Source organism: Falco rusticolus, chromosome 11 (genome assembly GCF_015220075.1).
Source record: "Falco rusticolus isolate bFalRus1 chromosome 11, bFalRus1.pri, whole genome shotgun sequence".
In the NCBI taxonomy this organism is placed as follows: domain Eukaryota; kingdom Metazoa; phylum Chordata; class Aves; order Falconiformes; family Falconidae; genus Falco; species Falco rusticolus.
The window spans coordinates 21,031,665-21,092,612 of NC_051197.1; the positions used below are offsets into that span (position 1 = coordinate 21,031,665).

At 40.7% G+C, this 60,948-nt stretch overlaps 1 protein-coding gene across 2 annotated transcripts; it reads left to right on the forward strand.

Moving 5' to 3' along the window:
* Nucleotides 1-28,940: 28,940 nt before the first annotated feature.
* SNX7 (sorting nexin 7) lies at nt 28,941-59,977 on the forward strand. 2 transcript variants are annotated; one of them, XM_037403634.1, is made up of 9 exons: nt 28,942-29,207; nt 34,996-35,178; nt 36,880-36,990; nt 37,412-37,576; nt 38,485-38,686; nt 40,558-40,757; nt 44,223-44,309; nt 51,231-51,383; nt 59,576-59,977. In XM_037403634.1, exons 1-9 carry the CDS (start codon nt 29,019-29,021, stop codon nt 59,654-59,656), a joined length of 1,371 nt encoding a protein of 456 aa, XP_037259531.1. In that variant the 5' UTR covers nt 28,942-29,018; the 3' UTR covers nt 59,657-59,977. The 2 variants fall into 2 exon arrangements, with proteins under 2 accessions (XP_037259532.1, XP_037259531.1); XM_037403635.1 differs by lacking the exon at nt 37,412-37,576 and having other exon boundaries at nt 28,941-29,207.
* Nucleotides 59,978-60,948: the final 971 nt, after the last annotated feature.

The window sequence follows — 60,948 nt, forward strand, 5'->3', positions numbered from 1 at the left end:
CAGCAAACGGGGCTTTTTCAGATACCAGCTGTTACCTTGGCATCGCTGCCTCCCTCTGTGCATGCCTTTGTCATTCCCTGAATCTCTGCCCACTGCACAACTCTTGGAATGAGTTAAAATGACTTTCGGGATGTTTTCCTCTTGCCTTAAAGGACTCATCTGCTTTGTTTTTCCTCAGTCACAGCAGAACATAGAAAATGATCTACATGGGGAATGTGAAAAATGGTTTCTATGTAAATTGGAGGTAATGTCAGCCAAATTAATTTGTTAATTTAATGTCTAAAAATCATTTTGTATTCCCCATTTACAAATCTATATTCTTTCTTACAGGAATGTATTTTTTACATATTTGATCAATTTTTTAACTGCACCAACCATTTTCCACCATCCACAAAGCAGGTTCATTTACAAATGATCCTAGTTAATCACAAGGGAAATTACATCTTTTATTCCTTATTATGAGACTGAAGTTCTATCCCTTTTCTGGGAAGATTATGTAGTATCTTACCAAAAATTCCTTTCGAGTCAGGGCCCAGGTCCCATAGGGAAGGTCAGATGAATGCTGCCAAAGGAGTAAAATTAATAGCCACAGTGCATCAGCTTGAGGACAAAACAGTCTGTGGAGTGACGTGGAACAAGTACAAATACATACTTTTATAATGCCATAGAAAATATGACCTTGTTTAAAATTCTGTCATGCAAATGTATTAAAATTTAGGTGAGTTATTAAGAATCCCATAAAATAGACAATCTATTAATAGGATTGTGCATGCAGGACAATGTTGCTAGCATGAGGGGCTAGCTACAAACTCTCACTGATACTTTAAATTTGGGAAATAGTGATTTTTATCAGCTTTCCCACACAAATACTGTGCAGTTTATTTTATAAATATATATATATATATATATATATATATATATATATATAATACCTGGGTAATTTAAAGCTTTCGGGCCGACGCATCTCTGTTGTTGAGTGCATGTAACCTCCCTGAGATCACAGACTGGTGCTAGGCATGGGTCTTCCACAGAAAAGGAAATCAAAGCTTTGAATCATACATTCAAGGGCTTCTTACTGAGAAAGAACTGAAATAATTTTAAACAAAATTCCTAGGTATTGAATAAACACCACAGCAGCATGGATGCTGGCAGCAGAAGATGGCAGCTACTTGGGCCGCCACCCCAGCTGCTGCCCCGTCTCTGTGTAGTGCTGTGTCTGTGACAGGGGCAATTGCAGCGGGTGCCAGAGTGTCCTCACCACGAGCAGATGGACGAACTGCCTCCTGTCGCAGGCAGCACCGACCTCTCCCTGCTAGACAGGCCATGCCTGCAACATCCAGCATCCTGTCCCTGGGCACGCGGTGGTGTTTGCTAATTACAACACCTCTGTGTATTGCCAAAATCCTTACAAACATCCAGTTCTTTCTATGAGCCACAGTGGCTTTACACCAGCAGGCAGATTTGGAGAGAAAACATCTCCTCAGAGTTAAAATGCACTGTCTCAGCCTCCTGCTCGTTTCTCCTTTGGGGCAGAAACCCCCAAATGCTGCATGCATCCACAGGCCAGGGGTTATTTTAATGACACCAGATAGACTCTACTTATCCTGCCGAGGGTGTCCTCTGATGCCACTACAGTGGGGAATAACTTTCCCCTACACTAGCTGTCAACAAGACAGATGTGGATTTCCTTAAAAGAATAGAGGTCTGAAAATAAAAGGATATTGATTTAGGTTATCTTGTCAATCACAGGAAAGAAGAACAGCCCAGCAGGTATAATATAAGGGGTGTTTGTAACAAAATGTACCTTTGTTTCTAAATACCAGCAGATATAGCTGGTTTTAACATTGATTGGACAGACTATAAGCTTCCAAAATTTCCTCTGAGACAAAATATTTTACTGGAGACAAGTAAGTCTGAGAGAACAAGTTTTCCACCGGACCAAAATACAATGGTTCCACCAACAACTTCATTAGCACCTTCAACGTAACAGCAGGAAAAGCTGAGCAATGTGCTGTGCAGCTGGACTGAGCTGGGTGGGTACCTGGTACCTCTCACCTCTGCAGCTGCTGTTGACACCCACATATTGCCCAGGTTCCTGAGGACGCTGAACTGGTGAGATACCCGGTTGTTCTGAGATGATGCTGACACCAAAGGTCAGCAGCCTTCCAGGTTTTGGATCTTGCTGTGTTCCCTCTCATCCACAGCAGGAAGGATGCTGCCAGCCTCAGTCATGCTGCATCACGCTGCCTCCTCGAGTCACCCCGGACCCTACAGCCAGTGCTGGCACTCACTGCCAGCCCTGCAGCACAGGGAGGCAGCGCTGGGGCCCACGGCACAGGGCTGCACAGACAGATCCAGGCATGAAAGACTACACAGCCTTTATATTAAACAGAGCTCTGAAGTTGCAAAAATATTAACACCCACCAAAAACCAGAAGCATAAAGGTCCTTTATTAGCCCTATACTGCTCTTGCCATGAGCTCTAAGCACTTAGGGAAGAAGTGACCTTTACAAAATTATTGTTTATGATCTCTCCGTCTGTGCCAGTATAGGCACAGAGAGTATTCCAATTTACTTAAAAGGTTACATATCAAAACTGAATATGCAGTACAACTGTGTTATCACATCGTATAGCTTTTACACAGGAAATCCAATCCTTGGCATGTATGCCTTCTAGGCACTGGGGCTGGATTCCCTCGCTATCGAAACCAGAGATGACGGAGTAACATGTAACAAAATAATTTATTCATCCTTCTTTTCTTGTTTATAAATTGCCTACATGTCACTTTGAAAACTCCCCAAATAATCTCTGGCTTTAAACTACTCATAAATTTCTGCCAAAAAATAGCATTTTAGCTTGCAGAATATCTGAGCATAAGATTCAAGGTACTCGGCACCTTTGCAAGTGAAGATTGCTCACGCTGAATAGTTACCTCAGTTTCAGAAACCTGCTCTGCTTTCTTTTGGGCTGTACGAGCCTCTTAGGGTACCTTATGCATCATAAACAATCTCACCCTTGCCAGCTGCTTGTCAGAGGCACTGGTGGCGCCTGCCAAGGGATATTGACCCCGCAATGCCTGTTACCTGCCCTCAAGCTGACTCTAGTAAAAAGTGTGTTCCTAGACTGCAGTTATTGGTAAGGACCTCTCCTAGCCCCCGCAAAATCAGCAGCACACTGGTCCAAACCTCGCCCAGGCTGTTCACCCTCAACAGCACCTTTCTCTCGTTCAAGGTGGATGAGCTCACCTCCTCCAGGCTAGCCCAGGGGGTCCCGCGGGCACCTCTGCACACTGCCAGCAGCTTGTGAGCATCACAGCTCAGGCCAGAACTGATCCTGCTGGGTCCATGGAGGGGTCAGGCATCCTTCATTCCTCTCCTTGTTTCTGGGAATACAAATGTATATGTGCCAAGCAGGATGCATCCCATCCTCCTGCCTTGCATGCTGGGACTGGTTTCTTCCCCTGCTATGGAAGATTTGCTGAAGTATCATTTCTCTCTTATTCCTTACTAAGAATATTATTTTCGGCTTCAGGTCTTTCTGCAAGTCACAACACTCTCAAGATTATGCTTAAACTTGATACACCATGAGAATTGTTTTATACAAACATCTTATCAGAGTTAGGGCTTCTTGATGTTAGCTTCTAATTGAAACCACACGTCACATTTTGGAGTTCCAATGACAGCCATTGCATGTACACCACTTCTTCTAAGTTACCCCAAACTATCAGCCATTGCATTCTATCACGATGCTTGTGTCTTAAGTGGTTAAAAAAAAACCCAACCACTTTCTTAAAATTATTCTGCTTGGACATAGTCACTGAACTTGCCAGCAACAATCTCCTGACAGCATAATGAGAAGAAATTGGCCTCTAAAATTCACTTTATGCTGAAGTACCATGCTCAATACACTAAAAAAAAATAAATTTCCTCAAATAGAAATCTGAAATCTGTACAGTTTCTGATTTTCTTGTATCTTCTGATTTGTTTCTACTTCTCAATGAATCCTGCAATTCACAAGGTAAAGGTTCTCCAAAGCACTCTACCCAGCCAAAACCTTCCTGCAGTTTCTGAATACCTTCCTTCAGGTATGCCATTTCATAGAACAGATCACAAATACCAGGCAACACGATATGAAATCAAAATCTCACAATTAAATATATCACTGAAAAATTATTTTCTGCAAGTATCTGAAAAGTCTAATTGAAAATTCGCTTTTGCAAATATTCATGAAAGATAATTTCAAGTGCTTGTATGCTCACAGACAGCAAATTCACAGAGTCATAGACATGATCAATTTGGAGTTAATTTTTGAATTTAAATGAATATTCATAGACATTTTTAACCATTCCTTTAACTTCAATACAGAATCATCAGCACTCAATTTGCACCTAGTTTTTATTAGTGCAAATCAGGATTAAAAACATTGAAATCAAAAGTTAGGCACGTCTGAAAAATGCTGAAAGAAGAACAGAATTAAGCCATCCTTTCTTATCTTCAGAATGGAATAAATCTAGCTTCCTTTTTTATTAAAATTTGAGAATAATTTGTGATCTTTTGAAGTTATTGTTCTGCTGTCAGCTAAAGCTATTTATATGCTTTGATACTAAACATTCCTTTACATAATGGTGTCTCTTCCTCCCAATCCCTTAAAAATTATTCATCTGCAATACTTTTTTCCCCCATTTCCCTAGATTCAGTTTAAATGAAGTTTATAAAACTCTCATAAAATTACCTACTTCAGGTGAGTTTCAAATGCTATGAAGTTCAATATGAAAACCTCTTTCACTTACGAAATATTTGACAATATCAAGAAAAAGGAGGAAGATATTTTACTTAATAAATTTAAACAGTTGCAGGTCAATGAGTTATTGAAGCATTTTCTTAAAGAGTAGCAATTGTCACACTTAGATTACTTATATGCTTCAAGTTCTCATGTGACTAAAGAATTTGTGGGATATGATAATATAGTAAAATCACAGAGGTTTGAAAAGCTTTAGTCGTGGAACATTCTTTTCTTCACATCTTGCTATTTCTTCTCAGTTTGAAGCTGAACTCATCAGTTCCTCATTTTATTTGGCTCCAAATTTATCTGGAAACTCTGGAGTGACCCCTGAAGCAGTTTGGAAAGATGGGACTGTATTAAAGGTCATATATTTAAAGGTATTCTAGGTGATTTAGCAGTATAAAGGTCTATTGACCTGTAGGACTCAAAATGTCTTAGTCACTTCTAAAAAGGGCATAAATCTGGGACTATTTGGCTCTTTTGACTGTCTTCCTAATGTTACTTTGTCAAAGCAACGCACAATGACATACATTGAGTTACATCACAAAAGCTAACAAAGATAATTACATTTGAGCTAATCAAGTTTGTGCACTATGTTGTCAATCATAAGCCTTTTCAAAAAGCCACTGATGAACCTGATGCCCATCACTCTTGATGAGCAACTAGTCCATTCTTCATCCTTTCCCCGGGAAAGCTGAAGTGATGTAGAACAGCATGTCTTATGAACATATCCTCTAATATCACAGCACCTTCTAGAAGTTACAAATGCAATATTCACAGTTATTGTTTGCATTTATATGGAGCGAGTGGTTCTCCACAAAAGAATGGTTTCTGGAAAATAAAAGCAACAAATGAGAAAGCTAAAAGATCCAAAATGAAGAAGAGAGGGGCTTCCCCCCCCCCCTTCTTTTTAACCATTTTTCTTAGATTATCCTAACATGTAAAATCAATATTTTTCTCCCTACTTATTTTCTTCAGTACCCAGCTTCTGGGCATGTTTTATACAAGGCAAAGTGAAAGGCTTCGCTTTGAAGTCACAGAAAACTCACTGGCCAAGTGCATCAGCAATTCACAGGAATACACATGAAGGCAAAGAGCAGAGAATTGGTACAGATCAGAGAAACTACACAAGCTGCTGTATCAGTTCAGCTTCATTTGTTAAAAGGAATTGACAAGATACTCTGTACTGGAGTCTCTGCTATATTACTTACAGAACAACAGGTCAAACTTTATGAGAAATTTCTGCTGCTGCCTTTTGCAGATGCAAAGGTCTTTACCGCAGGTGGATCATTTAACTCTTCTGGGATAAGACGTTCTAATTCCATCCAGCCTGATTGTTCTTCCCATATTTTTTAGATCATATTCACCCTCGTTGCAATAAGCATTAATTATCTGCAACTCTGAAAATACAATCGAAACATGAAATTTCCTTAAATCCCTATTATTAGAATAGTGAGACATGCATGCACCTCCTATGCTAATTGATTAGCTGAGATATGTCTTAGCAGAGGAAACTGGTTTGACCTAGGTTTTGATTCAGACTGCAAAATTCTGCAGTATTCTTTCCTGTTCAGTGCAAATAATTTTCATCCTTGTCTTCTTTGCTTCCTCATTCGCCCCACAGTCATTTACTCAACTACGAGGTTGTGAAGATTGCAGTAGCTGTTAGTCTACATGAAGAAACTGTTACATTCACACCAAATATATGATATGCAAATATACCATTGTAATTCATCTGTTTCTTTAGGCTAATTTATATTTTAATGAATTTGGTCATTGGGAATTGAAGTACTTCAGCTTCAAAAATAGAGCTTGTTGAAAACCTTTTGCTAAAATATATAATTCTCTAGCAGGTTTTCAGCCAGCTCAAATAATTGTTTAGTGAACCAACACTTCAATAAATAAGACAGAGATATGACTTTTGTATAATAGCCCATAATTTCATATATGAGATATAGGGATAGCAGAGAAAGCCGTGCACCACTGGCTTAGTTAGACAAGCTATTTCTGAGGTACAATGTAGCTATAAACCACATCTTGAAAATTATTCTAAAATGACTTTGCTGTTATTTTGTTGCAGGAGTAGCTTTTTTTCAGCAGATATTTAAATTCATTTAAAAGATGCCATAGAGATTTAATAGGCAAATTCTAGTCATAATTGGGAAACACAGTTTTGAGTGGCCTGCCACGTCAGCCAGCTGCAGGGACAGACCGACGGGCACACTCACACGGCCAAAGCAGTGGGGGCCTCAGCCTGGCACCACCTGAACTGATCTGAGGAAGACCACCTGTATCAAAACTCTCACAGATATGAAAAAACTGTAAATTGAGCGTAGTCCTTACATTGGCATGTGACACAGCCTTTTGGTGGGAATATCCAGAACTCTCCCAGTGAAGAAAATCCAGGCATTAATGAAATTTCTTTGGGAAAGGATATCAGCCTTGTCCACACTGGGACAAGGTTTCCCTACAGGAAAGCATACCTAGGCTGGATTTAGTCTGGCATCTGCAAAAACTAGATTTTCCATTGGTGATACCCAGGTACAGGGAATCCAAGCTTTTAAAGAAACCCCTCACACAACAGACATTTTCGAGCTCTCGTTCGTTAGCTGGGGATTACTGAGCTTGCTGCTGCTGGAAAGCCTGCACTGTCATGGTCAAGCTAGAGTCGTGGTGGTGGCAGTTGTTGGCTCTTTAAATAGATTACTTCAGTTTGGATGGAAAGAACATGCAGATTCCAGATCACAATCAGGAGGATGGGGAAAGACAGAATGAGATTAAGTGAGATATCACTAACAAACCTCACACACTGAAAACAACGGCTGTAAAATCACAATGACAGAACAATCATTTATGTCATACCAGTTTGAGAGAACATCGATTTAAAAGGTGTAATCAGATCCATTTATTGCAAAGACTAAAAAAAATATGGAAACTGTGAAAGTGAATACAAATACATCTTTTGCTACATTTTAAACGAGTAGCATAGCTTTACCCAATTAGAATGAAATCCATCTTATAAGAAATATCTAATTAGATATGGTAAACTTATTTTATTTTAAAAGAAAGACATTGATGACTCCTAATTATACACATACATGTTCTCTAAGTAAATTAGTTATTGTCTGAGCCATTGCGCCGAACGTGTCCTTATACAACAGTGCCCCCTAGCGGCCGCGACCGGCAGCGCCGGCTGGCGGGGGGAGGTGGTCAGCCGGGGAGGCGAACCCACCACCCGGCTTTTTGTCTGGGTAATAGATGGCGTTATTCCACGGAACTAAACACTTCACGGCTGTTATGCTCACGCTAATGACCGGCCTTTCGGCCTGCTAGCAGAAGGCATGGACGGGCTGAGGCTTGGACACTGGGAGAAGAAAGGGAAAGCCTAGCAGCTGCCAGTCTGACAGAAGGGCTGTGCCAGGTGCTTTCTGCCATGTTAATAACAACGGCACCTTTAGTCTCTTTCTCTGCCTCCATATTTGTTCCCTGTAGCCCTTTTGGTCCAGATTTATTGCTCAAGTTGGGGGAAGTTCTGCTCAGCTGCTGCGGGCAGGTCTGCGCTGCCCCACAGCCCCCGGCTGCCCCCCGGCCTGGCCTTGCCGGCAGCCCGCAGGGAGCAGAGACCCTGGCTGCCCCCCGCATGACAGGGGCAATTCGGAGCAAGTCATGCATCCAAGGCTGCAGTCCCTCGCATCGAGCTTTCCTGCTCAGTGCCGTAAGCCCCTGGTGTATCCATGAGAGCTGGTGAACACTTTGCTTCCTACCAGCCAGCTAACTGCGTGCCGGGTGAGAATGCGGTGAGCATGTGCTGCCTCCAACTGCGACACTAGAGACAAAACACCCCCTGCAATAAATAATTACATTTTACAGACACGCATCCTGGAAGTATTCGTAATTAATGGGAAACAGGAAAAAACTGATGAGATGACAACATGCCCTTAAAACAATGCATCACCACGGCGCCGAATAACCTGCCATCAGCTGAGCCCTATAGCTACCAGTAATCCTTATGTTATGAAAAAGAAGAACTTTAGATTCTACAACTAGCTGGAAGTTCTGGATAATGACATTGTAAATGTGCAGCCTTGATAGGGACACCTACTACAGGCTTCGGTGAAAGCCATGTTTTATAAGGTATATGCCTCTGAGATCCAACACTGATCATAACAGTCAGACACGCAAACCTGGATGGTATTTCTGAGCTCCTCACTGTAACAGGCTACTCCTCTTCCCAGAAAAGCCTTGAGGCCCGATACCAGCGATCCTGACAAATCAGACATCGACACCACAAAATTGTCAGATTGGCAAGCTGTGTTCTTTGCGATAACCAAATAAAATTCAGATTCCACCTCAGTTCACAGGAACGAAGTACCATTTCCAAGAGTCTACTAATTCAAACATACTCCCGGAAGACTTGAGCCCTGATTTCTTGACAAATAAATATCATAACTGGGATCATTAAAAAGCTGGTGAAATTTGGAAGGTCTTTTTGAGTATGTTCTACAAAAATTTCACACTAATTATACACAAACCCTCAGCATCCAGTAATTACAACTAGTACTGTCTTATATTTAATATTTCCCCTGATCAATGAAACTATAGAAAGAGAAAAAGGGAAGGAAAGGGAAGGAAAGGGAAGGAAAGGGGAGGAAGAAAATCTCATAGAAATCAGCTTCTTTGTTAAGTTTTTTTGGAGGTAAGAAATGAATCAAGGGCTGGATTTTATGCACCAAACCTGATCCCTAAGCAGTCTGGGGTTTTCCCTGTTCCCTGCTGCTGGGTCCCACTTACCTAGCTTTTTCTCTCAGTCCAGCACTCCTGAGAAGGGCTGCACTAAGTCAGCATTCTTCGACTGGATTGTTCCAGTGATCAATAGAGAAAGGACAATGATTTATTTATAAAGCAGCAATGCAGCACTGCAAGAATTAGTTCTCTTACGGAAATGTTTCCCATTTTATGCATTTCCTACATAAAAGCATGCACAATAAACTTCAGCATGAACTGCAGCGCAAACCACATTTAACTTTACCCCTTCATTTTTTTCTTTTGGAAGTATCATGTGGGTTTTTTTATTTAAAGCTTGTTGTATATTGATTTAGCAAGAAAAAGGTAATAGCCATACCAATTTTCTCACAGTGAGATATATTGGTAGAAAAACAATTTTATAACTAGAAACAGAAATGACTGATCTATAGGCTATTATGAGCTATTCTGATTATATTATACATAGATTATATAGTTGATATATAAATAACACAGGCAAGTTTTGTACTTCGGATATGCTTCAACTAACATAGGCAGTATTGTTAAAAGCAAGAGGTCTACGTCAGCAGTATAATATACTAGAAATTGATATTTTGCATAGGAAATGGGATATATGTATCTGAGTTCCTTATTATGTTATTACATTTGGGAGAAACAACATTCAGTATTATTATGGCAGTTTGAGAAATAAAAATGTATCTGAATCTGCAAAAAAATACAGCTCATAACAATCTGGGCACATACTCAGTGTTTCACAAAAAGTAAATGGGATAGAAAGTATGTTTTATATCTTCAAAAAGAGATTTTTTCCCCCTTCTTGGTTGCATTTTTCTTCATAATCATCATTTTGCAATATAATGTCAGAATGAAGCACTAAAGGGAGTTTTTTTCCAACAATTGGAATTGCCATGGCAACACCCCAGATCTCAGATAAAGTTTGGTCCTGTACCGATAGTCACATTAGCATTTGTTTTTGTGCTAAGCGCAATACTGCATGTGAAAAGCACTTTGGTCTCTTTAGTTAAGAAGGTGTAATTTGATTATTTCAGAAATGTGAACTGTAAGATTTCAGCAGCTCCACAGAAAGCTTCATCTTTAAAATCACATATTTTTGAAATGACACCTAAAAAGTATTAGGTACAGCTATCAATATCATGAGCAGTTGTTTGCATCTCTAGTCTCAGTTAGGCTGAATTTGAGTAACTGTCCACTGTCCCCCTTCCAGCAGCAATTAACTTTGCCAAACATATTAATCTTCAGTCTTTGTATTCACATATACATATATATATATATATAAACAGATGAAATTAAGTGATACCTTTAAGCTACTGAAGAATCACAGATGACTATTTTTCCCAGACATCTTTACGAGGATAATTTCCTTACACCAATGCAAAGAATCAGTTCAAGGTAAACACAGACACTTCTTCTCTAACGCTCCAAAATCCTATCCAAACGATAAGGAAATAAAAATCCTTTTAATTATAAATATTCAAACCTGGCAAATGTACATGTCTATAAAGCATATGCAATGTAAACATATTTAGGATGTGTTCAGGAGGTTTGGATCCTTTAACAGTACTCTATATGCTTGTAGAACAACCTACCAGAAACAAAATACAGAGGGAAAATACATGACCATTCAAGCTGAAACCTGATCCCTCCCCAAGCAGAAAACAAAACCAGAATATACTCGCTATCAAAACAGCATACAGTTCAGATTTCAATTACTCACTTTCTCAAATCGTGTAGAGACAAAGGCTTTGCTTTCAAAAAAACATGCTGGAAATATCTATGAGATAACTGTAATTGTTCCAAAATAAAGTGGCTAACAAATCATCAGAGTGCTAAAGTACTTACTATGAATTGTAACAGTTCTGATGACAAAATAAATAGCACAGAATGCAAGATGAGACTGAAATTCTGTTGCAAAAATAAGAGATTTCAGAAAGATTTGATTATCCATCACTGGGCAAATGTCATGAACTGTACAAACAAAGCAATACAAATATGTGGTCTTGGTATACTCAAGCAGGTACCACATACTCTGTAATAAATATAATGAAGAATATAATACACAATATTTCCGGCTGGAGAGGGAGTAACTCGAATGCAAGACCTGCATCTCCTTTCTCTTTAAGGGACAGATTGCTAAACAGCATTGGCTAGGAAAGGATCTTCCAGAAGCCTGACATTAAACAAGGCAGTCATGGCTGTCACTGGAAAGATCCTAAATTCTAACGTTTTATGAGTACACAGGGTCTGCTTGAAATATATGCTGGTGTTTGAAGTGCTACTATTTTCCTGTTCGCATTACAGATACAACTTCATGGGTCCAGGATGACAAGCTTAGCTTCTCAAATGAAAAAAAGTGATAAGCTGCAAACTATATTTAAGGGTAGAATAAACTAACGACCAAACCCAAAAGCACAAAAACATGAAAAGAAAAAAGCCCAGGGCCAGATACTATTAGTTGTTGTGGGGCTCAGTTTCCAAGTGCCCAGCAGAGCTTCAGGTCCCTCCTTCCTTGCCCCAAAAGGTGTGCATTGCTCTTTACTGAGAATCTCGATGCCTTGATACACGGGTTCTACCTGTGACACACAAGTACTTAGTTAGACGAGGAGTCCTTAACCACTTCGGAGATCAACAGCCTCGACAGCCACAAAGCCCTTGGCAGAGAAATCCTCCACATCCCAGATGAGATCCTGAGAGGGCAGCAACAAGTGCCGCATTAGAACCAAATTAAATGTGATTAATTTTTGGTACTTACTGGTGGATACCAGGAAAGAGAAGGGAACCTCTTGCTACAATTCTTAAACATTTTTTAACTTTTTCCTTTATCTTATTGATTTCTACTCTGCAGAACAGGCTGTGAGCTTTACCATGCAACAGTCATCATCTGGGTTCACCCCTGCTTTAATGCACAAATTCTTAATTAAGGGACCTGTGTTATAGGAAAGGCAAAGCACTTCTGTTAATGCACATCATTTTCCAGCCTCCGAAGCAAGATGCTTACTGTGTTTGGGAAAAAACTGGGATTTCCTTGAAGACACAGGTGCATTTTGAATCTGCTTTTCCAGATTTCACTGTTAGGCTTGAATTATTATTCCCTGTGATGTGAGACAACAAATGAGTTGAGCTATGAAAACTCAGTACTTTGGAGTTTGTAAACCAAAGCAGAGAACTGGGAGGGAGCTGGGAAGAAAAGACAGCAGGGAGACTACGCCGCTGCATGTCTGGGGTTTTTTTACACCTTTCCTTGCTGCCCTACAATTTTTCCAGTAGCTCCTCTTTGAAGGGAACAATATGTAGGTAGCTGTGTCACTAGCAGCTCTATCTGCAACCATGCAGTTGTGATTTTATTATGCAGTGTTGTGTTTTAGTAGCCATTTGAAAGCATTATTGAAATATCTCATTGCACATTACGATGACTTTTCTACCAGTAACTAAAGATGTAGTCCCCAGGAAGTGCCATTTATTTCAGCAGAGCACAGCTGCACTAGAGGAAAAAGCCTGGGGCACCTGCAGCAGCAATAGGGAAGCAGAGGGATTCAGCAGCTTCTGTCTGATTTGAAAGAGGAAACATCTCTTTTAAAGTATTTATTTGCAAACACCTTGCACAATTACAGACATTTCCAGAGGATTCTCCCATTTGTTTTATTTCTGAATTAATTCTTCTTCAGGTGTTTTGATGATTTTGCTAATCTTTTCCTTTGCAAATAAATCTACTCCTTGTAAAAAAGTCTAGCAGTTCTTTTTTTAGTATTCAACATGCCCACACATGGAGGTTACACATTGAAAAACATATGCCCCTTTTCAACTTGTGCTTGTGTTCTAATGGAGGAAAAGCAGCAAGTCTTTGAAATGTCTTTCTTCCTATGCAAAAATTTTGTTTTCAGTTTTTCCATTTTAGAAAAACATTAGTGAAATGACAATTGGAAGCAGTACTGTCTGAGAACCATTTCAATGAGGTTTACAACAGCCACTGTAAATAGTTACAATTATTTCTGTAGAGAAGCAAAAAGGATAAAAATAAAATTCAAGCTGTTTCTAAACCCCTTACCTTTTTCTAAAAATCAGGATTACGTTTCTGATTACTCCAAATTTAGTAGGTTGGACTGGGAATCTACTTCTCATGCTGTCAAAGTTGCATTTTGTGATCTGGAACAGGTCACTTAATCTCTATCTGCTGTTTTTCTTCTTCCTTCCTTAGCTGTCTAATTTATACAGTGAAATACCAGGACAGACTATAACACTCTGCTGCCGATACAGCACATAGAAAAATGAGGCATGATCTTTTAAATACAGTATTCATTATAATACTGGTATTGGAAATGCTTTACTCGTTTACAATGCAAATAAGAGCATCTTAGTTATGGAGGTTACATATATACATGTCACAGAAGCACGTTTAAGGACAAGCAAATATATGAAAAAACCCAGAAGAATCTGAATGATGATTAAATTTCATGGGGTAAAAATCTGATCATGAAGGATATGTTCTGCATAGTGCATAATGGAGGGTATGGTGTATTCATTTATGTTCCGCAAATGTGTACATTTTCAGTGTGTACAGTTTCAGTAATTAGAAGAAATCTGGATGCTAGAGTTTCCATAAATACCAAAAATCATCAAGATGCATTTTTCTCCTGTGCAGTTTTTTTTCTATCTGACTTGTAATTTTTTTATTTCCTTTGTGTGATCTCAAGAGATTAAAGTCCAAACCACCTAGCTGTATCACTAGCAAAATAAGTCATATGATGTGCTCAATTTTTAGAGTCATTAGCTATCTGCAGACATCGCTTAAGCAGTGGAGTTGAAAAACCTAAAGAGAAAAAAGACAGAATATATCTGAGGGTAAAAAGCCTTTGTGGGTGTTGATGGAAGTATATGGAAGAAACCAGCAAGAACAGTGGATAATGGAAGATTGCTAGTGCAGGTAGTGGGCTTATCTATATGACAAATTGATGAAGAATGAGGAGGAAAACTATGTTGATTTAATGCTGGCAATTTGAAGCATAGGCTGCACAGCTGTTTCAGACAGAAATACCAAGATAAATTCAGAAGCAACCTCTGCTCTGACAGATTAATAAAATACCAGGAATTATTTGAGCTTCTTAGAGGAAAGGATCACTAAAGAGCCCTTCGAATACCTAAGATATTGCACATAAGAATAAAATAACAGCTCATACAGCCCTTGGCTGCCTGTTATCAAGAACACGCTTTAAACTGATAGCCAAGCTTTTCTAGCAGACGTGAAAAAATACATATTAGAATTGAAAAAGTAAAGAATAAAGTGAACACCTGCTATTGATACAATTTTAGAAAAAAAACCTGTCAGTGTTAGAGCCTTCAAACAGGACACCTAAGAAAGGCTTACCTAAAATAAGAAACATATGCCGTACAGGGTCTTCTGTTTCAACTTGCGCTCCTTAAACTCATTACTAGCAATAGCAACGTTTATCCAGGTTGTCCTGGTTTCAGCTGGGATAGAGTTAGTTTTCTTCTTAGTAGCTGGTGCAGAGCTGTGTTTTGGCTTTGGTGTGAGAACAATGTTGATAGGACACTGATGGTTTTAGTTGTTGCTGGGTGATGTTTACACTAAGTCAAGGACTTTTCGGTTCCTTGGGCCCTGCCAGCAAGAGGGCTGGAGGGACACGGGACATTGGGAGGGGACACAGCCAGGACAGCTGACCCGAACTAGCCAAAGAAGTGTTCTATACCATATGGCGTCATGCTGAGTATATAAACTGGGGGAAGAAGAAGAAGGAAGGAGGGGGGGGGGGGGGGGGGGGGGCGGGGATGACACACGACATTTGGCATTATGGCGTTTGTCTTCACAAGTAACCGTTACGTGTGATGGAGCCCCGCTGTCCCGGGGATGGGCGAACACCTTCCTGCCCATGGGAAGTGGCGAATGAATTCCTTGCTTTGCTTTACCTATTGAGTTGTTCTTATCTCAACCCTTGAGTTTGACATTCCTTTCTGATTCTCCTCCATATCCTTCTGGGTGAGGGGGGGTGAGCAAGCGGCTGCATGGTGCTTGGTTTCTGGCTGGGGTTAAAGCATGACAGGTAAATGGAGAATCCAGGCTTTCAACACTTCAAAATTAAGGCAGATCAACTCTGTGTAAACATTTTCACCAATGCTTTAAACATGCCAGTGAATGCTGAGCCCTCCGTTCTCTGGTCAAATACGAAAGATCACATTTACCTGGCTCTGCCAGGTCTTTGCTATGTGGTCTGCGTGCTCACTGCTAACAACGTCAGCCCATCCAGTCATTAGAAAACATATTTTAGCACATTTTACTAAACAGTCAGCCGTGCTTCTTGGCTGGATCTCTGAGAGAAAGTTTGATTTATTGGCATTTTTGTCCAGTTGCAGAAAATCCAGCACTCTCAGAAAGGCTACACTGCAGCAGCAGCTTTCCACTGCTCTGCTCCAGAACCCTTTGGAAAAATAACATGGATTAATTTACAGACCAAAGGATCAGAACTGAGAGTTCTTTGCTGGGAGAGAAGCTTGCTATGGACAAGTGCTTAGGAAGCCATAAGACTACAGGGTAGCATTAGACAAAGTAAAAAAAAAAAAAAAAAAAGTAGCATTAGTATCCCTCCCCTCCTCCCCTAAAAGAAGGGAATACTTCAGTGTGATGGCTCACTAATGAATTATTCACAGAAAGGTAGGACTCGCTTTCTTTCCCAGGGGTTACAGCAATGTCAAGTGAAAACATGTTAGCCTGCCAAGAAATACCAACGGTGTGGAATAATTCCACTGGAGATGACACCATCACCCCTCTAATGATATGAGCTCTATTGATGAGTGTATCGGAACTACGTTCCTACAAAGGATATCAGGCATTACCAATGATTTGATATTTAATTTTGGGAAAACTTAAACATTAAACAAGCCTCTGTGAGCAACTTCTAAAGCCCTGTTCTATTTTTAATTTATCAGCATTGCTTAAACTTATTATTCATCGCACAGTCCTCTTCCAGCACTATTTTTAACAGTATCGGCACACTGAGCACTAATTTTAATACTAAGATGACCTGTGTTGTAAAAATGCCCACCACCTCCTCATCTCAGTTCTGGGAAGAACTGCTTAAACCTCAGTCCAATAGACAGTTCCAAAGACTGGGGAAGAGCATAGGTCGCAAAATACGACTTGCTCTCTGATACCTGAGTTGAGCCTATTTTTCTCGCAGTCCCTGTAGATGTAGCACAGACAACGTGCTGTTTAGGATGCTTTTTGTTAGGCTGTTGGTTCTGGTAGTCAAGAAGGAAATTTCTTTATTAGGGAACCTATTGGGAAAGGTCTGTTGTGTTTTTTCACCTCATTCACAATATCATTGCTTAAATACAATTTAGAAATAAATGTAATTTTTCCAAACAAAGTGCAATTTACAGCTTAATCCTTAGTGCTAGTAGGAGGTCTAAAGCATTTACCTTCCAGGGCAAAACCTTAAATTCATGTAGTGAACTTGATTCTTATGGGAAAATCTTTGTAGACTCAAGTGTGTTTTCACAATCTCCCTTTCTCATCCTCAAGAAGGAAGTTAAGATCATTTCAGAGTTAGCTGCATTTGTAAGCCAGTTGGAGGGGAGTCTCACAGGAACTCCACAGTCTGTGTTCTGCACCTATATTAAGGTTTTGGTACTTCGTATGAGGAAGTTGTAGCCTACAACTGAAATCCACGTGATCTGCCCATTACGTATCAAAATTAAGATACAGGCAGGGAACTAAGAAATGTAAGACCGACATGCTCAGCCACTTTAAAAAACGTAAATGTCCAATATTACCTAAAGGTATGGCTTCTTCAGCAGCATTTCAGTCTGCAGGCCGGGTAAACTGACCAGGGTCTCTGCGGAGTGTAAGTGTGTGCTCACTGCCCACAGCATGCTGCTAACGCCAGCAACGCTGTGATGGCCCAACGCTTATAACCAAAGCTGGCCTTAGTCAGCATTTGCAGGTACAGCAAGGATTCCCTTGAAAATTTGTTCTAAAGCCTCAAGGCTGGATTAATACAGCACCTATAACCACCTGGATCGTTCTTCTTTCTATCTAATCACCGTGTATTTGCTGTCATATGGTATCAGATACAAGAGTTCACGAGCCAGTCTCTTTCTGGTCAGGAAGCTGTTGATCACCATCCTTCACTACATCAAACTACTTGTGTGTTGCTTGTACCTCAGTTGCAATGATTTTTATTTTAAAGTCTGTGGAGTCACTCATACTAGGCAACCTCCATTTCCCACCACAGTCAGCAGCAGCATTTCTGATGGAGACAGAATAAAGCATTTTTTAATTTTTAGGGTCATACATTTAATCTCTGAACCATGACCCCATGCTCTTCTTAGCAGCTTGTTTTTGAAACTGCTTACTTAAGTCTGGGTAATTTTATCATGTTTAATATCCAGTGCAAGGTCTAGCTTTGCTTGACTTTCGTTCAATTCACCTCATTCCTATACTTCTTTACCTCTTTTACATAGATTTCTTTGCCTGTCAGTCCTTTCTGCAATCTTTTTTCATTCTACTCAATTATTTTTGACTATGTGGCTCTTTATCCCGTTAGATCCTTTCTACAGTGCTTCCTCCTTTGTTCTGGATATTAATTCAAGATAGTTTTCAAACCTTTGAGTAAGAAAGTTCCAGACCTCCTCCACATTTGAGTTTCTGAGCTTCTTTGGTAGATTGATTTAATCATTCACATCTGCAGAGTATTGAGCTCTGAAATCCTGTTACATACCTGTTTGTTTTACTCTTGTCATTTAATTTTATCTGAATCAGACATCATACATTGTTCAATCAGCTCATCTAGAATATCTTTATTACTTAAATGAAACCTTAAAGTTGGCCTCTTATTGATGAAGTGAAAAAACTGTCAGCTATTACCAGCAGAAATAACCAGTGTTATTAGCAATTGCTCTCCAAGCTATACTGAAGAAGCTAAGTACTTCCATATGTGGGGCTGCCCACCCATATGGTCACAACTCCTGGTAGCACTTAAAGCTTTAATCACACACAAAATGTTAAAACATAAAATGCTTTAAAAAGATTCCTTTTACTAACCAAATCCAACCCTACAATACCCTACAGTCTCACAAAATTAATAGATTTTTTCTATCATTCCCTGATTTTGAAGCACTTTCAATTCAAACAACATAGCTATACTATTGCCACTTCTTTCTTCGATACGCTTCAAAAATGAACGTGCAATTCTCTTTTTTGCTTACCACACCCTGTTCCACACCTGGTTTTCCACCGCATTTTCATAATCCTTCTGACATCCCATATTTTGCTGGTCCAGGTCATTACATTTGCATACAAACAGTTTAATTTCCTGACCACCAGTTTTTACCCAGATTAATCAAAATCCTTCTGCTGATCACGGCACCTAACTACAACCCTGAAGAACTGCTCTGGCTTGTTGCTCTTCCCTCCGGCAGGGCCGGCTGCCCTTCCTTTGCCCAGCACCCCGCCATTCGCCCCCCACCGCGCAGAGGGCTGCCCCTGCCAGCTGCAGAGGAGAGGCTGGCCCGGTGGCACGGTACGGCACCTCTCCCTCAGTGCTGCATCCCTCTGTGCAGGGATGGCAGAACAAGCCCCAGCAAGGAACCCGGCCCCCACACCGCAGCGGACAGGACAGGCTGGCCTACCCCGCGGCCATCATTATGCAGATCATTATTTGCTCTTCTGCTGCTCATGCTTCTGCTCACTGCTAATTCCATCATCACTGGAGGACGCGTGAACTCACTGCTTCTGTTTACAGGAGATAGGCTGGGCAGCCCCCAAATCTCTCAGCCTTACCCCTCATTTCTTAGTTTCAGACTCATTTTCCCAATTACGCCAACCTCAGTCCCCGCAGGCAGATTACCAATGCTATTTCCTTATTTTCAGCATCCTCAGTATGCAGCGTTACATGTCATTATTTACCTTTAGATCAATTGTGAGAGGATTTGTATCCATTCCCGCCTGCATTTTGGTTACCTAAAAAGTGACTGATTCATTAGTAAATAGGCATAATTTTCTTTTAAAGCCATCAGCATTTTAGGCCATACTTTCGTGGAGACTCATTCCTTCAGCTTCTGCACTGATCTATACAAAACTTGTTTTTTCGTACTAAAGAAAAATGAGAAAAAAATGCTTTATTAACTAGATCATATGTTTAGTATGTTGTGTAACCAGAGGATTATTCAAACCTTTTTTCACCTGCGTTTGAGTTCATAGCTACCGTGTTTACTTTGATTGTTTCCTTTCACCTCCTTTCCTCTCAGGCATTTATTTTTGTTCAGCTGTGCATGTAAAATTAAGAATAAAGTTAAAACGCATCCACACACCAGCAGCACATTTTCATGGGAAACTTAGGCGAATTTCCTTGTTGCCTTGTGAGTAATTTGTATTGGTTCTGCTAGAGCACGACAATCATGAATCTTATTGGGGAATGTTCCTAAAGCCCTAAAAATGCAAATGGGTATCAAAGGAGATTTGCTCCAATCTACCTAATAACTCTTACCAAGCAGAGAGGACAGTGGAAGGCAAGAATGGCTGCCTTGTGCTCCAGCACTACACCAAAAATACTTGCGTTGCCTTCCCGGCATAGGGCTTCAGACAGAAACCATACAGCTTATTGGGCATTATATTAGGTATTTTTGGCAGAGTGGGAACCAAATCAAAGTCTCCCACATCTTGCATCATTCCTCCTGGCAGCTTGAGTGGCTTTCTGAAACAGAGATGTAAACTCCTGTGAAGGCACTCCTAAGCTATTCCAACCTTCTCAAGAGCTGAAGTAATTCCCAGCTGGTTTGAAAACAGATGAGTTTACCACCGAGACCCTTTTCCCTACACTCAGCTACAGAGTCTGGCATCAACAGAGCTTGCCAATCTCAGGGGCAGTCTAAGAGATGCTAGAATGGTTAAACTGGAGTCTCCCCTTGAGCAAACCCAATGGTGCTCGCAGAGATGTTGTATATGGAAAATGAACCCTTTCCACCAGTTGTTCTCTGTTCCCCACAGTTTCTTTGCATGAGAACAAAACAGACCACTGGTCTAACATTCTAGCCTGTTCCATTAGTATCATATACAGTTTAGAAATGTGAACAATTTGGTAGTATAAATCATTAATTCAACTTAAAGAGGAATTCTTACAGAATGTCAAATCAGCTACGGCAGCACACATGGCCACAGGCTGAAAAACGCAATCTAGCAGATAGTCATTTGCAGTCTTCAGTGATATAACATAGAAAAAACCCATATTATTCTGTTAAGGCTTCAGAAGTTTAGTAAAGCCAAAAATAGCACACAGCTTTGTTTCACAGATCAGGAAAGCATAGTTATACACTTGAAGAAGAAGGAACTGACCTCTCTGATTTCCAAACTTTTTTACAGTATGGAGTAGGTTAAGTGTAAATATTGTACTACACACCTCTCAAGTTCTCCTATATTCCTTCCATTATTTTAAGTCTATAGCATCCCTCTAGCAACCGCTTATCAGAAAGATGAATAGAGAAATTTAATGTATTTAAGCTTTCATGTAATATGACAGGGATTTAATTCCTAGGAGCTGGGGAGGTACACCTACTCTTCCCTGCAGTTTCATCTTGCTTAACAACTTTTCTCGTTCTCTCAGTGGAAAACAAGTGCCAGTGCTAACTACAGAGCTCACTGTAACTCACCAGAATACAGTCTTTCAATGACACAGTCCATCCACAAACCTCATTTTAAACAGACATTCTCTTGGAAATCCATTGGGTCAACGTCTTAAGTGCTTTGCTATCACATCATCCCTAATTGCAAAATCAGCTGAATAAAATAGAGACCTAATTAATCCCATTGTTTCCCCTGTCAATGTGGTCTTTCTCATTTTCCCACAACCCAAACCAAAACTACTAGTAGTTAGTAAACTGAAGAAAGCATAGCATATGACTGACCATGAGCCAGCAGTGTGCCCCTAGGGCCAATGGGACCCTGGGGAGCATTAGGAGGACCGTGGCCAGCAGGTCGAGGGAGGTGATCTTTCCTGCTGAGGCCACATCTGGAGCACTGTGTCCAGTGCTGGGCTCCCCAGTTCAGGAGAGACAGGGAACTACTGGGGGTGCCCAGCGAAGGGCTACAAAGGGGATGAGGGGGCTGGAGCATCTCCCTTATGAGGAAAGGCTGAGAGAGCTGGGGCTGTTTAGCCTGGGGAAGGCTGAGACGGAGTTTTATCAGTGTCTGCAAATATTTTGAGAGGCATGTGTCAGGAGGATGGGGCCAGGCTCTTTTCAGTGGTGCCCAGTGCCAGGACAAGGGGCAACTGGCACAGACTGAAGCACAGGGAGTTCCTTCTGAATGTGAGGAGAAACTTCTTTACTGTGAGGGTGACAGAGCCCTGGGACAGGCTGCCCAGAGAGGCTGGGGAACCTCCTTCTCTGGAGACAAAACCCACCTGGACATGATTCAGTACAACCTGCTCCAGGTGACCCTGCTTTAGCAGGGGGTTGGACTGGATGATCTCCAGAGGTCCCTCCCAACCCCGACCATGCTGTGGTTCTGTGACTGTTTGCGCCACTACTGTAAATCACCCTGATGGAATACCTCCTTCCCCGCCTGATCGAGAGCTCTTGCAGCTGCAGTCCAACCATACTGTCCAAAGCCGCTCTGTGTCTTGGATTACATCTTGGCATAAAGTATTGAAATTCAAATTGTATCCTCTGCTATTCTTTTCTAGAATTTGGCAATGGTTCTTCTCAGTATTTGGAGACAAATATTTCTCAGTTTTGAAGACAAAGAGTCTCCAAAATTGTTCACAGTGCAAACACACCAAGACATGCTATGAGAAAATAATTTTTTTAAAAAAAATTATTTGGGCTACAAAACGAAGTCTACTCTCCTGTGTACTTGTGCCACACCTCACTCACACATTCACTACATAGTATTCCCACCAGATACATTACAGGCCCTAACTAATCCTAAACGAAACATGAAGCAGTGGGAGGACAGTAGCTGGTGCGTTGTATTTCATCTGTTCTGAGTACAGGAAAAAAAACCCCACTATCCGGCACTTTACCGTCCACTAGGAGCAACTGATATTTTTAAAGCATAAATGTATTTTTTGTCAGTTAAATATAAAATAAGGGGATAACAGAAGAACGGCAATCTACTATCAGTTTCATATGTATGTACAGTCACAAAAATTCTGAAATTTCCCAAGAAGTTTTGCCTAAGGGGTAAGAGGCCAAGCCAAAATGTAAAAAATATTCTTTCATCTATAAATCTATCTCACCTCTTTTTGGGGTTTAGGCATCTCTTATAATGGTACTGAAACTATTTTGAGCTATTTAGCAACTTTATAGCAGATATTGCAAGGAGAAGAAGAATCTTCTGTTGGACCAACTGCCAAGTTTTCACACAAGAGCTTTTCCACATATTAATATTTGAGAAGGAAGCTATCCTAAAATGTTGTAAACACAGCTGTTTCCATTCTAGGATTGATATCTTCTATGTTGGGCAAGCTCAGTGCTCACAAAGTACCCTAATATTATTACTTTATAGTCTTTACTTATTCATAAGCCTGCTTCCATGTCTAATCATATTGTCTGATAACATACATTGTTCTTTTGGTCACTTCTGAGTCTCACCAGTTTGCAGATTTTAAAAACAACTTCCACTGTTAATTGACACACATCCATTGTTTGCAAGGACTTAACAACAGCACTCCATAAACTGAGAGCAGCCTTTGCCTGATAGTGAAAAAATCCAGTTATACACTGTGTAAATGGCAAGAAAGGTATCCATGGAGTAAGTTCAGAATTAACACCTGAAGATGCTACAGTTACCCTGTCAGGCTGTGTGGATTTCCTTCCAACTCCAACAGACTGTAATTGTTTACTTAACCTGGATATTGATTGTCGTTAAGACTGCTGGCTCGCTTCCTTCAGCTGCAATTCCCATTTTGGCAGTTTCACATACATCACTTAAAACTCCTCTCTGCGACCTCGTTGTTCATTCTTTCCTACGGGTAATAATCTGCTGTCCATGACCATACTTTTATTTCTGCATTATGATGATGATGTGGTTTTTTTAAAATTTTCTGATCTCTACACCAAAAAGGGGCAGTTTTTAGCAAGAATGACCTTGAACCACTGTCCTTTACAATTAGTTTTAGTTTTTTATTTTAGTTTTACGGAAGAAAAGGGCTCAATGACACAAGATAAAAGTGAAAGATTTTGTGGCAGTGTAGCTGTAGAATGAATGTTCCGTGTGTTTTAGGAACGACTATATGCATATCATTTTCTATTGATAAGTATTAAGGTGTTAATTAGGTCCCATGTAGATCCCCATTTTACGTCAATAGTACAGGTGTGAATTTGAGGACTAAAAAAACATTTCATATAAAAACTTTCTTAATAGTCATCCTGGTAGTAATAAACTAAGGCAAGAGGAACCCAAAGTTTCTGTCTTAAAAAAAGAAGTCTACTAAAATGCCATGAATACAGAGGGTTAATTCAACCATGATGTGCCTCCTAGATTGGTTTAAACAGGCTCATCTATCTGCCAGCTCCCTTTGGTACAGTCTCTGAAAGTGTGTGTGAACAATAAAAGACTGCTTAGTCCTTATAAAGCAATTCTGTAAAGGCTAATAATCCTGAAAACAATGCTAAGCCCTGTGCCTAAAAGGTCAAACAACAATCACAGGTTTTGCACAGTATTATCAGAGCCTGTGCATTACACTGCGACAGCTGAAACACAGAATTCTTCAATTTAAATGGGTCATAAACAGACATCCGTAAATGAATAACAGTCACTGTCATTTCTTTCCAGTTATTTAACAAACAGGACCACACCTCACTGATAAACAGGTTAACTGAGGTCCAGTATTAACCTGTTTCCTTTTACCTGAAGTTCAGAGTTCCCAAACTAGCCATCAGGAAAATTAAAAATAAAAAGAACTCAGATTAATATATCAAATTAATTCAATAAGCCTTTAAAGATGTTAAGTATTAATATATTTGGACTAGGAGATACTCTAATATTTCATGCCATGAAGTACAGATTGCTAAATATACTATTCATCAAAAAACAAGAACAGCAGCAATTACTTGGAAACATGAAAGCATTCCTTCAGCAGAAGAGACAATGCTAGATTAGAACAGATGGACTCTATCTGACAACAGTGCAAAGTATATAAAAAAATAAAAATCAATGCTTTCATATCTAGTGAAGCTTGGCAACTGTTTTTAGATAGTGTAAAAATTATGAAACCAAATAACACTTCACCTGAATATTTTCATGTCTAAAATTTGGCAGAGTCACATAACTTAAAAGGATAGCAAGCCTCTAGATATCGATCAGGGCTTTGTACATCTACAGCGTCATAAAAATGATCTGCAGCTGTAAAAGAGATAATGTGATTATGAGTACACTACATTGTAATTTCCTCTGGGCAGTCAGAAAGCAAAGACAGTCTGATAGTCTACGGAAAAAAAAAAAGTCTTGGAGGATATCTACTGACAGGTAAATCATTTTACAATATTACAATTAAAGCACCTTCCAAACTTAAACTAGGAACAACAACAAAAATAACAGAAGAGCTGAGAGTTGCATTTCAACCAAATCACAAAGGGCAACTGAAAAGCTAAGCAGTTCGCAATGCATCAGAGCTTTAACGCTCAGACTCCTTTACCAGTTCAGGCATGGAAAACAAATGGTTAACCTTATTTTGAGCCATTATATGGAGCTTACTATAAAGCTTGCTCTAATAAATGGTATGATATGAAGGTCAGCCCTTAATTCACCATCAAAATATCTTCTGGGTGTAAACATAATGACTTCTGCTTATACACTATACAACCCTGACAAGAACGCTACTCGACAATGCATTTCAGACCTAGAAAAACATTCTTATTTGCGTCAAGGTGCCGAATGTCAGCAGATTCACTAATATGCTTATTATTTGCACTGCAGTGGTGGAACAGAGTAAAACACCATGAGCCCTCCATACCCCACTACTGCCTGGCCAGGGAGCCGATGAAACACAACAAGATTTAATCCTGTCCATATCACTGTGCAGTTGGTGAGACTCGACAAGTCAACATTAAGTATTCAAAGTGGTATTGTGGCCTAAAGGGATCACACGCAGCCTGCACATGAGAGCAAAGAAATAGCTTGGTTCTGCTTCGGTGTTTGTAAATTTAATTTGTTCAAGAAAAAGCAACTCTGGAAGGGATTACTAGCTAGGATCAACACTCGTACCAAAGAAAAAGGGAAAATGCAAGTAAGAATAATATTGACATTTTTGTAATACAAAATAGATTTTTGGGCTTAAGTGAATAAATAAAAGTTGGAGGCAATTGCAGCTCAGCCCTGGCATATGTGAATACTCCACTTGGTCTTCCTGAGTAGGAGGGCATGGAAAGGCTGAGTATTTCACAAAGATTGTATATGTATTTAGAAAATACCATATTTTACAAAACATTAAAAAGTATTTAGCAAAATGTTGAGTATTGTCTCACTGCAATAGCTATTTCTTTAAGTAAGCAGTGCTATAATATTCATGGTGTAATATCTGCCATATTGACCCTTATTTATTGCCAATATCTAATTTCACAGGTTCAGGGAAGGATATCTACAGTTAAGTATGTAAATCCCAGGTACTCAGGAAACACAGAGCCCGTTGGCGTGTGCGTATGCAGATACACACATTGAAAGGAAGAAACCCCCAGATCTACAGCAACACACTTTTGAAACAACAGGAGAAACCTGAAATCCCCTCTGCTAAGTGCAGCTCTGTATTTATGCTGCCTGCAATATTTCTGAATAGCACAATTACTCAACCTTTTAAAGTCGTCTCTGGACCTGCAGCAGAAAATGATCAACTAATTCTTGATGCTGTAAAAAGCTCTTTTTGCTAAATACAGCTGGGGGAGAGGCGCTGGCAACCCCACTGGGACTCCGCATGGGAGGGGAAAGTGCCCTGAAGTTACATTTACTCCCTGGGCCCTTTCAATAGAGATCAGGGACACCTGGGGTAGAGACTGGGGAGGGCAGGTGAGAGTGATGGCAGGGCGGTCTCCTATTTTAGCATGGGTCCTTGTGATGATTAAAATGGCAAATAACTGTTAAATGTAAAGCATATTTTCCTAGAGCGAAGGACAATGAATACCTTTTCCTCACAGACTGGTACTTCAAATATAAAGCACGGAAAGATAAGCACTGCCAGTGAGTAATCTAAAAATATGTCTTGTTAAGCTTGATTAACGAGCTAATAAAAAGCTATAATAAGAAAAAATCCAATTAAAACATCTTGTGAGATTTCTCTCAAACAGAAATAAAGAACCCAAGAGAATGGTAAAACTTTGAAAAATTAGTATGATCCAGATGACAGCCTTAGTATTCAAGCCTACAGTACATCAGTTTTATACTTTCTTTGACTGGCTGTCCTTTATTTATCATCTCTCATGTGTGCTGTCTGGAATTCTGATCCTCCACGAGTTTTATTTTGTTACTGCCTCACAGGTATAACATCTGAATTTAAATACAGACATATTAAAAACTCTGGCATTATATGGGCTGTAGGTACTCTATTCAGAAAACCTGGCACAACGTGTGGTGCTCACAAACAGTGAAATAAAAGCAAACCCAGAGGAAACCAAACTCCATCCATCACCTATATATAAAGTCAGAAAACAAACTAGCACACTTGTCTTGTCATTGATGGACAAAAGGGCAGAGTAAGAAGAGTAGAAAAATTATATTCTGATATTCACTTGTCATCGGTATCTGGTACCCGAGGGTAACCAGGGGATACGGAGCAGGCAGGACAGTGGAAAGGAACTGTGAAAGACTCAAGAGGTGGGAAGAGCTGTAGATGCGGCGCTGAACGACGATCCCCTGCTCCCCCAGGACCCCCCCGCACGCACCCTGCCGAGCCGGGCGGCGAGCAGCACCCAGCCGGGGCCGCGCACCAGGGCCGCGGGGCTCCGTGCCGGGACACAGCGCACAGCAGCAGGGCACGGCCGGGCTGCACGGGGTCAGCAGGGAAAGAAGGCGGAGGCTCTCGTACCAGGGCAGTCTTGAAACTACAGAAATTGCCTATTTCACGCTTCCGATCCACACCCTGCCACCGGCAGCATCCCAGCGCCAGCCCAGGCGCGTCCGTCTCCCTCCGGCGGCTGGCGCCGGGCAGGAGCTACGGCCCCCTCGGGTCGTGTGGCTCGGAGGGTTGTTTTGTTTTTTTCAAAAAAACAAACATGAAAATGTCTTAGCACAGATTTTTGTAATTACACAAGCATGTTCCTTTTCTCTTTGCACAGTTCAGTGAATTTTTAGTGTTTATTTTTATTACTTTCTTTCAAGTTCCTACGGCTCAGGACTTCACGGAGAAGCATGAAATCCCGAATTAATTGCCTCACGAGGTTTCACAGATGAAAGGCTTTTCAAAACCGCTGGATCACGGGCTTTGCCTTTTCCAATTTGACAGCAAGGGGACCAGGGCACACACGGATGACCTTGTGTCCGCCCGCGACTGCTCAAGCCGACCTGGGGAACCGCGTCCCCGCCGGCCCGGCCCAGGCCCCGCAGGTGGCGCCGGGAGGCGCACACGGGGGCCACAGCGGCCGCCCCCGCCGCCTTACCGGCCGTCCCGGCGCTGCAACGGGCGGCACTGCCCGCTACGCCGCGCTCAGCGCTGGCTGCTTCAGGCCCCCTCGGCTCGCCTGCCTGCGCCCTCGGCGGCTGTACCGGGCTTACACGTCGGGTGCCCCTCCGCCCGCGCCTTCCCAGAGGCGGTGTCCGCTCGTCCTCACACGCCGGTCTCTGACCTCAGCGCGACCGCTGGCCGCGGTGACACAGCTGCCGCCCCGAGCAGGGGGGCACCCAGCCCCCGGCCGCGCAGGCCGCGGGGCCGGGCCGGGACGCCCGGCAGGACGAGCTCGCCCCCCTCGGCGGGGGACCGAAGCCCCGGCACGCCCGTCCCGTCGGGCGCCCGCTGCGCCTCCGAGGACGCGGCTCGGCGGTGCCTCGGCTGCCCCCCGCCCCGCGGCACGGCACACGCCGTTCCCAGCGCCCGGGCCGGCCGCAGCGGCGATGCCCGCGGGCGGCTCCCCGAGGGCAGGCGCCCCGGCCCGGCCCGCAGCAGCCCCGGCGGCGGCGCGGGGAGCTGGCGGCACGTGAGCGCCCCACGCCGCCTCTGTGGGCGCTGGGAGCCGCCCCCGGCCCCGGGCGGCCTCCGCTGCCAGGCCGCGGCCCCGCCACCCCCGGAGGGGCAGGCCCGTCCCGTCCCGGCTCCGCTTCCCACTTCCTCCCGGCCCGGCAGGGCGGCCCTCCCGCCGACGTTTCCACTCCTGCGCACTGGCCGCGCCCCCCGGGCCGGGCCGGGCCGGGCCGGGGCCGGGGGCGGGCCGCGGGCGGGGGCGGGGGACCGGCGGGCGGCCAATTGCGGTCCCCCGGGGAGCGGCTCTGGCGGGGCCGCCGCCCGCGCTCGCAGGGAAGGATGGAGGCCGAGGGCCGGGTACCGGGGCCGCCGCTCCCCCCGCCTTCCCCCGGCAGCGGGGGAGGGGCTGGGGCCCGGGCCGATGCCCCCGCGGGTGCTCCCGGCGCGGCCCGGGGGCCGCCGCTCGCCGCCGCCGCCGAGGTGCTGTCGTTGGACGACGAGGAGGACGACCTGGAGGTGTTCAGCAAGGTACGGCAGCGCCCTCCCGGGCCGGGGCCGGGGCCGGGCCTGGGCCGGGCCGCTTCTTGCCTCGCCGGCACTTTGCCCCGCCGGGCGCCGGGCGGGCGGGGGCGGCGCGGGGCAGCAGGCCGCGGGGGTCAGGGCCGCCGTCCGGCGGGGCGGGGGCGGCTGCTGCCGCCGCCCGGGGGAAGCACCGGGCCCCGCCGGCCGCCACCGCGACCCTCTCCCCCCCCCCCCCCCGCCGCCCCCCCAGCCCCGGCAGCCCGGCCCGGCCCGGCCCGGCCCCGGGGGCGTTCGCTCGCGCGCGGGCGTGGGGGGGCTGCTGCTGCGGACGGGCCGCGCTGCGCTCACCGTGCGCTGCCGGGACATCCGTGGCCTTACCGGCACTCGCGGCTGTCATGTACCGCGTGTGTGTCTGTACATTAAATAAACGCCCGTATTTAGTAATTGCAGATGTATGTAAATTAAATAAATATCTCCAAGTTTCAGTTTTGAGCTTTCGTTTGAAAGGTGAGGGGGAGCCTGGCACTGCCACGTAGGAGGCTGGAGAAGGTGACAGCTTTTTTGTGAAGGGAATAAAAGGACCGTAACTGACGGTTCGCTGGAGCCCGCGCTCCGACGGCATGCGGTTAGCCAGGTACGTGGCACCAGGCTCGCCAGCATCGCCTGCTGTAATTAATCCAACAAAGTGCAGTCTGGCTGCCGTGGGTACCATTTCTCATGTTGTACCAATGTGGTCAAGATGAGACTTACCTCTTGCCTCCTCAGCCCGTAAAGACGAGAGTGTGTTGTGGGTCTGCTGGCCTTAACAAGGCAGCATCTGAAATATAGCATGGGGACATACGGAGAGCATAGGTGGATAAAATGTGTACAGGGGACTGAGGCCCCTGCACCTTCTGAGACCTCTGAACTGCTGTGTGACAGGATGTGCGACATCGGAGAGAAACAGCAGACGTGTTTCCTATCTGAAAATGCAACAACAAACATACTTTCAGTAGGACCAATTGTCATATGAATTAAACATGCATTCTGTTTCTGTACCTGAGATACATTTTTTTGGTATGCTTGGATAAAAACATTGGAATCAGAGCTTCTTTCTTGGGAGCTATGTATTTAAACTTTGACTGTAGTAAAATTCTCGACATTCATGGATTTTAAGGCCAGAAGGGACTATTAGGTGATTTAATAGTCTGTAACGTGCAAGAGGTCAGGCTAAATTTCACCACGTTATCTGTGTTTTTCTGAAGCGTAACTAGGGTCTTAGCTAAATCATATTTTCTAGGAAAGCACCAGTCTTTGTTTGGCATAAAGAGATGAATGATTCACTGAACTTGCATGCAAAAGCAGTGCTAAAATATAATTCTAGTTGTTTGCTTCTTACTTTGAATCCTTCTGCTTTTACTAGGTAAGCTCAGGCAGTTCTACTCGCAGGTATCTGCCTGTTAATACAGCGTATTGACAGTTACACTGCTTGCTTGTCAAGAGTGATACTCCCTGGGAATAAAAAACCAAGCGTAGTTGATAAGAGTTGCTGCTGCTAAATGGCAAATATCTGTATCTTTAAATTTCTGCTACCTGAATTAATGCCAAGATATTTCTTATATTAAATCTTACCTATTATTAAAGCATACCACATGATAACTTACTAGAGCAAAAAAGAAAAATTGTCATACTATGTGAAAATGCAGCATTCTTTCCAAAGCTTGGTCACCTGCATGTAGTGGTTATATATAGACCAGAAATTCATGGTTTGCTTTCAGGTGCAATTTGAGGGCTGATCTTTTGAGCTGATGAAAATCCGTGAAGTTGATTGGGCATTACACCCTATTTGTTCATGTTCCATATATGCAGGGAAACTGACAGGGTAAATATAGCTTCAGACTAAGTTTTGTAAAATTGATTTTTCCGTAACGTACTGTTCCAGGACCACCTTGTTTTAAATTGTATCTTAATGAGGTTTCTCACACCACTGTCTTTAAGGTAGTGGTGTAGCATTTGCAGGCCAAGTGGGACAGCAGCGGCAGTCTGGGGCTCGGTGCCTGAACACTGACATCGACTTCATCTTTCTCAGTTTAGTCAATGAAATGTACCAGCTACCAAAATGGTGAAAAATGAGATTCTTAAAAATTGTCAGCCTCAATACCCTAAGTTATTACTCAAGATGTAAACAGAGGGGTTTATTTTATGAAAATTCATAGACATTTAACCTGATAGTGTCATAAACCATTGACCCGGTATCCTGTGACATATCTCAAATATTACAGACTAGCATCTTCTTCGACAACTCTGATAAAAGCATTTCATGATGTGATGTGCATTTCACTTTATCCTAGTTTCCTTTACTGTGGAAAAAGTTCTGAGGTCTTCTTGGCAGAGACAACTTCTGGGAGTTATGAGTCACACAAATACGTTTTCAACCTGCTTTAGATGAATTACTTTCAAAGTATAGAGCACCACACATGTATTGCAATACCCGTTCGGTTAATCATTGCCTTCCTCATTACCTGATACGATGACCTAGCATTGACAAAGCTGTCAGTGCTGTGGTTAATACTTAAAATCTTTAGCAACTCTTCTTTCAAACTCTATTTTGCAGTGTTAGTCTGCATTTCATAGTTACAGAAGACTCAATTACTGGTATTTTTGGAAAAGATGTACGTGCCACTTCAGAATTGCAGAGAGGCTGATTTTTCTTCCAAAACAAGTTGATCAAGGATTTGAGGCTGATTTACAAGTGAATTTTTTGGCCAAGGAACTGTTCTGTCTTCCTGAATCTCTTTGCTTCTTTGAAGAATGCTCCAACAACCAAGCTCTTCTAAGACCGACTCTGCCACCATGTCCTTTATCTCCAGACCTGCTTTGGATCCCTGGTCTCAGAAGACTGCAAGCTCTGGATCCTCACTGGGAGAGAGGGATGGATGGATGAGGCACACAGGCAACCTTGAGTCAGTGATCTGTGCTCTGGGGAGCAGTGGTGTTAAGGCAAACCCCTGGGCTTAATGTCTTCTACAGAGAGCTGCAGGCCTAGCTGTGTGCTCAGCCTACTTGGAGGCTCCTCCTGCTGTAGGATTGTTCTTCCCTGACTTATTTTTGAGCCTTACTGACCAGTTGCAGCCAGATGTGAGAGTGAGGGAGGGTAACTGTAAGTGTTAAGGGAAGGAGACCCAGAACAAGGCCCTCATGCTGCCGGGAGCTCCTTGATTTTCCATCTGTTTGGTCTCCTGGGCAGTAAATCAAAATGCGTGACCCTGTCTGCTGGCTGGCACACAGCTCTGTCAGGACTGAAGGGGCTTGGAAGGGAGAAGGGGCACTGTAGGTAGCTGGGGCTGGGGGTGGTGTGGGAAAGGGCATTGTTATCTGGGACAGGGCCTTAATGCTCTTTGCATGGATGAAGAGAAAAAAAGGTCTTTTTTTAAAAAGAGAAGTTGTAAAACCCAAGAGCTAGAAGAATTCTCTGTTCTTCCTGTGCCACAAAACTCCTTCTGCCCTCATCTGTATTCACACAAAAACATAGTTCAAACCACAAAATTGCAGCTGTATAGAGAACAGAAAATTACCATCTTTTTTTTACAGTGATGACATCAGACTTATATCACATAAACTTCAAGAACCACTGGAAGTAAACCTGAAAGATCATGAGGATGAAGAAGGAGAAACAGATGCTTGTTTGAAACTCGCATGCATTCATTCATGTGCAGATGAACGCTGGAGCTGTATTACAGCGGAACTGAACACCTGCTTATTCTATGGACTGTTATTGCTCGTGTTGTGTTTCACAAACTACATATTCATAAGCCCTTCCATAAAAATATACTTTAAGAAACCAGCCTGTATAGAACAATTTTTAGTAGCAACCTAGAAGGAGGAATGAAACATAAGATATTAATGATCCACAGAAAATGAGAAAGTATGTAACACATTTGCCTTGATCCAATTTAGGCCTTGCAAAGTCATTATTTCTCAAGTTACACAGCCACTGAAGTCCCTTACATGCTCAAAAGCATTTTTCTTTCCCTGGAAATTTCCCGTTGTCTCAGCGCTTTGAATCCCATGGGCTGCTCTGAACTAGCAGTCCTCCACCTTCACGTAGAGCACGGCCAGCTAGTGCTAGTGGGCAGTGAAAAGTTTCTCTTTTTATCCTCCATCGCTCAAGACAGTGCTGCCTGATTGCCACTATAGGAATCATGTGTGGGGACACACTGAGTGAAAGTAAAATGACTGACAGGTGTACAAGCAGTTATACAACATTTGAAGTCTTGCCTTTAGTCTTCCATCTTGCTTTCATCTCCCAGTTCAAAGAACTGCATGTAAGTGATGGGAGGAGAACTGGTACATCAGTGCTTTCTGGGCATAGTTATCAATATAAATTTCTACCCCATATTTGTGGGAGTACATGGATAAATCCAAAGGAGAGGGATGGCGGTAGGCAATGAGGTTTAAAGCAGGAAAAGGACAAGAGAGAACGTGTTTCAGAGAAAGTTCTGATCCAGTTGAATCCAAAGGAAAAAAACAACCCTCACCAAGCCCAGCAGCACTGCTGTGGTGTGCTCTTCACTGCCACGAGGTTGGCCTTGGGATGATGCCATCGCTCTAGTTTGTGTGGATGCTTCCACTTCTGGCATGTGAGCAGTTTTCTCCTTAACAACATCCCTTTTCTCCTTGCTCCAATAGTTAGCAAGGCACTGGAAAGGAGAACTCTTTGCCACTCGGTAGTTAGTGTAGTCTAACTACATTTTTAGAAAACTTCCAGAAAATAGATTAATTTTAAGATTTTTCATGAAAGTACTTCATTGCATTGGATATATTTAAAAAATGTATAGATTCTATGATATTTAAAATATAGTAATTTATTTAAATTGTCCTCATTTATTACTTTTAATGATTTACTCATTTATTATGCTCTTTTATGGATTTTGTGAATTTATTTTCCTAGTCACTATGTCCTTCAAGATTTCAGATTAGTAGATCTCATCCAGACTTGCATCTGAGGAAGAAAAGGAGAATTCTTGCCTGTTTCCAGTTTCCACTCCCTTTCTCAGCATTGGGGTGATCACCACTGAACGCTCTGAGCACAAGCAGCAGCTATAGGGACATATTCTTAGAGAGCTGTGGTGGAAGTGGTTGATGCTATCAAAAAGTGGGTTTCCGCTTCAGCAAAACAGCGGTTTGACTTTTTTTTTTATAAATTAAGCAGCAAACTTATTCTGCATCCTTACTGTTTTTTTTTTTTTTAAATAAGATTAAATTTATGTTTCTCTAAACATTTTCTTTTTCAAACTTAATTATAAAATGGATGCAAACAGAAATATCCAATTCCAATAAACGTTCTGATTCAGGTTTTGTCCTGTTTTCTTTTAAAATCATAATTCTTTATCCACCCTGTTCAGGTTATTACAGATAATGCAAACTTCCTAAGTCCTGTGTAACTGGCTTCCAACAATTTTAATAAAGTTGATAAGTGTCCTACACAATTACTGGGTGCTTGGATTCATAACTAATTTACCATTCATAGGCAAGTTCTCTTTCTAGCTGTGCATATAACATTCTTTTGAAATGGTAGCTTTTTGCTCTTTCATCAGTTTTAGAATAAATCTCATTTCTTGCATCCTCACTGAAGCAATACCAAAAAGGATAATAGATTTGCTATGTACTGTATAATTCTTTCATCTGCTCCATGTTTTATCTGTTTTATCAGATTATTTAAAAGCTTGCTATTTTAGCATCTGAGGTGTGTTTGTATGTGTGAGTGTGTATACAAAGATGTATTGAAGGGGACGTTCTTATATCTTATCTGTAGGATACATCACTGGCTGAGGTAAACTTATTCAGTCCTTCAATGCCAATATCCCCCTCATCAATGATAAACCAGTATAAAATTGAAGATGAACCAGAATTAAGAGACCTCTTCATTACAGTTGATGATCCTGAAAGCCACATTACAACCATTGAAACATTTATTACATACAGAGTAGTCACAAAGGTAAGCATCTATTCATGGCTATAATGGCTCACATTGATAACAGTAGTAGCATTTTCACTATTCTTGCATACCATTCTCTGGGATATTACTAAATTTAAATTACACTCTGATTTTGCCATGAGCTGTCACTAAAACTGTATGAAATTGTGCGGTAGATTCGGGAAAGAAAAATCAGTGTAAATCATAGGTGCTTATGTTCTTTATGCTGAGAAAATATTTATTAATTTTTCAACAGCAAAATCCGTTCTATGTGAGAGTAATATTTTCTGTTGTGATCTTCAGCTGGAATATATGAATCAGCAGGACTGATTCAGTTTGAAGACACTCTTATTAGCCCAAATATTTATGACTTTTGGATCAACTTGGACCAGTCTTCTGTCTTGTCTAAATGTTGCCTGCTACAAAGTCTTTCAATTCCATTCTTTTCTAATTGCAGCATCCACTATCACATGGACATTTGTTTCCCATTTACAGTTGCATGCGATTTCTGTGGAAACCACCACAATTTGCCAATGAAAAAGTAATATTAGGAAACAACTAATTGTATTTCTAGATGTCCTGAATGCAAGTTATTTACGGGAAATAAGGAAGAAATTCAGCCTTATGAGACCAGCCAGCTCCTGGGATTACCAGCAAATATTCTGTGGGCTGCATTTTGAGAATTGCACTGTTAATTTATTTTACTTTGAGTTCTCTTTAAAAGATTCATTTAAAACCAAATTTTCAAATGGGAATTATTCATCCTTAAATAAGAGGTGATATCAATTCCTCATAAAATATTTAAAGAGTAGGAAGAGAGCTATTTTCGTTAGGTTGCTAGCAATAATTCTCACTTTATGCATGTTTTTGTAGACGAGAGAACATTTTTTCTTCAGGCAAGTATGGAAGAGCTGCAAGGTGGATTGCTTTTGCTTTTTTATCTATTCTATCCTTTCTTATCGTATTTAATTTGAAGTACTGGTTGTTGATGATAAAGTAATAGCATTCCTCCCACATACCTTGAAAAATTTTTATTCAACCCTCAAAAATGTTTAGATTACAAAAGCATGTTTTGAGGGGTTTAGAATTTACTTGCATCACATTATAAATCTGTGCAACAATGAATGCTAAACAGCACACGTTACTTTAATGAAAACATGGGCTCTTTGTGGCTTGATTCTAGAAGATAGAGCAGTGATAAAATAAATCTCATGGTCTGACAATTTTGCAACACTGTAATAAGCATTTTTTCTAGGCATTAAAGGCTTGTTGGCAAGTTTAATAAAGGGCTAGAAAACGGAATTGATGATGCAACACGGAATCCATTAAGCAGCAGAGGAAGTGTTATTGCTATGATATGCTGAAGTTTTCAGGGTCTGAATGTGGGGGTTGTTGACTAGTGTCAGCAGGTCCCAAGGACGTATGTCAGCTATTTGGGTTTTGTTACAGAATGTTAAAAAATGGACTTCCCTTGTCTGTAGATTACTAATCACTTCAGAAGATGTGCCCTAAAAGTAATGGACATAACTGTGATTGCTAAAAGAAAAATGCCACACTAAAATAATGATTGAAATCTTTTGGAAATGTTGTGATAGGCTAATTATTGTAATTATGTATATATTCCCTTACAAGTAGTCAAGTTTTCTCCAAAATCTAACCCGATTTTGTTCTTTTTTCGTGGTGGTCTAACCTCAGCCTGTTTTTTCTCCCTCTGGATTTCAGACATCCCGTGGTGAATTTGACACCAGCGAATATGAAGTTCGAAGACGGTATCAGGATTTCCTTTGGTTGAAGAGCAAACTTGAAGAAGCACATCCAACACTGATTATTCCTGTTCGTTTGCTAAAATTTAAATTATTTTTATTTGTTCATAAGATGGCTGCAGTTTTATACAGAGATGTTTGAGGTCTTTCTTCGGGTCTTTCTGAAGTCCCACAAACATTGTATCAATTTATTTTCATTAGCTTTATATGTATGTGATAATTAAAACTCTCATGAAGATACTTCTTATGTTTGCAATTGTGCCACTTGCAGTAATTTGCAGTAATTTATATCCTTTCTTTGTTGTACTTGTATTCTTCTGCACTGTGTGCTACAAGAACCATACCACTGTTGAATATGGTAACTTTGTAAGTTATTTTTTTGCATGGTGGATTTTACAAGGTATACCTATGGTTTCTAGTAAGTAGGAGAACTATTGTAATACTCCAAATATTATGGAAATTGTACAATACATTTCTTCTTTTTTCCTTAGCCATTACCTGAAAAATTCATAATGAAAGGAATGGTGGAACGATTTAGTGATGAATTCATTGAGACTCGAAGAAAAGCTTTACATAAATTTTTGAACCGTATTGCTGATCATCCAACTTTAACTTTTAATGAAGACTTCAAAGTTTTTCTTACTGCGCAGGCTTGGGTAAAATTATTTTTATTTAAAGTTATGTGAAACCACGTTTTTTTGTTCGTAGAGTATATATGGAGTCTCCCTAGTTCAGTATTCAATAGTGTCCTCCCATGACTTGTTACAGCAGTGTCAGAAGGCGGCAGGGGATTTATTGAATATCCATCCCCTGAGATAACCTTTTCTTCTGTGCTCCTGGTAACCATGCATGTGACCATAAAGATTGCTGTACCTTCCAAAGCAGGTTTTGTTGCTGCGTTTTGGATTTTTGTGGCAAATTCACCTTTCAACTCTGCATGCTTTTTGCTATACATATAAGCTTCCGAAGTAGTATTTAAAATTAATTATTGCTTTGGCATGGCACTGTCTTTTTCATCTGCTTTTTTTAAAAAAGATGATACTAGTCTCATAAAAGAAAAATACAGCCTTTGAATTTCCCGTTGTATTTTTGCAAGATGTGTCCAGTTGAAAACTGGAGTTTTGTACTCAGAAAAGCTTGCCTTGAACTTCAGTAAAGGTTATTCTAGCACAACGTATTAAAAAAGAGTTACAAAAAAGATAGATGGATTACTTCTTCCAGTGGGATCATTGTTTGCTTTTCTCAATTACTTCCTTCTGCAATCATTACCTCTGCTTTCCTGTTCAAAAGGCCAAATTGCAAACTAGCCACCTCACCCTAAGGAATGAAAGGGTGAAGGTTCTCTGCCATCTTAATCATTCTTGCAAGAGTGTGATACACGGCATGCTTGTGTTTGCCCAGAAAGGCTCAGTTAATAAATATACATGATGGTTCTGACACTGGTCTAAAAATGTTAAAGTAAGATTTACACATGCAAAAGACACACAGAGGCTTTAAAGTATGCATTATTTTCAGAGAATTTAAAAAAGTATTTGGAAGTAAACACGGCTTCTTTTGTCTTTAGGAACTCTCCTCACACAAGAAGCAAGGTCCCAGTTTGCTGAGCAGGATGGGACAGACCGTCAGAGCTGTAGCATCCTCAGTAAGAGGAGGAGTGAAAAATCGTCCTGAAATGTTTACAGAAATGAACAACTACATGGAAACATTTAGTCAGAAAATAAATGTACTAGACAAAATAGCTCATAGAATTTACAAAGAAGAAAGGGGTAAGTAGAAAGCAAGTACTGGTTTTATTGATTTAAGAAGTTAATATATTGGAAAAATAAATTAGTTTTCGTTATGCCAGGCAAAATACACTTTCTGGCAAGCACGGAAAAGGGAAATTTGTGCTTATACTGTGCTTTTTATAATGGTCATTATTTTGGCAGACCTTCAAGTTAGTTTGAATAAGTTGTTCATAGAAAGAGTTTTAACATGTCATTGAACTACTTGAGAAGGAACTTAGAAGAGAATGTAGCAAGTCTGGCTGTCTTTTTCCTTGTGCTTTTTGGAAAGCTGCATGACCTTTTGTTTTGTACTTTCACTGGAATGTAAGTAGTCACAGTTTTCTGTGCTGTCTCATACTAGCATAATGCTGTCTAGATTCCAGATCTCTAAACATCTCTCTTTGGGTTTCATTCTGCACCTTTTTTCTGTGTTGACCAAGTAGATTTTAATTGTTTTACATAGCTTTACTGCTGGCCATAATTTTTGTCATGGGAAACTGTGCCTGTTAAGAGTTTCCTTAAGAAGGATGACTGAAATCTCATTTTTTTCCTTAATTAACAGCAATTTGCACGCCTACTTGGAACGCTAAATTACTGGCTTTCTGAGATTGACCCTGATCTCAGGTTAGGCCCGTTCAGTAGAATTCCCACTGGTCAGCACCTGAGGGATCTTATTGTCTGTATAATATAATTTGAAGAGCTCCACTGTGTTCTCTAATAACTGAGGCATTGTGCTTTATTGTGCAGTGCCAGATCACAGTGTGTCCTCACTAAACTGGAGGGGTGCTACAAAAGGAAAATACATGTTGGTGAAAAGAGTTCCTTTTGATATTGCTAATTTCAGTGGAAACAGCTGGCTGAGGTCCATAGGTTCAAGGCATCGGTGCCAAAATATTTCTTGGAAAACCTTACTAATTTTGACATGCTCCCAAATGCTGTAGGTTAGAACTTCTTTCTAGATTTTCCAGATAGCACTTGTCAGAACACTTGTGTGCAGGGCCGCACTGTTGTGGATGTGAACTGTTGATAGCTGTGGTTCAGAGAACATTCCTGCTTCTGGTAGCTTAACATGGGATTCTTAATTACATCTTCCATGGAGGTTTTTTGTGTCCAATTAACCTCAAAGTAAACATTACACTCTTCATGCCACCCAGCTGCTTTGCATCTTTTCTTGGATGTTTCTTCATTATAAATTTAGTTGTGATGAAATTGTGTTTTCAATACATGACCAATGCATTTGTAGTATCCTCCTGTGAACACGCAGCTTCCAGGTCATATCCAGCCTTGCCCGAGTTTAGCCTTACCAAATGGCACAATGAATTAATTGGCCTGGAGACACGAGAGAAATAATACGTAGGATATCCTTGTATTTAGATTAATAAAACCTACTAAAAGAGATAACACATGCAGAACTGGAGTGAACTTCGGTGTGTCATCTGAAGCTTTTGGGACACAACCAAGACAGGATCCAGAGCATTCCTGTAAGCAGAGAAATTCAGGACAGCAGAAGCAAGTCAGACCAATTGCTGCTTGGGGCTGCTATGGCTCCTGTCCCTCTCTGTGAGGAGAACATAAAGTAATTCAGGCCATTGGGTCATCTTGAATACAACTCTTGAGGTCTACCTGTGTTTGTGTGTCCTTTTGAAATCACTGGGCCATTTTTGCTGATAGATTTCTAGGAACTACTTAATTACAATACATCAATTAGTTTATTCATGAACAATGAACTGCAGTTTACTTGTCTTGGTCATTTAATTAAACATTAGCCTCGGTCTCTTGCTTTGTTCACAGTAAATATGAGGTTGCAGTTAGTATCACTTAGACAACTACCAATGAACAAAAGAGTAATATATGTATATGTTCCTGTTAAGAGTATTTTAATGAAATGAAGGAGTACGGCCCCATCCACACACTCTGGTCAGCATCAGAAGAAGATATAGCAGACTCCCTAAAAGGTGTTGCCAGCTGCATCGACAAGTGTTGCAAGGCTACGGAGAAGCGAATGGCAGGGCTCTCGGAAAACCTGCTGCCAATTTTACATGAATACGTTCTCTACAGTGAAATTCTGATGGTAAGGTTTTCTTAAGGATTGCTGTGGCTGTGTATAAAATTTGGCTTAGTCCAGTGACAAACTCTAGAAGAGAATTTGTAATGATGAAAATGATTTTGCAGTCCCTCTGTTGTTACTAAACATGCACAGCATAGGATAGTTGTCCGTTAGCAGAGGATCCAGCTGGTCCTGTTTCCCTTGCTAATCAGGCAAGAGGCACCCCTTCCAGATGAGAAGAGCTGGATAGTTCTGCATGGCAGGCAGCCCTTGGTAGCTGTGCTAAGGAGAGCCTGGTTGTGCCACCTTCAGAGCGCTCTGCGTTGTCGCAGAGGGACGGGAACAGAAAGGTTTGGAGAACAGCAGCTAAGACCTCCTCTGACACTGCTGAAATATGAACTCATCGAGTAACAGATTGTGTGGGGGAAAAGGAGTGGAGAGGTTTTTCCCTTTCTAGGAGATGTTCCTAAACTATGTTTTCTTTTTCCAGAACAGCAGGGAACTTCCAGTCCCTGTGCCATTATATAAGCATGTGTTAGTCTTTGCCCTAAGATGATGTTCTCAGTTCCCTTTATGTACATATTTTTCTTGCACTTGGAGAGAATGTAAAAAATCTGAGTACAGAGTTGATAAACTCAGTGCTGATGGATAATCAACATAATTAAGTAACTGAATTCAGCATGTCATAATTCCCACTCTGCTGCCTCCAGAAAGCAAAAATGTGTACAAACCCCTCTTTGTTTAGGTTTTGAGCGGTGCAAGATGCAGTATCTGTTCTTGCCTTGCTGCTGGGAACCCAACTCCTACTGCGGTAGTTTCTGAGTAGGGGCTTAGAGCGTGTTACAGGGCATGGGTAGAGCAAGACCCAAGTTAACTGAGCCTTTGCTGGCACTATGCAGAACATTGCCAGTTTCTTGGTAAGGCTTAGCTACCAGAAGGTTAAGAATTACTGCTGCAATGACTGCTATCTTTAAAACAAGCTCCCCTGAAAGAAGGGCCATACAAAATGTCCTGTATCTCACAGGCCTCATTATTCACATGTACGTGCAGGTAAATGGAGGTAGGTACTGCTTTGCTTAAAGATCTAAAGCGATCACTGTCCTAGCAATTGCAGGTCTTCTTCCTCTCCCCCACTTCCAAACTTATTTCTTCAGAACTTCTGTTACCCATGAGCAATCCTAGCCTTTGCTATTGAAGAGAAGCTGCCTGCCCATTGCCTTCTAGTTTGCAGCCTGGCTCACCCTTTCTCAGGTGTTCTCTTCTGTCCAGAGCACAGAGGAGTTTCTGTGGACAAACCCCAGAATGACTCCCTTGGCTCTTCATGCACGTTACAAGTAGCTGTTGCCCGTTGCATTTTTTTTTTCCACTTGCAGTGTTCTTGATGCAACACTTGCCAACGCAGCATTAGGCTGCCATGAGGTCCTATCTGGATGAAAATCTTCTTCCACGAGTTCATTCCTGTTCTACAGCTGTTCCATTCCTTTCATTCACCGTAGATGTTTATTTTTCCAATGGCTTATTTCCCTCTCACAGTTTGGAGAGGGCATGACTAGTCACAACCAAAACACAAGAGGGGAAGTCACACACTAGTAAAACCTGCTTTCAGAGGTGTGTTTAACCCCCATCACAGGGACCTTTGTGCGGTGCTGCACATGTGCACACGTGCAGAAGAAGGTGCGGTCAATGCAATACATTCCTTGTATTTTCCAGTGTTGGGAGTTCAGCCTTAAACTGGGGAAAGAGATGAATTCATAGCTAAAATATTTACATCTGGACTGGCTCCTTCCTACCTAACTCACAGAACAGATCTGGGGTGTGCAGAGTACTGCTGTGCCTCAGGGCACAAATTGCAGCAATAAATTGGTTATGGGGCCACATAAAACTATTTGAGGGTTTTGTGGCAGGGTGCCATTAAATATTACACAAAAAAACTATAGAAGTATCATAATATGTTTTTCAAACACAGTCCCTCTGTTTGCTGTTAGAAGTCAGCACTTGTCTATAGTTGTAGCACATTAATATTAAAATAATAGGTTTTATCTTGTAATTTAAGGAGTATTTGTGATAGAAGTTGCCAAATAGTCATTAAAACAGTTTTAAAGGAGGCAAAAGAAATGGTAAAAAAGAGAAAGCGTTTGTAATATGAAGGAAAGCTGTTCGAGACATATTTTGTTTGCTTCTGTGCTTGCAGCTAAGTATTTTCTGTATTTATCTAATCAAAAGATATTCTGAAGTATTGAAATGTAGGTTTACATTTATTCTTATTTATTCAACTATAAAGCATTAGTATGTATTACTAATCTGTTACTCAGAACTGTCCAAAGTCAGGTTTACTGATTTTTTTTCTAGTGAGTACCTGTTCAAAAAGAAACATCAAAAAATTATTTGAAAATTAACCTCCTAAATTGTTCTATTGTGTTTGTTAAGACCTCTGTAAAATAAGACAGCTAGAGAAAGTAGAGCTGCTTGTGTCCTGTGCTGTTTCAACATGCCCTGTGCTAGAGGTGATTACTGAAAACCTCTTTAGTATATGCAGGAGAAGCAGTAAAACCAGTTGTGGCAAGGTAATGTGAAACAAGGTTTTGAAATTTATAATTATATATGTCCCGTTTCTGATTTTCTTTTTCAAAGGGACTAAAGGACATTTCTGCAAGATAAGCACACCTGAGTGTGCTTTTACAGATGAGGAAACTAAGGCAAAGAGAAATTTGTAAGGCTTCGTCAAGGTCACAGAGCAAATGAGCATCGGAAATGGAAATTTAATCTGTAATACCATTCCTGTTTTGTAGTTTAACAAGTAACGTTTCTTCCCCTTTCTAATTATTTTTTGACATTATGCTAAAAATCCAATACCCGATAAGACAGTTTTAAAGGAGGTAGTAATTACATATGCTGAAAATAAGCTAGTATATCGATGTTAGAACATCTATCATTTTAATGATAATTTTATCTGATGTTTCTGAACTACATTTGGGACTTGCAAAATAATATCGAAGGTTAAAGTCACAATTTCAATAATGCTTGGTAAACCATTTTTAGTCATCCTACTTTCTATTGTAACTTTTACTCAAAGAAGACACTTTTGTTCATGAGATTTGGCAAACTCATTGTGCTGTTTTAAAATAGGAATATACAGTAAGTTGAGCTTAGTTAAGTTAGTTAAGATACTAAGTAAACCGCTGTTGCAGCTTTTCTCATACAGCGAGCAATGATATTGTATATGTCAGATTCTTTCGACACCGATTTTGGATTTACTAAGATTCTTGAAAAACACATAAGATAAAACACAGGTATTGAAAAATTGGTCTTCGTGATTTTAAGATTTTTTTTTGGAGGAAAGTACATGTATCACATCAAAATTATTAAATGGCATAATTCTGTGATCTTGCTTAAATTATTAATTAGGCAAGTTGTTTGATGGGTGGTTTTCTGAATAGATGTCTAAAATTTGGTGTAATCTGCTTCTTTTTTTTTCTCTTCTCTATTAAGGGTGTTTTGAAAAGGAGAGACCAAATTCAAGGCGAGCTTGACTCCAAAGTTGATGCTTTAGCCAATAAAAAGACAGAAAAGGATCTGGTGAGTATGTACAGAAAGCTGAAATTTCCAGGCCTTAATAACTGCAAAAGATGATCCCCTGAAGAAAGTGTGTCCTCTGAAGCCGTGCTTTGTAACTGGATGGTGCCTCTAGAATTCTCATACTTATTCTGAAAAGGTTTGGTCTTTGTAGCTATGTGTGCCAGGCAAGGGAGATCGTGAAAAGATGCAAAATTCAGTAGACAGGCTGCTGGAGCAAAGGAATGGTAATAGTGGGCGACTGCTGTGTTTTGTCAACACAGATTGTACCACAGCTTATTTTTAGCATTTCCGTTTACTTCTGCACTGGGAGTTAAAAGAAAGTAAGACTGGCTGCAGTGCTCTCGTAGCTGCTGCGCCATTCTTGTAGGAGAAGGAGAGGGAGAGGAGGTGGTTAGAATGAGCGAAGCTGTTCATTAAACTAATTTGAAATAAAAAGTTCTGGATTCTGTTCTTTCAGGTTTCGGTCTTATTTGGTTGGGCCCAGGGATATTATTTTACTTCCAGTATGACAACTTCATTCATTCTAGTGAAGTCAGGCCCATGGGAGCAGGCATCCCCAAAACCGTCGGCAAGGCTCAGCAGGCCAATGAGAGGGAACTTCTGGGATGCATATTGGCATTTTAAAATTTTTGGTTAACTCTCAGCCTAAATAATGTCCTTTTAGCACAGTGTTAACACAAGGTGTTACACAGTGTAAATAATATGTAATTGACAAATAATAATAACAACAATTTTTTAATACATCAAAGGAGATAGTCCCTGGCATTTCAGATACTTTTTATTAGGGTTGTCATAATTAGCTTTCATGTAAAGATGAGCTGTTTAGATAGTTTTTGGTACCTGAAATGCATATTTTTATTATTTCTTGTCACTGAGCTGAATAAATAATACATTGCCACTGTCTGATATCTACTATGGCTATGGTATGTTGTGTCTTGCAGTGGGACAGTAAGTACAGACCTCTGGGTCTTTTTTCTCCTGAAGTAGAAATTCTGTTTACTTCTATCTTATATTGTCCTCTCATTTCACTGCCTTTGTGTTCTCTCATCTGTTTTTGTTTCTGTACTTCCTCTGCTGCTTCTCCTGCCCTTTGTCCTTAGTTAATGTATAAAGTCTGAAGCTTTTAGAAAATGCACATGTGGGTGCCCCACAAGCCGGCAACATGCTTTAGTTGCATTGCATGTAAAAGCACAGTATATCTTAAGAGTGATCCTTATGGGTCCCTTCCAACTTGAGATAGTCTGTCATTCTAAGAATTTATTCTGGTAGAAAGGAGTGTAAGACGTCATTGCATAAGTTAATTATATGCAGCTAGTTGTATCAACTTTGTAATGTTGTGTCCCTTTTAATCAGTACTTCCTATTTGTATGGTTTGTTGGCAACCTGCTAAGAACAGTTGCATTTGCACAGAGTGATTCAGCAAAGAATTCCAATGTCATAGAGCTCGTTCAGCAGCTAGTCTTACTGCTGCCCACCATAGGTAAGAGAACATTGCCTGGCAGGATGTGGTCTTTCCAGAATGTGTTACCGGTATAATCTGATGGGGTCCTCAAACCAGGTGCATACACTGTCTTCTCCGGAACTGTTACAGACAAAAAGGAATGTTTTTCTTTTAGCATAGAGCTGATCATGCCATGTCGATTTGATATTGACAATGGTTTACTCCATAAGGAGATGTTTGTACTTGCTTCCAGTAAAGTTTTGAGATCAGTTTGCACAACCTGGTCTTTTTCACTGTTTGTTTCCAAAACTGTTTTTACAGTTTTGGTAAAAGCCTTTGGACAGTGTGATTACCCAGGTGTTCAGACTTTTGTTTTATCTTTCCAACTCCTCTGTTTCTTACTCATTTCAAAAAATCCTGTTTCTGAGAGCCTGATTCTCCTTGCAGTCTCATGAGAGCAGTAAAACAGATGTCAGTCTAATCTAATCGTAAAATCCTCTGTTCTCTAATTGAGTGGCAGCTGTGTCCTGAAGACTTTTTCTTAATTAGATGTTGAAGGCTTTTTCTATTAATGATAGTTTGGCCACAGAGAATGGTGTACTACTATTTTTAACAATTCAAGTAACTTGTTGTTTTCATCAGGTTGTTACTATGTTCTAATTTGTATTATGTGTTGAAATATTTTGCTGCCATTTTTAAGCAGACTGATTTCAGAATAAAAGGTGGTCGTAACAGAGGTACTGTTACTGGAATTGGTGTCAAACACTGAGTTTGGCTGTATTTGCGCATTTCTATTCCTAAGCAGAACTCGTGTAGCGGCTAATGATCTCATAGGTGTCAGATTGAACTGGTCAGTGCCATCTAGTAGCCAGAATTCTGCTGACAATGAGTGGTGTGAACTCTAATCTTGAAGTACATACTGTCCTGGTTTCAGCTGGGATAGAGTTAATTTTCTTCCTAGTAGCTGGTAGGGTGCGGTGTTTTGGATTTAGGATAAGAATAATGTTGCTAACATGCTGATGTTTTTAGTTGTTACTAAGCACTGTGTACACTAAGTCAAGGACTTTTCATCTTCTTACCCTGCCTCTACTACTACCAGTGAGTAGGCTGGAGGGGCACAATGAGCTAGGAGGAGATACAGCTGGCTCAGCTGACCCAAAACTAGCCAAAGGGATATTCCATACCATATGATGTCGTGCTCGGCATATAAACTGGGAGGAAAGCTGGCTGGGGGCTGGTGCTTGGGAACTCGTCAGTCGGCGGGTGGTGAGCAATTGCATTGTGCATCACTTGTTTTGTACATTGTAATTCTGTTGTTATTATTTTCCCTTTCTTTTCTATCCCATTAAACTGTCTCTGTCTCAACCCACAAATTTTACTCCTTTCCCCAGTTCTCTCTCCCATCCCACTGGGCGGAAGGGCAGTGAGCAAGTGGCTGTGTGGTGTTTAGCTGCCTGCTGGGTTAAACCACCATGATTTCCACCATAGAGATGGAATCTCAGACTGTCATTAGAGCTGATAAAAGGCGTAAGATCTTTAGCATTGGTCACAAATGCTAAACAAAATGGCAAACATTAAATAATTTAACAAACAGGAGGTTATACAGCAGGAGAATACAGAACATCCCCAAGGTCAGCGCAGCTGAAATAGGCTGGAATCTCAAATTAAACCTTATGAGATGTCAGGCTCATTGGCTGGGAAAACACATTTTCTTGAGCTGTGCTTCTGCCACCAAGCTTTTAGAAAGCTGCTTGCGGTGCTGCTAAAAAGCCAAAACCTCGTCTCCCATGCCAAAATTCAGTCCATGAAGGCGGCAGTTGTTCAGGGTATGGAAGGTTTGAAGGCTGTGCTTCTGGATGCAGGCTGTGACAGGGATACTTGGGAGGACTTTGGTGCCCTCCTGCTTATCTAGACCTTTTTTACTTCTAGAGCTCTGGCTGTAAAGATGTTGGAGTTTTTTGACTCCATTGCTCCCACACTCCATTCTGAAGGTGTACACAGCAATGCTAGTGCCTCCCTCTGTGGTTTGGGAGTTTTCAACAGCTTTGGTACTGCCACTAGTGTTAACAGTAATTCTGACAAAAGGTTGGTATAATGTACTCTGACAGAACCAGATAAGCATTAAATGCTAACTTAAGGACTCCAGTATTCAGGCTTGAAACTGAGTAGTAAAGAGATTAAATGCTGAATCTATCACATTCTGAATATATCTTATGTTTTAACTGCAGGCTAAAAAGGGTTAGTATCACCAAGCTGTAGGATTATTTCATGTAGCAGATAGAAAAGCATGCTATTTTGCATAGTGAGATAGTCTAAAATGCTGCGTCACTTACCAGGTAGTTTGGCTCACGGGCCAAGTCTCTTTGGCTACAGGCTCACTGTTCACGTCGGGTAGTGCTCTGCCCTAGCTGCCTCCCACCTTCCCGTCCCGTGCTCTGACGTCTGGTTAGCACTGTGCTGGCTTTTTCTGGCCATCACTGATGTGAGGTTTAACTTACCACACAGGCTGCCTCAGTGAGGTCAACATAAAAAAATGGATCCAGAATCATATTTACTTTGAAGGATAAATTGTAACAATGTACATCTTATAAATGAGGAACACACTAGGCAGATGTTTTTGTTGAGACTAAGCCATTATTCTTTGATTTCTGCTGTCATGGCCCCTGAAGAGGGTGGCATTTGTGTTTCTTTTCAGTTGTGAAAAAGTAGATCTTATACCTCTGTACCTGAGATGAGGGAGTGCGGCATAACGCCGTCTTTAGACCTTAAGTCCAACCCTTGCCTTGATACAACAGACAGTTTCTTTTGGGCTTTACAGGGTGATGTGTAAACCACATATCCAGGCAGGGATGTAGAACAGTCTGCCTTGTCCACATGATGTGACTACACCGTGGAAGAAAGTCATAGTTCCTAGAAAAGGCAATACAAAAACAAACTGAAAAATGAATATCTTAAAGATATGAAGGACAAGATAAGGGAAAGCTGCTGCAGCCAGGACTTCTAAGTTGGAAGAGTTCTTTATGTCTATAGCCTAGCTCATTCCCATATAGGGACTTTTTCTGCAAAAGCAGAAAATGGATCCAACTGCCTTTCCTACTCTTAAATCATTTAAAAATATTCACTTTTCAGTATTCGGTGTGCATTCATTTTTGGTGTTTGAAGGAAAGGCAATTAACCTGGGACATGTCCAAGATACGAAATCCAGCTGCCTGTAATTCCTTTAAAGGAAATTTCCCCACATTCAAGTTTTAGATTGACCTTTTCAGATTGAATACAGTGTTGGTAGTTGAAATTACCCTTGTCCATAGTTTAATTACTGGTCTGCCTAGATAATTGAACTTGGACTTTTCAGTAAAGTAGAAATAATATTTTGCATTTTGTTCTTGATTAATAACCAGTATTTCATTAATCTAGAAGTGTGGCAAGGGAAATCAATGTAGAAATCAAGTCTAAACTAGAAACATTTATTCATCTGTGTATTGTGGAATGTGGAGAAAATCCATTCAGATGAAATTTTCAGTTTTACTAGCTGAGTTTTTGGTTACTTTAAGAGCTGAAGGATTCTAGTATGTCAGACTGAATTGTGATCTGTGGTTTGTGAATTAAGCACTGGGCTGAGGTTCTGTGACCATTTCTGGCAGTGTTGCTTTGTTCGTGTCTGATGGCGGCAGCACTGCTGGCTGTTGTACTGGAACTCTGTCTTCCTTGCATGGTTCAAGCTGCAGACTGCACACCAAGACTTCCCACATCCTGCTGTGAATTTTGATGTTTCTGCATTCTGCCAATAGCGTAAGCTTTCCTTGAAAATCCCGGAAGTTAACCCTGGCATCCTAAAGTTCATATAATGAAAGCACCAACTCTGCAGAGAGCATAAGCACATATGCAACTTTACAGGGGTGTTGTATGAGGAAAAAACCAATCTGCCTGAAAGCAGAATACAAGGAAGAAGAGGATGATGTGTGGGACCTGAGTTGCAATGGAAACAACACAAAGAGATGAACTTTTCCTGCTGGATGTTCCTCATTGGTGGTGTTTCTGCCTGACCTCCCTCCTGCTGCAGACAGTCGCTGTGCAGTACCAGCAGATTGTGGTGGGTTGACCTTGGCTGGACACCTGGTGCCCACCAAGCCACTCTATCACTCCCCTCCTCAGCAGAATGGGGCTGGGAGGTGGGTGGGAAATAAGGTGGAAAAAACCTTGTGGGTCAAGATAAAGACAGTTTCATGAAGCAACAGCAAAGGTCATGTACATAGAAGCAAAGGAAAACAAAAGATGTTACTCTCTGCTTCCCATGATCAGGTGATGTTTGGCCACTTCCCGGGAAGCAGGGCTTCAGTACGCGTAGCGGTTGCTCTGGAAGACAAATGCCGTAAATAACGAATGCCCTGCCTTCCTCCTCCTTGCTCTTCGCTTTTATATCTGAGCAGATGTCATACGGTACAGAGTATCCCTTTGGTCACTTTGGGTCAGCTGTCCTGGCTGCGTCCCCTGCCAAGACCTGCCCCCCCCAGCCTGGGGTGGGTGGTTGGAGAAGCCGTGGTGCTGCGGGAGCCCCGCTCAGCAGCAGAACCCCAGTGGGCTGTCACCGCCAGCGGGCACCGGTGCGAGCGCAGCACTGCAGGGCTGCTGGGGGCTCGGCCAGGCCCAGCACACAGCTGAATTTGCACTGTAACTGCAGGTGTACCTTGTTCTGTGACTGGGTGCCAGCCAGAATTGACACAGCTGATAAGTAAATGACAACAGGTCACAAAATTATTGAGAGGACTAGAAGACTCATTAGACAGAGGGCCTCTGTCCACTTACTCATCCCCATTAGCTGAAAAGTCACTTTGTGCATCTACAGTAATTAGAAGCAAATAATGTCTGTGGAGTAGCCCTCAAGGTTTTTCATCAAGGATCACTGCAAAAGGGTTTCTTCACTGCAGAAGTCCTTTCGTTTAATTTCTTTCTCTGTTTCTGTATTTCTCTCTCCCTCAAATGGTCGCGCAGCGGTTAGGTCCACAAAAAAAGATGGCAAGGTGACAGGCAAGAATTCAGAAAGTTTGTTCTTTTAATTTCTTCTGTCTTCTCCCCATTCTCGTTTCTCCTGGGGTTATCAAAGGTTTTGTCAGGGTTCTCTCAGCTTTTCTGGCCAAATCTAATTTGTATAGTTGATTCTGCTTCAGTAAAGCCCCCTGTATTTTCCTTGTTAGATGCATTACTGTCAACTGCTAGTCAAGAGGCACCAGTCTGTAACTTCTCAGTCAAAAACAATATCTTCAGCAACACTTTAATTCCGGACTATAATTTCTGTTACTAATATTTCAGAAATTGTACTGAGTTATTAATTAAGAATAAAATTTTAATTTATCCCTGGGGAATGATTTTCTGTCCTAAGTTAAATACCAGCCTTAGTTCTGCAGTTCTGTTTGTCTGCACTACAATCACTTTTGAAATGGTGACTTTACTGATATTTTTCAATGTTTACAATTCATATTTAGTTCTCAGAAGAGATTGGGAAACTTGAAGACAAAGTCGAATGTGCCAATAATGCTCTGAAAGCAGATTGGGACAGGTGGAAGCAGAACATGCAGTGTGATATGAGATCAACGTTCACTAATGTGGCTGAGAACAATCTCCGTTATTATGAAGAGGTAAAACCCTTTCTCATAGCAATGTTATTACTTCAATGGAGAAGTCCAAGGGTTGTCTGTAAAGAGAAATTTTGCATTTTAGTTCAAACCTGTGTTAACTTCAGAACCAGTTTTTGCGGGGAGGCAGTTATCCTTATTTTGACACGTTTCAAGCAAAATGTGTTTTATTTGTGCCCAAGTAGTTGATCCTGAGTTCATCATCGACAGAGGGCACTCTTGTTTTACTAACCACAGCAATCTGGAACATATTTTCCGGTTCAACATCAGCTGCTATATTTCAGTTTGGAAACCTTTTGCTGTAACTGCATGAAGAAGCCCTCTGGAAAGCTCAGACTTGTGTAAATGATCTTGTATGAGGAAAACGTTTGAATGTGATTCCATTTCAGACAGCACATTCTTTCTCTAAGGAATTGCCTTTCATGAGTAATCAGACTTTACAAGGATAAAGAAGAACAATACAATTTTGAGAAATCAATATGAAAAGCTTATTGCACTTTTCTAAAAAATACAAATGCTGCAAGTGTATGCAATGAATACATTGTATCTTTTTGTAATTGAAAGTCACTGCTTCAGAAAGAAAGAAAAATGTTGGAATTAATTCTGATTCTCACCTTAAATGCCATGGCTCATATTATTGGTAGAATTCTCTTTTACAAGAGTATATACTAAGAAAGAGAAATTGAAGGCATATAACAAAACATGTGAAGCATTCTGTGAAGTTTCTTCATGGGGAACACGTTAACTGAAGTATGCATTTTGAAAATATCCCATATGTCTTGAATTTTTTTAAAGTATTTCTCCTTAGTTTGGGTAGAAAAAAACTGAATTCACTAAGCCATCTATTAGTCATAAATTAGTAATTTTTACGATAGATGTTGATTTCTATATACTAAACTTTATATGGATTGCCTGTTAGCCAGTGACAGTGCCCTGATTTTACAAATCATTTTGTTAAAACATAATTGAAAAGACAGAGCTCTTGATCATCAAGCCTAATTAATTAACATACAGTCTGTGAGATGCATGGACATTGACAATCTGTTGTTACATATTAAGATCAAAATATTTTCTGAAATCAGGCAGCAAGCTTTTGGCATCTTCTCACATTTTCTTCAGTTATTGATGATCTCTGACTTCTATATCAGCAATACATATGTTAAAATCATGCTAAATATATGGGAATATTTTGTTAATGAATGATTAGCTAAATGAAAATACAAAAATAATTCTTTGGTTCTCTTTCCTGTCTAGAAATGCCTTTTGCTGGATTAGAATTTTAATTTAGAACACCAAAGCTCGTACTGTACATGAAATGACTATCATTAAGTCACAGCCTGCAGAAAATGCTTCAGCTGTCTCTGTAACTGCCAGTGGTTCTTCTTAAATAGCCTCTGAAATACCAGACAAACTCATTTATACAGAGACATTATTCTTTGTTGGTGCTTTTATTGAATATTGAAATCTGCATAAAACATTTTTGCTGTTACATCTTGGTAGATCTAGATTTTAGAAGAAAAACACCTTATCTTACGGCAGCAGTTGCAATAATAGAAAACATTGTGCTAAGTGTATCACTCATTCTTTGCAAAGTGCGGGCTTACCAATTTTTTTCTGTTTTATCAGAAAAACATTATCTTAATCCTGATATTCAAGAGAAATTGATAAAATTAATATTTAATGGGAGTTTTGGTCTAAAATTTGCGTGTTTATTGGAGACCTGTGGTTATTGCTGATGGTTAATTATTGGAGAAGTGATTACTGTCAGAGGCCCTTATATTACAAACTACAGGTATGCAATGCAGCCCTGAGAACAGCAGAAAAAAAAGAAGCCCTGGCATCTGCTTTCACTGTTTGGAAGTAAAACTTCAGGAAGGGATTCTCAGAAACCTGAGAATCAGAATATGATCTTTATGCTTTCAGTAGAAAACAAAATCCTGCCTTAAAGATAATAGTTTTAAGTCTCGCTCATTAAACTCATGCATACAGTGCTTGTTACAGTCTTTTTCACTTGTTCAGTTATTACTTGCATCATTAGCATTCTCTCAGGTCTGAAGTTAAATTACTTGTTCACACTTTTGATGCACCATTTGACACTTACTAAGCCTTTTCTTGCTGTAGCATGCCTCATCTTATTTCCTGCCTTTCCCCACACCTCCCCCCCCAAAAGCATGTTCTCTGCATGTTCTCATGCCATGAACACGATTCAGTTGCCCAGCTCTTCTGTCTGTCTCCTATGAGGAATCATCTGCTTTCTAACTTAGTCACTACTTACTTCTCCTCCTTTCCACAGCTTTGCCCCCCCTCTGCCCCAGTTAAATTCCTTTCTTGCCTCTCTCCAGGAGCAGTGTCCCATTCCCTTCCCTACCATAGCATTTCACTGTGTTCTGTGCTCTTTGTTATTCCCCAGTCTTGCTGACTTAATTTCCCAGGTGCACACCCTAATCAGGACTGATTCCTGTTGGTGGCCGTTCTCTGCATCCCTTACATTTCTGAGAACTACAGAGTAATGACACACAGACATCTCATGTTTTCCAGTGGCTTTTGCAGTAGAGAATCCAGTCCTTCAAGACTGTATAAAACTAAACCCAGCATGATCAAATACAACATAGCAGTGTGTCAAAGTATACTAAAATTCCTAAAATGTTAGTTGTTCTTTGTGACAGTATGGGGAAGGAGTATGGCCTTACATTTGTTTGGATTTTTCCTTGATTGTAGTTGCCTAAGGATTCTGCTGTCAACTTGTCAAGCATCACTTAGCTAGCATAAAAAAGTATGTCTCCCTTAAGCTGAATTAACGTTCACGTTACGTGAACTGTTACGTTAAAGTGTTACCTGTAATTATATTTCTCCATACTTACTAATTCAAAACAAGCAGAGGTATTTCTGTAGCCTTCCAGTTTACTGACCATCTGCATTTAATAGACTTGAATAAGAAGTATTCCCTTGTTTCTGCGGTTGTGGAACCGATCTTTGTGTCTCTCAGTGCTGTGGTAACAAAGACACTAATTAAAGCCCAGCGTTGCAAATTTACAGGGTGCTCCTATGCAGGCCTATGAGAATGAAGGCTTTCCTGCGATAATGTATGAGCTATGTTATAATACATTTAAATATAATGTTATTTAGTAGCCAAGAATTACCATGACTGACCAATTATTTGGTATTCCTGTAGCTGGTTTCAAGAGTTCATAGAGTTCTCTACTTCCTTTTCTTTGCATCTGGAAAAGAGTTGAATATGTGCTTAAGTCTCCCTGTATTCCACAAAGGCTTAAAGCCAATAACATACTGTATTAATAATGACTGTAAGTGTATTGCTGAAATAAGGAGGATTTTCTGAAGCAATATGAAAAGGTTTTACTTTTAAAAAATTCAGAACTTTACTCCTATTTCTGAAGTAAATAGCATCGATTTGTTTGCCTGACAGAGAAAAGTTCGTGAATGAACCATCTGTTAACACCGTACCATTTATTTTATTCCTTTTTCCCATGCCTGTGGTGTGACACTGTTGCCACACCTTAGTCCAGAAGAGCTGTCTGCCAAACAGCTGAAATCACAGGCTGTCCACAGGGTGGAGTTTACAGTTGAGAAGGCTGATTGTCACCAGGGTGATTTTTCTTAAATTAGGATTAGATATTCTGCAAAGCCCTAAAGATGCAGCACTACTAAAACCAAAGCAAGATACAAAGTTATTGGTAGTGGTGGTAGTGGTATTATTATTTAGCTAACATGTTTCTGGTACAAATTAGCAAAACCAAACCAGGCAATGTTGAACTCTGGCTTCAAAGAACAATAGCAATTAAACATCTATTCAGTTTTTCCTTTTGTTTTTCTCACATGTCTACTATCACATGTCTAGGATATTTACAGCATCAAAGAAAAAGAAACACTTTAATTTTTCTCAGCAAAGAACTTTGTTAACCTATTCTATTCAGGAAAAACACCTGAATAAGTGGCTAGATTTTGCAGCCCAATCCAAAGACTGGTTAGACATTATAAATCCAGCAAATGTACCACAGTTTGGTTTTCCACTGCCCATGAGACACTCTAGTAAATGCAGGAAGATTGGGTTCTTTTCATAATGTAGGATGATAATTAGTTTCGGCATTGAAAGAACATGTATTTTCTTGTGCATGGATGAGCCTTTGCTTTTAAGCATTGCCTCCAGTTTTATTTTTCTCATGTAAGATTAATCCTGTTAAACCTTCGCAGCTTCATCAGATAGAAAGCTGAAGTTATCTTTGTTATACTGGATTCTTGTTGGTATTGACACAGCTTATTCTTTTCCAAAACTATACATAACTTCCTGATTTTCTTAAATATTTCAAGCATAATTTAGTTTATTTCTGTAACCTACATGTTGTACGGACACAAATTGATCCAAAAGATTCATTAGGGCAAAACAATACCCCTTCCCCATTACGGTAACTTCCCTCTAACTCCAGAGCCCTTCTGTACATCTCTAGTAAAGTCTGCAGAAAAATATATGAGAGTTGTTTGTCCCGGAGGCCTCTGTAGTGATGCATTTAATTAGTCATTTGGTTGCCCAGCAAAAGGTTGGCTGCTCACGCATGTTGATCACATCCTACCTTAGCAATGCCTGGGAACTTAGCTAACAAACTTCATGTGATTTTCAAAAGCTCCCACATGGCTGAGCCAGTTTGTCTCTGTGAATGTTGCTTCAAAGCCAGAATCCATCTTTGAACCATAAAATTTCTTTTAAATACATTTAGGAAGATTTTTTTTCAAGTGGAAATCACTGTTTCTGTGCACTCCAGTTTTTGTTTCCTTGCACCCAGAAACTAGGGAAGTATTTTTTGTTTCTCTCTCAGACACACACAAGACTTCATTTTCGGATTCTACTCCAGAAAATGCCATCATTGAATGGTATTTTTAAGGTATCAACCATGGAAAACAGGGAACTGGAACAGAAACACACATTGCATGTGACACACTGCTGCTCTTATGATCCCTACTACATGTTCTATTTTCATATCTCCTTTTGAGTTAGATATGTAATTCTACTATATGGAAACCTTTTTTCTGTTTTTTTCTAAGAAAGATGTTGCAGAATAGAGGTGTGACCTGCATTAGTAATGTGAATATTTTAGGTGAAGTAGCCTTATTTAAGCTGTTGCTATTTCATTTTGTGTATTTAGGCTTTTTTATATCTTCTGCTGGGCTTTTACAAGTAATTGGATTACGAATTTCAGTCCTATGCATGCACATTTAATTTCCTAGGTTTGGTTTTTCTTTTTTTAGAGAAAAGATGGCTGATCCTCTATTTAGATCTCCATTTTAAACCTCCCTGGAGAATGAAGTAAAATCATTCTGTAATAATGTTGAAGTATACATCACTAACAAAATGTCGTTCATGCAGTTTATGCTGCACAATATAAAAAGCTTGAGCCTAAGGCACAGAGACCTAGTTTTGTTTTGGTATGGTTAATTATAAAACTTGTCAGCTGTAGCAGCACTGTGATGTCTGACAGTGAAATGAGCCACCATTGCTCTTACATTTTGGAAAATGTGTTTTGGTTTTATAAACAAGGATAAATTAAAAGCTGAATAACTTATGTAACTGGAAAAAATGCTTTGGATCTTCGTCTGGAAAGATTTCAGTAGATTGTATCTGTCTGGTTAAGCAACATATTGTGATTGCATGTTAACACGTGCAGTTTGGCTCAGTGTTGCAAAGATAACAGAAAGCCATTTTTACATTCTAGCCAGTGCTGATATATGTATTTTAATTCATGTTACTGAAATTACAGAATGACAGAACATGGAGTTACATGGTACAAATTAAACTGTGGTTCACACAAAAAAAGTCGTCATTGCCAGCAAAAGGCTCTTCAAGAAACAGCGATCATTTCTTGTCCCACACCTAGAAAAAGCCTAGGAAAACAGATGTGCCTTGCAGCTTTCTAGGATGGTAATCCAGGCTGAGGTAATCTAGCAAACAGAAGTCGGAGTCTGAGCACCACAGTGAAGACACGTTGCTAGCAGCTTCCTCACTGACATTTTAAAACCAAGATGCTACCTTCCAGCTCAGGCATCTCAGATAGACTCACCTGCCACAGTGTCACATGAAGTAGGGGAGAATCTAATCATCAAACCTTAAAGGCTTTATACAAAAGGTCAAAAAGACCTTTTAAGTCAGAAATCAGCTTGCAACACTTGCAGATCACTATTCATGCCAGTACTATTTTCACAGTTTCTCACTGATTTACCATTTCAAAATAAATTTCTCCAAAAAGTCAGTGGAGAAAGCAGATTTCCACATGAATCTTACGCTGTTATTCTTCTTTTCACAGTAATTCAGACCTTAGATGTGCTCTGAACAGCAGCATAATGTTGTGTGCAAATGCAGCAGAAGTTAGTTGGGGAATTTGTCAGCCAGATGGGAAAAGAAAGACTGGGGGAATAGATTCATGGTTTCCATAGTCTAGGGGACAATATATAAAAAACCCAGGAACAGTCTCTAACATGTCTGATGAACAAAAACCTCTGCAGAAATAAGCTCCCACATACTTGTTCTTTGTAATCTCTTAAGTCAGTCAACTGTTTTAGCCTATCATCATCTTGCAGACCCACGTCTTCTACTTTTGTGTGTCTTCAGAGGCATCACTGCTGACTTTTGTTTGCTTTTTCTTTTTACTTTTGTCACTCATAATTCTATGGGCATCCCTGGTTCTGTGTCCTTGTGTCATCATGGATTCCCCCAAGTCCAGTCATCCTGTGTGTCTTCATTTTGCTTTTTGAGCTTATACTTTAACATTATTCATGACTGTCAGATCCTCCCACTTGTCTGCTTGCACATGGATATGCAATAATACCAGGACCTGAGCTCTTTAATGCGGTATGATTAAATCTACATATTTAATGGCAGAGTTTTGAAGTCATTCACTAGAGCTGTCTAACACGACAGAGTTCAGTGGCTATATTCAAGCAGCATGAATGCTAACATATTGTCTGTGTCTTCTAAGCAATGACAGATGGATGCTAGATACTTCATTGTAGGTGGGCACAGCAAATTACTATGGCTTAAATAGCTTATGGCAAAAGTTTTCACTCAGGAAACGATGCTGTTTTCAAGGTACTGATTTAATTAAAAGTTCAGATAATATAAAATTAATTATAAAATTAATTAATATAAAAGAAAACATTTCCTGATAAATTTCAGAAGCCTATTGTATATCACATTCTTCAGGAAAAAAACGGTGTACAGTAAGTAGTAAATAAGCTTCACTGTCAAGAGCAATAGATGTGAATGTGTAAGTCAACTTTTTATTAGAATGTTTCCATTTCCTTTTTTTTTTCAATAGCATCAAAACAATAAAATTATTGCATGAATTTGCCTGCCATGTTCTAATGACAGACTTGAAACAGTGGAAACTTGGTACTTTGAGTAACAAGCATCACCACACCACAGGTTGCCTAGCGATAGCCCTGCCATGACTCTCAACACTAATCTATGATTTATAATGGTTTGCTAAGCTGCCAACACTCACTTAAGCTAAATTGAACCTAAGTCATTTGGGGATTTTTTTTTTTTCTTTTTTTTCCATTTTACTGCCTACAATCTTGGTGCTTCAAATACAAAAATTAGTTTGTACAATTATGTTTTTCCATGAGGAGAAAAATGCCACGTGTTGTAAGGATGACAATTTCCCCACCCCTCCAGCCCCCGTCTTTCTGGTCCCATTTCTTTCCCATTACTCAGGGGAAAAATTAATTCCCTCTGTGTTTAGAAAAAAAAAGTTTTAATTTAACTTGGAAAGAAAATTGGCTATACAATAGGAATCCACAGAGATTACAAGGAAACTGCCTGACAGTGTGCTTTCTATTTGGAAGCGATCTTGGCCTGTAACTAAAGGGAGAGATTAAAGAAGAGCATAATTAATGTTAGCATCTTCCATGCTAACACATACAATTATGATGCTCACACTGTGCGCTTGTCATTATGTAAAAGTGACCTTTACAGCTCACTCAGCATGTTGGCTAACATTTTGCATATCACTTAGCTGCCTAGGAAACCATATTTTGCTTTTACCATAGTCCCACAAAAAGCAGTTTGTGACAATGCTTATGTATTCTGTGATTATTTATTCTTTCTTTTTTCTCTCCTTGGCTGCCAGTTTTACAGAAATCTCCCTATGCACTATATTCATATGTATCTGTGTTGGTTTTTTTTTAAGTGCCTTGCTACATGGGAGTCCTTCCTAGCATCTCAAACAGTGGATCTTCATGCGGAAGCAGATTCTGAAGATAGACCCTGAGTAATATCTCTGCTCCATCTCTGCCTTTTCCATGCAGTTTCTGCCAACCAAAGTGCTTTATACGAGATCAGATACATTATTAAATTTAACTGTTAAAAATCAGTGAAATGCAGGAAACCAGCTTATTGAAAACTCAGGTATTCTAGTCCTGAAATACATTTTGGAACATGCTATGTATTGCTTTATATTGCTTAGCTGTGATTTTACATATTTTTATGCAAGTGTTTGCATACAATTGTTTTCATAAATATTGCAAAATTTGGATATAAAATATTTTAAATATGTAAAAATAGCTCAATTTTAATAAAAAAAATTTAATAAGGAAAGCTTGTCTTCATTCTGTAACTTAGTCTTTAAGAATTGTTTTGGTATTTTAGCATGCTTATTATATTCTCTTTGCTGAGTAATTTCCAGTATTGTAACATTACCTAGTGTAGTCTTCAAGGAGCTCTTTAGGATTATTTCAATAGATTGTGCTAGTCACCTGATGACAACATGGTACGGAAAGATGCTGAACATGTGCTGTGAGACTGATGCTGCTTTAAAGTGGTGTTAATTCAGTTTTCAGTTTGCAGTACTTACGTATCTATTAAACATCTTCAATTTGTCTTTTTTAAAGGATAAAGAAAACCCTGACAGTTCATGAAACAGACTATCTCTGCTATGATACATTAGTCACAGGACTGATCCTGCCAACACAGGAGCTTCCATTTGGAGTTTGCAGGATCAAGCCTTCTACTCCCATGGCTAACCCTCCTGAAATCCTGAAGTTCCTTCCTCTTTGGATAGCCAGTGTGGAAGAGAAAGGGATAAGAAAGGAAAAGAGAGTTTTGCATTAAAATGATTATCTGATTCACTCATGCAATATGCATTGAAGTGTTCCAGTCATTGAATTATTCCACCCAAAAGGTCTGTCAGTCTGCATTTTTAATTCCTGCAGTTCTTCTTCCTGGTAGTTGAGGTCTGAGCAAGTCTAAGTCTGAATATGGAAAGAATGAGGTACAAGAATTGGAGACAGCCCAACTGCAGCTCTGGCCTTACAGAACAGCAGGGCTTCAGCTGTCACCTCTGCCTTTTGTGGTTGTATTTTGTGAGCTTGCTCTTGCCAGAGACCTAATGGCTGCGGAGGGTCAGTTCCCAAGCACATGGCTGCACGTGGGTGGCCGTGGGCCTGTCCAAGCTGGACAAGTCATCGTGTAGCTTTGATCTTAAGAAATGTAGATTGCAAGTGGATCCTGGAATACCAGTATGGCCTTTTCAGCAATGGAAGTAAGACTGCTCTCATGCTGCCT

Excerpts from the sequence above, each read along its gene's own strand:
- SNX7 (XM_037403634.1), top strand. The coding sequence starts at position 29,019 with ATGGAGGCCGAGGGCCGGGTACCGGGGCCGCCGCTCCCCCCGCCTTCC. Across the intron at positions 38,687-40,557 it reads AATTTACAAAGAAGAAAGGG|AGTATTTTAATGAAATGAAG; the intron begins GTAAGTAGAAAG and ends GTTCCTGTTAAG. Across the intron at positions 51,384-59,575 it reads ATCTCCGTTATTATGAAGAG|TGCCTTGCTACATGGGAGTC; the intron begins GTAAAACCCTTT and ends TTTTTTTTTAAG.